This window comes from Fukomys damarensis, unplaced genomic scaffold (assembly GCF_012274545.1).
Source record: "Fukomys damarensis isolate Sample0158 unplaced genomic scaffold, DMR_v1.0_HiC HiC_scaffold_13, whole genome shotgun sequence".
In the NCBI taxonomy this organism is placed as follows: Eukaryota; Metazoa; Chordata; class Mammalia; order Rodentia; family Bathyergidae; genus Fukomys; species Fukomys damarensis.
In genome coordinates, this window is record NW_022900925.1 from 13,226,978 (window position 1) to 13,283,239 (window position 56,262).

A 56,262-nucleotide genomic window follows, 5' to 3' on the forward strand; every position below is an offset into this window, starting at 1 on the left:
GACAACAGAGCATTAAGTCAAGTGCAGAGCATTTTACAGGACTGGCCTGGTGTCACTGCTTAGGTGGCAATCCCATACAACCAGCTGTAGCAGAGGAGACAGGCCCCACTCTTAGGGGCTTCCAGGTTGTGTAGGGAGGGGGGCAGCAGAAGTCAGGGTGTGTAGAAGGGTGCTCTTGCCACTTGGGCCATGTGTAATGGTCCACTTTCATGCTCCTCACTTCCCAGGATCTAAGCCAGCCCTGTGACGGGCCAGGCAGCAGGTAGGAATCCAGGTGTTAGGTGATGTGTCCAAAGTCCTCTGAGGGTCTGGCCATCGGGTTTACCTCATCATAGAGGGGCCAGCAGGGTGGGAAGCTAGGATGGGCCAGGGAGACAAGTGCTGGAGGTGTGTCGGCTTTAGCCTCCCCTGCAGCGTCATGGGCTCCCTGGTCAGGCCTGCTCCTCCACCCCCAGCCAGGCCTGCCCACATCCAGCTCTGTCCAGCCCACAGCATGGAGTCCACAGGCCAATGCAGGGCGGCCAAGGTAAACAGAGGTTTCCTCACCTCGCAGTGCTTACCCAGGAGGGAATTCCGGGGTAAGTCCTGGCAACTCCTGTCTGGCCAGGGCGGCAGCTGCCAAAATGCCCATGGGCCCCCCTGCCCCACCAGAAACAAGAGATGTGAGCTCCTGGGGATGCCAGGAGAAGGAGGAGCAAGACCAGAGGCAGAAGGAGAGGGGGACATGCACCCACCCACTCGAGTGTTTGTAATGGCCCCAGTGGCCATCAGCAGGTGGAGGCTGAACCAACTGAGGCAGGCACACATACACACACACACACACACACACACACACACACACACACACTCCTCTGCATTAAAGAGAAGCAAACTACTGACATGCCCGGCAACATGGAAGAGCTAGAAACCACTGGGCTGATTTTCTGGAAGAGGCTAGACATGAAAACCGAACTCATAGTGTGTGATTCCACTTTTATGAAGTTCTAGAAAAGGCAGGGCTGTTCTTTTTAATTTTTTTTTATAGGCTCCCACTATGTAGCTCAGGCTGGCCTCAAACTTGCAGTCCACCTGCCTTAGGTTCCCCAGTGCTGGGATTACAGATGTGCAGCTACCACACCTGGCCAAAATAGAGCAGTTCTGTAGTGAGAAGGGAGATCAGTGATTGCCTAGGCCTATGAGCTGGGAAAGATGGGCCGGAGGGAACCTTCCAGGATGGCAGGACAGGCAGGGGTGACTACATGCATTTGTCAGAATCCACCAAACACTGCTCAAAATGGGTACTTTTTTCCTTTCCCTTTTTAAAATTTGTTTTTGTTTTTGTTTTTGTTTGGAGACAGAGTCTCGCTATTATAGACAGCAAGGTTAGATAGAGGTTAACAGGCAGTTCAGAGAGGGACAGAGCCCTTGAAGGGCTCGGTGCGGAAGATGAGATGCATCAAAATTGCGGTGGGGATGAATTGGAGTTGAGCCAGGCCTGAAGGCCTCCCTAGAGACAGACTGAAGCTTGAAATTGTAATCAGCACCACCTGGTCCAGTGGGCCTAGATAAGGTGGCAAACACCCTGACCCATATTCCTATCCCTTCCCTGGACAGCCTTTGATCTTTCTATGTTTGAAACTACAGACAAGCTAAAGTTAATGACACCCACTGTATACTCTCACAGCAGGCCTCGCTTCCCCACTGGATCAATGTTAGCTAAGCTACTATACCTGTAACCCTACAAGTTGACTGTAGCTTCACCTATAGTTACCCACACTGTAATCTTGTATATAAATTACCCCTGGACAAAAAGCCTTAGCAGCAATCCACTTTCAGAGCTCCTCTTGTCTCTCAGGGGCTTTCTCACAACTTTCCCTATTCGTAACCTCTTTGTTCGTGTATCCATTCTTCAGTTATTAAGAGACACAAACTCAGCCAACAGGTTGGGAGTCACTTCCCTGTGACACTGCTATACAGTCAAGCTGGCCTTGAACTCCCTATGTAGCACAGGTTGGCCTTGAGCCTGTGTTCCACCTGCTTCAGCCTTTCATGTACTGGGATTGTACACCTAGCACCCGCTGTGTGTGTGTGTGTGTGTGTGTGTGATTGACACTGAGGTTCAGATACAGAGGTGCTCCACCACTGAGCTCTATCCCCAGCCCTTTTTATCTTTTAAAACAGGGTCTTGCTTAGTTGCTCGGGTTGGCCCAATATGGGGCACCAATTACTGAGGACCCCTGAAATGTTACTGGAAACTTCTGCAGTAGGCTTCAGTCTCCTGCCCAGTGTACGACACAGGCCTAAGGAAAAAAAACTGAAAGACAGAACTAAGAAAGACAGAAAAATTCTAGTGCAACCAACAGAATTGCCGGCCATTCCAAGCCATTGATTTTTATTGGTAATCAACTGGGGGTAAAGGCAAGCTATGTGCAAGGGGAAAACTACGTGCAAGGATGCCTAGTTGTGCTGTTCCTATGGAAACTAATGTAAGCAAGGGCAAGACAAAGCATTCTCAAATTAGAAACAGAATAGACAAAATATATGGTTGTAATTAGAACACTGTCCTTCTAATAAGAAGGTTTTGGTTGTGGGAACAGAATTTGGGTGCAAATCACTCTGACCTTGGCACGGAGACTTCAGCTGACTCATTTGTCAAAACAAGCCAATTGTGGAGTTAACTCTTCACAGCATGCTTTGGGCATAATCAATATTATAGTCTCCCATAGGCCTCCAGTTTGCTGTCCTTTGTCTCAGCCTCCAGAGTAGAGAGATTCCAGGCATAAAAATGGACCCAATAAAAATCATATGTGAATTACAGTGCCACTTAGTTTTATTTAAAAGAAAAATTGCTGAGAGTAATGGTGCATGCCTATAATTCCAGCACTCAGGAGGCTGAGGCAGGAGGATCGCTGTGAGTTTCAGGCCAGCCTGGGCTACATAGTGAATTCAAGGCCAGCCTAAATTACATAGAGAGATCCTGTCTTAAAAGAGAAAAAAATAAAATAAAGGAGGCAGACAAGGTGGATGGTGGCATGGTTCCCATGTGGGGAGGAAGGTGTATGTATCCCCAGGAACTGCTGAGGAGGTGAAACCCCCTGAGTGAGCACTCAGTGCTGGAGTAGCAGCTCCAAGAAGCCCCTTATTTCAGGGGCAGGAAGAATCTGAGGCCTGAGAGAGAACAGCTAAAGGAGGGAGGAGAACAGCAGGAATCACCCCCTCGGATTCTAGGCTGTTGGGGAAGGGAAAGAGGTCTGAGAAGCTGAGCAACAAGGTTCAGGCAATGGGAGATGCCCACCCTGGGGGCCACGGCAGTGTTTTCCGGACTTTCTCACAGAGCTCACTTTACATGGGTCAGGCCGGCCCAGGGCCTCATTCTGGCAGTGTCTGAGGGGCTTGGCATTGGGTGAGTCCCTGGGACACCAGGGCAGGCCCAGTGGCATGGAGGCTAAGGTGCGGTCTCTGTATCCCTGGAACCCTGAGCGGTTAAGGAGACTGCTTGGAGCCTGAGTCCACACCCTGGAGGGCTTGGCCTGGCAGTAGCCCCAGGATGGGCTCTGGCCCCCTCCACACGCCACAAAGCCACTAAATTTAGCCAGGCAGGGGAGGCCATCCTGGGGCTGAGTGCTTGGCAGCAGGGCCTTGTATCCCTACAAGGCCCGGCCCAGAACCCAAGCTGGCGACCCAGTCTTTGGGCTTATAAGGCAGGTCTGGCGGATCTTAAGGGCTGGAGTCTTTGAGTGGGCCCTGGGCCAAGCCCTCAGACTTTGGGGCGCTTCCTCTCAGGCCATCAGCTGATGTGAGAACTACTTGTTCTAGGATCTTGGACCAGGTGCTCAACTTGGAGAGCCTCAGTTTCTGCATCTGTATAATGGGGATTCTAGTACCTACCTCACAGTACCTACCTTACAAAGAAAAACCTGCAAAATTCTAGCACATGAAATTTGGACTTCTGCCCTATACACCTGTGCCCCAGAGAGGCCTCAGTGTCCCTGAGGATGTTGGAGTTGGGGGCCAGGGAGAGAAAGATGCACTTCAGAACCACTGAGGCATTGATAGCAGGCTGGCTTATTCTTGGCAGATTATTAGCAAGAAAAGAAACGTGTCTTTGGTCGCTCTTGGCTCTGCTGATGTCTCCAAATGAGAAGTTCCTCTGGGTCAGTGCCTGGGCTGCTACGGAGACACGTGTGTGCGCTCCAGTCTAGTCTGTCCATCGTCCATCTGTCTTTCTCGCAGTGGAGGGAGGAGAAGGAAGAGGGAAGAAGAGGAAGAAAAGATAAAGAGGAGGAAGAGGAGGAGACCAAAGGGGTGTGAGCAGTACCGACCAGAAGGTCAGTGACTGCTTGCCTGCCTTCCTTTCCTCCTTCCTCATTCAGTGCCAGAATGTGGTGTGGGTGTCAGGGAGAAGCGGGGCTGCAGAGCTGTGCAGGGATGGCTCAGGCAGTCTCCACACACACCCCATCCCAGCACCAGCTGCTGAGTGCTGAGCCTCCTATTTCCCATGGGGTCCGCCGGGAGAGGGGTCAAAATCAGGCCAAGGGAACACGCCACTCGTCATCTGTGGATTTTTCCTTAGAAAAATGCAGGATGGGCAGGGCGAGCTGGAGCGTGGCTATAATCGTACACTCAGGAAGTGCCTATCATCATACACTGAGCCTGGACGATGGCAAGTTCAAGAGCAGCCTGGGCAATTTAATGAAACCATTATCTAAATAAAAGAAGAAGAAAAAAATCAAAAGCTGCAGCACTTGGTTCTCTCTCTGCACTCCTTCAAGGTAGAGTTAGACAGTTGAGCTGGAGAGATCCCTGCTGCTTTGGCCAACAAGTCTATGGGATGTGGCTGATCCAGTCTGAGGGGAGGGGTGGGCCTGAGCCTGGGGTTGGAGTCAGCTGGGCACCTGCTCTCTTCAGGTGGCTCCTGTGCTGTCCAGAAAGCAGCTCTGCTCATAGACAACTAGGGGTGGCTGGGATTCCCAGCCCTGGGCCTGGCTCCCTGCCCAGAGCGATTTCCCAGCTAACAGCCTGCCAGGAAGAAGATTCCTTATCAGCCCACAGGGCGGGACAGCTTGGACTGGGGGTGGGGTGGGGGGGCTGGTAGGGAGGCCCTGCATCAAGCTTGAGCCTTCAGTGCCACCCAAGGGAGGCTTGGGTTCCTCATTTCTCCCCCTTGAACGTCATCTGCAAAGTGAGGGCTGAGGGTGTGGAGGTCTCTAGCTCTGGAACTTAGGGCCCTGGGTTCAGGGTCTAGTTTACTGTTGAGGTGGGCAGAGGCTGCAGAGGGAGGCAGGAGCTGGAGAGGAGCTGGATACCAAACTCAACAATGGCCTCAAGTCTTCTGTCCTTGATGTTACCCCAGGATCTGGACCTATGAGGCAAGTGCCATTAAATTATCCCCTTCCATGAGGAAGCCGGCTCAGGGAGGTAAGGCAAAGTTTCCACTCCTCTCACCCCGCAAGACAAGTAGGAGAGCTGGGGATGGCTAATGTCAGGCTTTTCCAGCTGAATCTTAGGGTCTGCACGGCACTGTGTGATCCCATGGCCCCTTGCCTTACCTGGAAATCTGCTTCCTTTCCCACTCTGGTGGCTGGAAGTAGAAGTGGGGTGGGGTTAGGAGGTGTGGCCGGGGCAGAACAGACAGAGGACCCTGGGGATGGGGATGGAAGGGCCACCCTAAAGTTGCAACTGATGGCTGAGGCCAGGCCTGACTCTGAGGCATGGTGGTCAAGGGCAGTCTATAAGGGTGGGCTGGGCAAGCTCAGGAAGCGGCAGGCCACAGGACCTGAAGCTGCTGTCCCCTGACTTCTTCCCTATTCTCTGCAGCCCCCAGGGCCTAAGCTGCTCATCCTGGAAGCAGAAAGGGTGCCTGATTTAGGGGGATCTCTAGCCTGTGACCAGATCCCCCAGCTCTGTCCTGTCAGGTTCATGGGGAATGGGGACTGACTGATAGCTTTATCTCTACCCTTGTGACTAGTGGTTGGTGGTTTCCGGCCAACAGCCCCGTTTCCGGAGGCCCAGCAGGGCCCAGGCGGAGCCAGGAGGGACAGTGGGGCTGAGCCTGAGGCCTGTGTGGGTCCATCGGCCCCGCCTCTGTCTATCTTTGGGATTTATTTGTCTTGGGCACGGCTGGCCCACAGTTTATTGCCTGCCAGGGGCCCAGAGCTGCTCTGACCACCCCAAGACTCTCCTTCCCAACCCCACTAACTCCAGTTGACCTCTGACTCCTGACTCTGGCCCCACTTGTGCTGCCCGGCTTTCCTTAAGGGGCTAAGAAGCCCCCAGAACCTCCACTGCTTTAGATGTGGGTACTGATACCTTGTTCCCCTTGACAGCAAAGGCCGTGAAGGAGGCTCTATTCTGAGCCCCAATCTGGCCCATCATGGCACGGCGACTGCAGGATGAGCTGGCTGCTTTCTTCTTTGAGTATGACACCCCTCGAATGGTGCTCGTTCGCAACAAGAAGGTGGGCATCATCTTCCGGCTAATCCAGCTCGTGGTTCTGGTCTATGTCATCGGGTGAGTCTGGGCCCCCTCCCTATTGCCTTGTGTATCCCTCCAACCAAGCTCTGGGTGCCCAAAGATACCTCACAACTCCTCTTTCTTTCTACCCATTGGGAGGTCTTCCTGACCAGTCACTGTGCTGAAGGAATATAGAACCTTGCTTACTGTCAAGATGGTTGTACCCAGGCAGGGTGGAAACCCTGTCCACGGCATGTGGTGAACAAGAGACAATGCCACTGTTGGGCTCTGAGGAACCAACTCCGGGTCAATGGTTGCTTCAAAAGTGCTGGGTGGTTTTGCCACCAGGGTCCCTTTGACTTCTGACCTCCTACCAAACCAGCCACTACTGAGATGGCGGTCACCACCCATTTTACAGGCCAGAGATGGACAGTTTCTGCTACCCTCTTCCCTAAGGCAAGGATCTCCTGGGAGCAGCTTTAGTTTCTGGACACCTGGTACTTGAATGGTGGTGTAAAGATGGAAATCAGCTCTGCTTCTGGGGAAGACAGCTCCTTTCTGGGCATCTTTGCACTTTGTTTTGGTTTTGGTTTTGGGGTTTATTTGTTAGTTTTGAGACAGGGTCCTGCCATGCAGTTCAGCCTGGCCTTGAACTCTTGGTGATTCTCCTACTTCAGCCTTCTGAATGCTGGGATTACAGGTATGTGCTACCATGCTCCTGTGCCAGGCGTACGGATTCAGAGCATCTGGCTGGACCCAGATTGTGCCAAGGCCATTTTTGTGAAATCAGTCTGGCTGTCCAGAAGCCAAAGCAGGCCTTCAGGGTTTTGCTCATGTGTGAGTGCTTGTGTGGGCACAAGTGTGCATGTTACGTGGGTACGTGCATGTCCTGCCCAGAGATCTGTATCTGTGCAAACATCCCCAAGGTCTGGGCATGTGCCCAGTGGGTGTGGCTGTCTCCCTGGGGCTGCTGCCCATATGGGTGTGCCCTTGTGTGTGCATAAGTTTGTGTCAGTGTCTGCCTTGTGGTTGAAGCACTCCCTGGGGGCCTGGTGTTTGTTCCCTGAGGGGTACATCGTGTCTGTTCACATCGCCTCTGCTGAGGGCCCCTAGAGGTTCCAGGAAGAAGATTCAATCCTCTCAAGGGCCTGGGGACCCCTGGTAGCCTTAGCCTGGTTTTTGCTGTGTGATTCTGAAGATCTTGCCCCTCTGGCCTCCAAGTCCTTGTTTTTGGTATGTCCCAAACTAGGACTGCTGAATGGAGCCCAAACTGGGCTGACCAGGGGCCTAAACAGAACTTTACCATCTATAACAGTCTTTCCTCTGCCCAGCCCAACTCCCTAAGTTTCAGAGCTGGTCAGGTGGAGCCCAGGCAGAGTCCTCTCTATTGCCTTTTGGCCTCTGCTTCCCTTCTGTTCACAAACGAGTGTGATGTCTATGATGGTAACTGAGGGCAACTGAGGCCCAGAGAAGAGCAGTGGCCACATGGGAAGTTAGCAGCAAAGTCAGGCTTAGGACAGAGGCCACCTGACCCTGGTGTTCTACCTGTTCCTTTCCACCATCACCAGGGCTCTGAAGAACTTTCTACAGGCACAGGATGGACCTAAACGTCCACCATTAGCTTTACTTCTGACCCACTGGAGAAGAGAGGTCATCCCCTGAGCCCCAGCCTGCTCCTCACCTGAAGAGGCTGGGAAATCTCTAAACCCCAAGACCACTCTGTCTTCAGGCTAGTGGCTGTCAGAGTGGAAGACAGTTCACTCCTCTACCTTCTGCCACAGGTTGTGCCCCAAGCTGCCATCCAGTCCCGAACACATACTTCCCTCCTTCCCTAGTTCCCTCCCAAGCCAGTCTGCAGATTCTCCAAATGTATGTGGCCCTTCTCAGAATCAGTTTGGCTCTTAGCAAGATCTGGCAGATGGTAAGAAGCTAGTCAGGATTCAAAGTAGCTGCATGGCTCCAAGGTTAGCTTTGACATCCTGGGAAGGAAGCATCTTCAGGAAGGGGCACTGTTCTGCCCTAGTTGCATAGTGGGTCCCAAAGATAGGATCTTTTGCCCCCAACTCTTACTCCGCTCCAAGCTCCCTCAAGCGCAGCCCGCGCTGGCGGTGGCTCCTGCTGTCTCTGTCGCCCTCCTCTGGCCACTTTCAAGAGCTGCACTGATCCCTCACCTCCACTGCAGTCTTCACCTAGCCTGGATTTGGTCTCAGCAGTTCAGGCCTGAGTTTTCCAACTGTTCCTTCATGAGACAGGGTTTAGAGGGGACAGTTTGCTCTTTACTGTAGAGGGATGTGTTTTGCTTTAAGGACTCTCCTCTTTCTTAGACGTCTGTCTGCTCTCTGGTCCCGTATGCACTGCAGGGACAGTAGGGGGACGCACACTGGAGAAGTGCCTCCGCCAACAAAGCCCATGTAGGGGATGGGCAGACACAGAGATATAGCTGAGCAGAGGAACGGACATGAAGCAAGACTCAGATGAAAGAGGCCCTGAGATTTAGGGATGGCGGGGCCGGGGCAGTAGAGTTTCTGAGCCAGGGGCTGAGGGGCCAAAAACTGGAACAGGTTCCAAAGAGGAAAACTGAGGCTGTGGTCATGCTCCCCCAGTAAGTCCAAGGCAAGCGTAGGGAGCAAGTGGTCCTGCGGCTGCAGAAGGCTGATCCTCTTTTAGCTCAAAATGAGGTAGTCTCTACTATTTCCCAGAGGTGATGAGCTCTCTGTCACTGGGCGTACACAGGCGGTGTGCTGTGTCTGTGACCTAGCAGGCCCACACTAGGAGCATGATGGAAAGTGCTGCTGCCTGGCCAGCTCTGGGTAGGGGAAGAGAAGGATGATCAGGCCGCAGCACACAGGAGGGTCCCTGAGGGGATGTGTGACTGCCAGGAGAGACCGCCTAGGGAGGCTTCCCAGACAGAGTGACACTGGGGGAACCAGCCATGGGTTAAGGCCTGGGGGCCACAGGCTGGGCAGGTCCACTCTCAGCTTTTTCTCTGGCCACTCAGGACTTCTTCTCCTCTCAGTCCTTGTTTGTCCCCTGTACCCCCATGAAGAGGCACCTGTTCTGAGATCTTCAAGTCACCTGCTCTGAGATCACCAGGAAGATCCCAGAGCGGACCAGTCAGTGATAAGCACTCATACATGTTATTGCTGGGAGAAACCATCCAGGTTCTGCAGCAACTTCTCCATGCTGTGCCAGGGATAGAGGTGGGACAGGGCGGGCAGAGGGAGGGCAGGAGCTGAGGAGGAAAAATCACTGTGGGCCTTAAGCCTATCTAGATCCTCCACGACTAGGGCACACACAGCATTATGTTTGATTGGAACTGTCTCCCAAAAGACATATGTATTAAGAAGTAACTGGATCGTGAGGTCACTCGTTAGTGAATTAACCCATTGATGAATTCACAGCTGAATGACCTTTAGGAGGTAGGGTCCACTTTGAGGAAATAGATCTCTAGGAACATGCTTCTGAGAGTGTATCCTGTTCCCATTTCTTTTCTCTTGTCTCCTCTGCATCTTAATCTCTTCTTCTTCCTGGTGGGCAGAAGGTGAGCAGCTGTCTTCCGCCATGCCCTTCTGCTGTGATGTTTCTGCCTTCGAGCCAGGTGACCACGGACTAAAGCCTTCAAAACCATGAGCCGACATTAATCTTTCCTACTCAGAGTTGTATCTGCTGAGAGCTTTGTCCCAGCAATGGACAAGTGGTGAACACACAGGAAGGGCAAAGTCTATAGAGAGACGAGCCATCCAGGTTAGTCCAGCTTTGGTTCTCAGTGCAGCTATCCAGCATCCATCCCCTTTTTATGACTCTGCTTCCCTCTCAGCAGACAGGCTGTTTTCATGCTGGCAAAGAGGTCACCAGCAGTCTGGTACCACCAATTTAGCTTCTCTCCCCACCCTTTTGGCACAAAACACCTCCTTCCTCCAGAATTCCAGCAAAATCCCATGCCCAACACTTACTGGCTGAGTTTGGGTCAAGCGCCCACCCCAGAGCCAGCCAAAAAAACAGAATGCCCTGAGACAGGGTCTCACTATGTAGTCGAGACTGACCTGGAACTCACTATGTAGCCCAGGCTGGTCTGGAACTCACAGCGATCCTCCTGCCTCTGCCTCCCGAGTGCTGGGATTACAGGCGTGACCCTTTTATTTTATTTCCTTTACCATTATTATTTCTTGTGATGCTGAGACTGGAGTACAAGATTGTATGCATGCTGCTGAGCTACCCATCCTTCACTATTTTTTTTAAAAAGTGCTGTTTTGAGTATTCAAGAAATTGTGCAACCACCTCTACTATCTAATTCCTGAACATCTTCACCACACCATAAAGAAACTCTGCAACCCTTCTTTTCCCCTTCTCACAACCTATTTTGCCTATTTGGGGCATTTCATATAAGTAGAATAATGAGAAACACATCTTTCTGTGGCCGGCTTCTTTCACTTTCCATAATGCTGTCAAGGTTTGTCCAGATTGCTTTTGCCTTGTGTCGGTATTTCCTTCCGTTTTAAGGCCGCACCAGACTGTGTTTATCTGTTCCTCTGGGGGTGGACACTTGGGCTGTCCCACTTCTTGGCTCTTATGACCAATGCTGCCCTAAATATGCGTGGACCGATGCTTGTACAGGCATGTGTTTTTGTTTCTCTTGAGTGTATACCTAGGAGCGGGAATATGGGATCGAGTGGAATTCCATGGTTAACTTTTTGAGGAAACATGGGGCTGTTTCCCCAAGGGTCAGGTGTGTGTGAGATACCTATGCAGTGTCCTGGGGAGAGCAGGGGAGATGTGAGTCATCAAGCAGTTGGAGAGGTACACATTTACATAGCCTCCCTGAGACAGGATTTGTGTTTGTTTCGTTCACTTGTATATTTTTGGCATGTAGAAGAGTTCTTGGCACATAATAGGGACTTGATACATAAATGTTTGTTAAATGACTAAATGAATATGTGGGATTGAATCTCAGGAGGAGAGAGCAAATCTGGAGATAGAAGTCTGGGGGATTCAGCATGTCTGTGACAGCTTACACAAGGCTCTGCCTGGGCACAGAATGGAAGCCAGCACGAGAGGGGAATCAGCGAGGGAGCCAGCAACAGGGGAAATAAGGTTTATACTTTTCACGTGCCTACTATATCAGACAATGTGCTAATTTCCATAAAGAGAACTCATAAAAGCCAGGTGCAGTGGGGCACACCTGTAATCCCAGCTGTTCGGGAGGCTGAGGCAGGAGGATCACAAGGTTGAGGTCAGCCTGAACAATTTATCAAGATACTATTTCAAAATAAGAAGGGATGTGGGTGTAGCTCAGGGCTTAGGAATGATAGAGCTCTTACCTAGCATGTCTTTGGCCCTAGATTTGATGTTCAGCAAGAGAGAGAGAGAGAGAGAGAGAGAGAGAGAGAGAAAGTCATAAAAACTTTGCCCAAACAATTACCTAGATATTTGGGGGGCCCAACAGGGAGCCAAGTACATGAACTTGACAGGTATTTGTGGAATAATTAGCACCTTTGAAACAGGTGCCATGACTTCTGTCTTACTGAGAAAATCAAGGCTGTGAGAAGGTTAGTATGCAGGCTGAAGCCACACAGCTGCAGAGACGTTCGGACATGTGTCCTCTTCCACAAGCGGCTGTCAGAGAAGTGGAAAGACTGGGAAAGATTATTACTGGAAGGGAGGGGCTTTGGAAGATGCCACTGTCTTTGACACAAAGACTGTCTGGGTGGCCTCCCCACTGTGGTGACCACAAGGCCGGGCCAACGCATGGCTCTGGAGGAGCAGGCCTGGCGCCACCGCCATTCTAGTATTACCAGAACTGAGGTAATTTGACTTTTCCCTTTTACCCCAGCAGCCCGGGGGCAGACACAGCCTGGAAATGCTGTTCTGGTCCCAGAGCAAGATCTTGGGGCTGGGAACTCCTGGCTCCTGGGAGATACATTGGCACCAGTGCCTCATTAGAGGCAGGAAGAGTCCTGGGTGGGGCCTGCTCCCTGCTTGACCTCTGACTTTTGGGAGGGGCACCCATTCAAGCCTTGGTTTCCCCACCTATGATATGAGAAGTTGGTGCTGGGAATAAAGAGAAACAGCTAGGATGTGGGGATGGGGTTGCCTTGCAGAGGGCAGTGGCTTCTCTTGCAGGGGCTCAGAACATGGAGGTGCAAGAGGCCTACCTGGGGAAAGGAACCTAAGGAGAGTGGGCGTAGGAAATGTCCAGGGCGCTGAGAATCTGATCCTTTGTCTTGTTTACCTGTTTCAGTCTGAGACCTGCAGGGGGCAGCAGTGACCACACTTAGGCTGGTGTACGTGGTGGGGCTGGTTCCAAGACCAGGCGAAGGGAAATTTGGAGAAGAGCAGGTGGACTATGGGAGGAAAAAAGTGGGTATCGTGGGCTGCCCTCCTGGGGAAGGGGACAGCCTCAGAGAGATGGCAGTGGCTGGGATTAAGAGAATTCTAACACCAGAGCTGGGCTCTGGCCAGACAGGAAGGGGGAGTAAGTAAACAGCTTTGAGTTCTGCTTGGCCAGGTGAGCCTGGGGTAAAGGAAGCAACAGGAGAGGGTGTGGAGCACCTATGTAAAGGTGGGCTCAGATTTTCCCTGGAGGTATGCAGCTACACACTCCCATGGGCAACACACACACACACACACACACACACACACACACACGCACATAAGCACCCGAGGGGCTCTTACCCTGAATCCCTGTGAAGAGTCTTTTCTGAAGGGAAGAGGCCCACTCCTAGAGAGAAGTGGTATCCAGGACTCCTTCAGTTATAAACAACAGAAACTTAACCCAAACTGGTTACATAAAGGGAGGGAATGTATTGGCCATGTAACTGAAAAACTCAAGAGGTAGATTTTTTCATGTATGCTTCAGACCTGGCTGCATCCAGGTGTCCAGACTCTCACGGTAGGAGTCCACCCCTCTCATCGCCTAGCTTGGCCTCCATCAAGGCTGGGCTTCATTCTCTGGCTCCCTGTCTCTTTGACGAGGACTAATTATAGTTTTGGCCTTGCAGCTACCCTTTCTAGCCACTCAGGAGATAGAATGTTTCTCTTCCAGCAATTCCCAGAAAAATCCTGCCTTTTGTTGCAATACTGCCCTGGTTATGTCCCATCCTTGGACCCATCACTGCTGCCAGGGGATAAAACATTGACTGGTAACCCTTGGTCGTGTGCCCAAGCCCGGGGAGGAGGGCAACTGGCCTGCTGAATCCCCTAGACTAAAAGTTGGGGACCCAAAGGGACAAGAGTTCTCATTTTGGGAATGGAAGGCAGGAACTCTCCTCCAAAGTTGGGGCCCTCCAGCCTGAGCAGGACAAGATGTTACAAGCCTTTTGGAGAGTCACTTCCCCTCTTTTCTCACCCTGTTCTTCCCCAGCACGGCTGAGATAGTAGTTCTGGCCAATGTCTCTATAGCCCTGGCTTGCAGGCCAGTCTCCACCCTCAGGCTTTTCACACCTTGACTGATTTAAACAAGCATCGAATTCATTATTCTCAGTTTATAGATGAGGCAAGTGAGGACAGAGGGATGGAATGGCTCATCCCAAATCACACAGCAGCTCAGGGGCTGCTCTCTCCCGGGAGGAGCTCAGGGGAGAAGGAGCACTCTGGGAAGGACAATTGGGATCCTAGAGTCTGTCAGCCTCGAAGCTGGCCTGCAGCCCAGCAAATCCTTCTCATGGAAGAAGGTCTGGGCAGGTCTTCACTCTGGGAATTCGTATTCTCATTGTGAAGAGATAGTAGAAGTTCAGGAAGAGGTCAACCAGGGAGTCAGCGAGGCTGTCCAGCTTCCAGTGCAAGATTCAGGAGCTTTGGGAGCAGAGAGTGGCTCAGAGATGCACCTAGGGAGGGCAAGGGGAAAGCCGTGATACCTCCAGTGGGTGCCAGAAAGGGCAGAGGTCCACAGAGCCACCTGTCATATGAATGGCTGGCCCAGAATCATGACGCCTGTGTCCCCCACTCCTGCAGGTGGGTGTTCCTCTATGAGAAGGGCTACCAGACCTCGAGTGGCCTCATCAGCAGCGTGTCAGTGAAGCTCAAGGGTCTGGCCGTGACCCAGCTCCAGGGCTTTGGCCCCCAGGTCTGGGACGTGGCCGACTACGTCTTCCCAGCACAGGTCAGCTGCCTCGGGTGCACTTTCACCCACCTCCCTGGGGTCCTGTCCTCACACTCTCCGCACCTCAGTTTCCCTGTGAGCTTAGGACTAACATTGTCACCATGGCATGATGGGGTGTGGAGGCCACCGGGTGTCAGTAGGGCTCCAGGGGCCCGTGGGAGGTCTCAGGGCTGTTTTTCCAACCTTTCCTCGCTCTTTCCTGCCCCCACTTCCAGGGGGAAAGCTCCTTTGTGGTCATGACCAATTTCATCATGACCCCCCAGCAGGCTCAAGATCACTGTGCAGAGGTGAGTATCCGCCCTAACCCGGACCCTCAAGGGAGAATAACCTGGGAGAGGTGTCACCTTGGGCCCCGGAAATGATGCCAAGCAGGGTTTCCTGCAGGTTCCCATGCTGGAATTCTAAGCATAGATTTGCATGCAGGGATTGCCCACCAGTGACAGTGCCAGCCTTCCTCCTGTGTGCTGAGCTGAATGCCCAGTCTTAGGGTCTCCCCTCTCCCCCACCCTCCTCACTTTGCCTAGCAACAAGGGTGATGGACAACTGGGTGTGAACCCACAGGGCTGGAGACTAAGGGAAGGAGGCTGTGGGGTACTGAGATTCTACCCCACGCTTTCCCTAGGACCCCGGGGTGGGAAGGGCTCTTTTTAGGATGGCGCCCAAGGGACCTGGGGCCAGCATGTCTCCCTTCCCTCAGCACCCAGAGGGGGGTACATGCAAGGACAACAGCAGCTGCATCCCAGGGAAGGCAAAAAGGAAGGCCCAAGGTAAGGCCAACTTCCACTCCTCTTGGCTCCAGGCCCTGTTCCCCTCAGGGCCTCCTGTGCATGTACCTGCCTGCTTCTCAGCTGCCCCACCAGCCTCCACTGGGCAGTCTGTCCAGCTCTCTCCCTCCTGCCACCCTGGCTTGGGTGCCCTGTCCCAGACCCTCCCGTATTCCTATCTGCAGTCTCCTTCTCCTCAGTGCCCCTTTGCTAGGGGTACCGGGGGAGGGACCTAGAGGCCTCCTGTGCACCCCAGCCTGAAGTGGGCGCCCAGGGGTTCCTCCCTCGCTCCAGGCATTCGCACGGGCAAGTGTGTGGCCTTCAATGACACTGTGCAGACCTGTGAGATCTTTGGCTGGTGCCCTGTGGAGGTGGATGACAACATCCCAAGGTAACTAATACCCCGTCCTTCCAGGGAGCTGGGGGCAGGGTCCCCAGCCTAGACACAGGGCTGGCTGGGTCTGGAAAGAATCCATTCTGCTTGCTCTGACTCCTCTCTCACCCCATCTGTGTGGCCCAGGCCAGAGTCGCCCGGCTCTTGGTCAAGGGGCTTCTGAGTCCACTATTGCGGTGCCACATCCTGAAACGTAAGGCTGCAGGAGGCCCTGTGGCCTTCCTCTCCCCACCCCCCTGCCAAGTCCTGGGGGCACACAAGGGGACCTCTGGGGAGGGCAGTGAGTGAGTGTGGTCTTCCTCAGCCCTGCCCTTCTCCGAGAGGCCGAGAACTTCACTCTCTTCATCAAGAACAGCATCAGCTTTCCACGCTTCAAGGTCAACAGGTTCGTGGGAAATGTGGGCAGAAACACAGGCGCTCTAGAGGCCGCTGTAGCTGCTCCCAGCACGCTCTGTCTCCCTCCATTCCAGCGGCTGCTTTCACGCTGGAGACAGAAGCCTGGGCTGGGCCCCTGGGGTGGGCTGCTGGAGGGGCATTCTAGAGGCCACAGCTGGCACACGGCTGGTACTGACACCTTCTGCCCTGTAGGCGCAACCTGGTAGAGGAGGTGAGTGACTCCTACCTGAAGACCTGCCTGTATGACAAGGTCTTACACCCTCTGTGCCCCGTCTTCAACCTTGGCTACGTGGTACAGCAGTCAGGCCAGGACTTCCGCAAGCTGGCTGAAAAGGTAAAGCACGGCGCTAGGCGAAGGGGACTTCATGATGTCCTTTCAGGCCCAGTTAGCCTCCCCGGTGCAGAGCCACCGTGTGTACGGGCCTGTTCCCTTATACTCTGGGCCCCTTGAAATGGCACGCGGAGGGCAGGCAGACCAAGGAAGAGTGGCACTCAGAGGATTGAAGGAAAAGCAGGTTTGCTATGGCTAGTGGGAAGTCATCTTTGAGAGTCTGAGCCCCGTTTCTCAGTTGGTTCTCATGTTTATCTGTTCTTTGGCCAGGGCAGGGAAACAAGCAGGATTTTACAGAAGCAGAACTTGACAAAGGGTAGGGAGGTGGAGGTAATGGTGCTTTTTACTGTTTATCTCTAAGACATAGGGAAGTTGGCAGCTGTGTTTCAGCAGTTCATCTTCTGGGCACTGTGACCTTCGTGGGTTTGGCAGGAGAGGCAAGCCTTAGACGGTCAGCCTTGAGACCGCCAGTCTCTGCCAAGATTTGAATCTGTCAGTCTCTGCTCTGTTTTTTGTTTTTTCCATTTCATCCTGAGGATCAGGCCTGTGTCCCCAGCAGGGGCTGGCCTGGACCTAGCACAGAGGAGGTGCCTGGAATGAATGAATGTGAGCAGACATTGTCAACTGGATGCTTGGCGGTGTCCTGCTACTTTTTATTTTATGGAACCCAGGGCCTCTTGCATGCTAGGCAAGCATTCCACCACTAAACTACACAGCCAGACTTTTCTGTTTTGAGACAGGATCCTGCTAAGTTGCCAAGGCTGGGCTCAAATCTGCAATCTTCCTTCCTCAGCCGCTGAAGTAGCTGGGGTCACAGGTGCATGCCACCAGACCTGGCCCAGACCTACTCTTTAATCCAACAAATATTTGTATGCCCCCTGTCCGTTACTTGTATTAAGAAGAGTCAGTGACAAATACCCAAACAGCTCCATCCTCCTGGGCTTTACAGTCTCAAAGATGGATTGATAGATAATCACCCCAAATAAGCAACTAATCACATAGTAACAAAAGTTCCAAAAGTGTACACATGAGGGAATAACAAAGGACATATTTTAGTTTGAAGTGGTAGTCAGGCAAGCTCTTCCAGGGGAAATGGTCAAAGGATGAGAAGGAGCCAATCTTAGGGAAAACAAGGAGTAGCATTTGCAAAGGCCCTGAGGTAAGGAGAACTTGGTGTATTTCGGAAATGGTCAGAAATCTGGAATGTGGTGGGTAGGAGGTGAGACCACAGAGGATGACAGGACTTCTACCCCAAAGCAACATCTCAATGTCTTTTCTCAGAGTAAAAAATGTTCCCTCTTTGACAGAGAGCAGGCATTAGTTCTAAGATAGGCATTTCTTGGTCCCCAAATCCCAGATCTTAAACATCTGTGTCCCTGGCAGGGTGGGGTGGTCGGCATCACCATCGACTGGAATTGTGACCTGGACTGGCATGTGCGACACTGCAAACCCATCTATGAGTTCCATGGGCTGTACGAAGAGACAAACGTGTCTCGAGGCTTCAACTTCAGGTGGATACCAGAGCCCCACTGAACCCTTCCTTGGAGTCCTGCTGGGCTGAGTGTGTCCCCTAAGGGGAACAGCGGACCCTAAGGATCTCCCATCTGCCTGGATGGCCCAGAAGGGAGCAAGACCTCGGGGGCCTGAGTTCTCTGCCCTCTGTCTCAGTCCCCTCAAGGCCCAACTGGCCAGGAGGGCAGAGGAAATGGCTGACAGCGGGTGTCAGGGAAGGGTTGAGTGTGATATTCTCAGACTGAGGCTTGCAAGTCCCCTCTGGGGAGTGTTGGGGTGACTTGGACTTCTAAAGTGTACTGCGTGCCTGAGGCTCTGATACCCGAGACAGCCCGCTATCAACCTCTTCTGTACCTCACCCCTTACCCAAGGTTTGCCAGGCACTTTGTGGAAAATGGGACCAACCACCGTCACCTCTTCAAGGTGTTTGGGATTCGCTTTGACATCATGGTAGATGGCAAGGTGAGTTCCTGGTGGTGGTGGTGGGGGGTGGCAGCTAAGACATAGTCTTTCATCTGGGGGTCTACAGTGATGATGACAGAAGTCAGGTAGGGTGTGGTCCATTCAGCAAGTCTACTTCTAGTGACAGATGGGCCATGGGTGATGTCCAGGGTGAAGCTTTGCAGCCAGTGACTATGATTCCTTTACAAATTCCCTGGGCCCAGGAGGGAAAACCAAGGTGAAAACCTAGGTCTGCTAACCAGGAGCTGGTTCCCCATGGAGAGTCACAGCCCTGGGCAACAGGCAGTGGGTGAAGTTCACAACCTAAGAGAAAGGGGTGGGAATCTCCCTCGTCCCAGGCCTGGCCTTTTCCAGCCAGGCCCCTTCTGATTGTTAACCCTTCTCTCCACTGGACCCTGCTACTAGGCTGGGAAATTTGACATCATCCCCACAATGACCACCATTGGCTCTGGGATTGGCATCTTCGGGGTGGTAAGTGCTGGGGACACCAGGTCACTCTGCTGGGGTGGGCCCTCCTCATCCACATCTTAGTGGTACCAAGCCCCTCATCCCAAAACTTGACGGCAATTGTCCATCGTTCCCGAGCTGCCAGCTGCACACCCTACCACCCTATATACCAGTGTATCTGAGGAAACTGAGGCTGAGAGCTGGAACAAGCTAGAGCTGGGACGGGACTACCTTGGTCCCCTGAGGATCTTACAGTGCCTCACCACCCACTTCAAAAGCTGAGGTCTGGAGTCACAGGATTCAGGCAGGGCCACACAGTCAGTAGGGCCTGTGGTAGGAGGTGAAAGGTTCTATATATACCCTTCCAAATTTGCACGCTCCATCCCTGCCCCTCCTTGCCCCAGGCCACTGTTCTCTGTGACCTGTTGCTGCTCTACATCCTGCCAAAGAGGCACTACTACAAGCAGAAGAAGTTCAAGTACGCAGAGGACATGGGGCCGGGGCCGGTAAGAGAACTCCTTCAGGCCCAGCCCTTCAAAGCGCTGAGACTCACATGCCTATGCTGGGTGTTGGGGGTAGGGGATCATGGTTTCCCGGGTCTGACTTGTATCCCCCCATGCACACACAGGAGGAGCGTGATCCTGCCACTACCAGCTCCACCCTGGGCCTGCAGGAGAACATGAGGACCTCCTGATCGTGGCCGCTGACTTCTGACTGAATGCAGCACAAGGCTTCAGACTGGGGCCCTAGTGGGTCCCAGCCATGGAGTGGGTCTCTTCAGGGAGCCTCTCGCCCCCTCAGCCAGGCAGATTCCAGTTTGCCCACAGCTCAGGGTGGGCGCTAGGAGGGACTGGTACAATTCTGGGTTCTGGCTCCAATTCTGCATTCCACCGGAGAGCCCAACAATAAGCCACTCCTGGTCCCGAAGGCCCAGGCACTCACACACCTGTACCCTATCTTTGTGCTTATTACCTGGGGTCTTCAGTATCCACCCCACTGCCTCAGTTTCTCTAGATCTGTGCTCTCCAACACAACAGCCACTAGTCACGGGGGGCTATTTAAATAGATTAAAATGGAATAAAATTTTTTAAATTCCTCAGCTGAACTAGCCACATTTCAACTGCTCAGTAGACACACATGGCCAGTGGCTGATGTGTTGGACACCACAGGATGTTTTCATCATCACAGAAGGCTTGGATAGGTCTGCTTGCACCTTGTTTCTGCCCAGCCGTAGATATTCAGGCCCCCGGAATATCTGAACCTGAAATTGCCAAGCCAGCCACATGACTGGCATGGAAAGCAAATGCCAGGCCATTTTGGGACTGTGGTCCAAGAACTGCTGTCCTAAAAGTGGCTGACTCAGAGCTCTTGACAGAGTGTCTGACTTAGCCCTGGGCAAGCACCGCCATGGCAGGGGCGGCCATCGAACAAGGGTTCCATACCTTGGCTAGTGTGTAGTGTGTTCATGCGCCACACAGTGATTCACACACACTCCCCAACGTGCACCCCCCCACCGCCCTCCAGCCATGCCGTGTTTGAACAGCTTGGGCCTGCAAACACAGCCATATGAGCACACCTACACCCCAAGCAGAGACACATGGTCCATGCTGTGTCTCCCCAACGGGGAAGTGCTTCTTCCCTAGCATGTCAGGCCAGGACAGCCCTTCTAGTCATGAATCCTTTCTCAGCTACCTCGGGCTGGGATGCGAGCCTGAGCCGAGTCCTAGCTCTGTGCCTGTGGCCCAGCCCCAGCTTCCAGGCCTGCCTGGCTCTGTTGGAACAGAAGGGCTGGGAAAAGTGAAGGTGGAGTCCAATAAACAGGATGGGGATGGGCTTCTGCCTTCCTTGCTTTCTTTCCAGACCTCTCAGAAGTTCAGTGTGCCCATCTGTGAAAGGCAGGGTGGAGCTAAGTAATGCCGAGGTCCTTCTCCAACTGTGATACGTAGTGGTGAGCTGACTTGTATGCTCTGGACCCAGCAGGGTCTGTACATGGGCCGCTGCCCTGGCCCAGCCCTGGATGGTGTACTCTTCCCTCTCCTCCACAAGCCCCTCCTCTGGGCCTGGAAGGTCTCAACCCCAGAAGCGTCCTCATGAAATGAGTGAGGAAGAGGCTGGCTGTCCTAAGAGTGAGATCCGAAGGATCTCAAAGAAGGAAGGAAGGAGATTAGTCAGCTTTTTATCACTGTGACAAAATATCTGAAAGAGACAATTTAAAGGAGGAGGGGCTTCCTTTGGTGCACAGCTTTACAAGTTTCAGTTCATGGTCAGCTCTCTTCAAGTCAGAAACATCTTGGGGGCAGAACATGGCAAAGGGAAGCTTCTCACCTTATGGCAACTGGGAAGCAGGGAAGGGAAGGAGCCAGAGAGGAAGGGCTGGGGAACAGTATAGTTCTGAAGGTCAATCTCCTATGACCACTCCTCTCGACTGGGCCCTACCTCTCCATAGGCCGTTCAGTTGTGGACTCGTCAATAGATTAATCCATTTGTGAAATTAGCACTCTTCTGATCCAACCACCTCTGAACACTGCTAACTGGGGATCAGGCCCTCGGTAGACGAGTCTTTGGGCGCCCCTTCCTATTTGAACCATAACAGAGGAGTTGACTGGAGATACCATGGCCATGATCTCCAGATCTGGATTTACAGCCACACAGGGTTTCCACCATAATCCTTCTAGACCAACAAAATTTCCCACAACAATGGAAATGCTCCCGGTCTCTGCTGCTCAGTGAGGTTGCCGCTAGCCTCAGGTGGCCACAAAGCACCTGAAATATAGCCAGTGCAACGGTGGAGCCATTTTCACTTTATTTCATTTTAATTCATTTAAGTAACCTTGTATGGATAGTGGCTATTGGATTGGGCAGCCCAGGATGATGTCTCCCCCTTCCCTTGGACCCTTGGCCCTCTGCCCTCTTCCCTGGCCAAGCGCGATGGCTCAGATTTTACAAGACATGAGCTCCCTCTTCTGCCTCCCTTCCTCCTCCACACCCACCTGCTGTGTACCTCCTGTCCCCTTCCCTTCTGAATGGCAGAGGAGGGCTTCTCTGTGTCCAACCCTTCTGCCCAGCCGCCTCCTCTCTCCTGCCCCTATTTGATCCTCTCCTCTGCCTCTGGCTGTGCAACCCCCCACCCACCCAGTGCCTACTCTTTCTTCACGGCCACCCTTCCAGAAAGACCAGTTCACACTTCCCTTCCAACTGGCCTCCACCCCCACTGCTTCTAGATGTCTCTGCCAAGGTCACAAGCAGTGTTCCTGTTGCCAAATCTGAACGGGAACTTCTGCCTACAACCTGCTTGGCCTGTCAGCATCCGACCCTGTGGCCCAAGCCCTCCATGTTCTGATTCCTTCCACCAGCTCTGAGGCCCTGCCCTCTCCTGGTTGCCCAGCCAGTCTGGTATGCAGGGAAAAGAGGCCTCACAGCAGCTTGGCCACCGTGCCCCATACGGCCTTGGGTGAGTTGCTTCACTCTGCAAGTCTCAGTGAGTCAGCGATAATGACAGCTTCTGCCAGGATTGCAGTAAGATATCTGTAAAGTGCACAGAGCCTGGCACACAGGGAGTAGTATCCAGGCCCTCAATTTACCCACCCATTCAATGGTGGAGCCAGCCAGTGTCCCGGTCATGCATTCTCCCTATGGTGATAAAACTCTCGCTTCTTGGTTGGGCAAGTGGCTATCTAGAATGGAAGTTGCATTTCCTGTTCTGCTTCTTGCAACTGGGTCTGATCATGTGCCTAAGTTCAAACTAATGGGATATCCTGGGAAAGCATCATGTGATACCTACTGGGAATTTTCCTTAAAAGAGAATTGGCGCAGATCCCTTGCCTTTTCCTTTATCTTTTTTGAGACATCACTCCCTGGAATGCACATGTGATGGCTGGAGCTCTAGTCTCTATTCTGAACCACGAGCACAAGAGCCACACCTAGTGGTTGCTAAAGCAAAGCAGAAGGAAACATATCTTTGTGGGGGCCTCTGTGGAGCCAAGCCCTCATACCAGCTGAGGACCATCTTCTCTGAGGCTTATCTGTGAAATTTGTTACTGAGGTCAGAATTTGATCCTACTCAGCACCAAATTTTTTCCCCTTTTAAGTGTTTTGTCCTTGGCCCTTGTATTTGCTCTGCGTGATCCTTTTCCATGCCTCTATTTACAATTATGGGTCCTTTCTGAGAACATGAAAAACTGTCTCTTTGGGACTGGGGAAGTAGTTCACTGGCAGGGCTCTTACCTAGCACATGTGAGGCCCTGGGTTTGATTCCCAACATTGCAAAAAACCAAAACCGAAACCAAAAAGTGTATCTTTGCCCAGCCCTTTTTTTAGCACCTATGAAACAAGTCAGGCTCGACCTCTGCCCTCAAGAAGTTTCTAGTCTAGATGGGGAACAGGCAGGTACAAAGAAGTCCCTAGGGAGGGTGGCTAAACTCTTTGAAGCAGTGAGGAGGTCCTGGGGAAGGTTTCCAGGCCGAAGGGCACTGAACTGAGTCTAGAAAGGCAGCAGGAGTTGGGCAGGCAGCGGTAATGGGTAAGGCTCGCGGGGCTTGCCTGGATGCATTCCTGGGGTAGCAAGCCACGGAAGATTCCCAAGCAGAGCTGACTGTGCACTCGAGTTTCGGAAAGGCTGGTGGGAAGGGAGGCCGCAGGGGGTGAGAAGCAGCACCCCCTGCTGCAGCAATGGGGCCTGGTGGGGTGGCCTGAGCTAAGGGCGGGGGGAGGGGTGGAGAGGAGTGGACAGATTCCAGGGATTTGCGCAGGGGCTGGTCCTTAGACTGGTTGGAGCAGGAAACATGGGGGATGCAGGTGACGCCCAGGTTTCTGGTTCCAGTTTGAGATAGAGACACGGGAGGCCAGGTTTGGGACAGTGCTGCGGGGATTCCCCACAGACAAAGTTAGCCGAACCGAACCACGAGGTGAGCTCACCAGGGGAGAGGCAAGGGTAGGGTCGCCAGACACAGCTGATGCAAAGGTCTTCGTCTTGGGTTCCTTCCATTTCCTGTGCCCTAGCCAGGTGTTTTCTGCCACCTGCTCTGATCCCATCCCCAAATATGAATAGCACTCTGAGTCTAACACTCTGCTAAATTATCCTCCTGGCTTCCCTGCCGCCCACGGGGCCTGCCATTCAAGCCCCGCAAAGCCCCGCACCCCCAACCATCCCTGGCCCTGGCCTTGGCCTGGTCTCTGTGATGCATCACGCCTCGCCCTTCCCTAGCGAGCACCAAGCCTCTCCCCGGGAGAGGGTGCTCTTGCCCTTGCAGGTCGGGAAGGGTGAACTAAAGATTTTAGGGGAAACATCCATACCCTTCAGCCTAGCTAAGCGTCCACAACGCCGCCTAAAGGCGCACCCCCAACCATCCCTGGCCCTGGCCTTGGCCTGGTCTCTGTGATGCATCACGCCTCGCCCTTCCCTAGCGAGCACCAAGCCTCTCCCCGGGAGAGGGTGCTCTTGCCCTTGCAGGTCGGGAAGGGTGAACTAAAGATTTTAGGGGAAACATCCATACCCTTCAGCCTAGCTAAGCGTCCACAACGCCGCCTAAAGGGGTTCGGGGACTCTGGCAGCCCGTCAGAAGGCGCTGGAGGGCGTGGCGAGATCCAGCCCCGCCTCTGGGCTCCTCCCTAGGCACCACCCGCCGCGGCCCCTCCCTTCCAGAAGTGGGCGGGAGTCCGGGCTCTGATTGGACCGCTCTGGGGGCGGCCGGACCAATGAGCGCAGACCTGAACGATGGTCTGCTCTAAGCCTCCTGGGGAGAGGGGTGGTCTGCGAGGCCGGGTCTAGGAGGGCAGCCGAGGGAGGGATCTCCTGTCAGGGATCCTCTCACTCCGACTGCGGGACCAGGTGGTTTGCGCTGTGTCTTCTGGAGTCGGCCCGCGCCCCGCCATCTGCGTCCCTTCCTCAGCTCTGGTCTGCCGGGCCGCGTCCAAAGCCGGCACATCATCCGCCCTGTCCCAGCCCTCGGTGGAGGCCGTGTCTGCAGAGTGGGCCCAGAGGGTGCACCCACGTGTGGCTCTATGCTGAGCGCCCTAGCGTGAGTCTGGCTTGCAGAGCTGGGGGCGGGGTAGTGAATGGGACGGATGCGGCGTGCGGCTTTAGCTGCGCAGTCTTCCCCCGGCTGGGACGGGGAGGGGGCGGCGCGGGAGGGCGCTGCGGCTTCAGGGGCCTGGCGGGCTGGGGACTGGCAGCTCGGTACGTGCACACGTGCTCGGGAAGCTATGTGTGGTGTTGGAAGGCGGGTGTGCATGTGTCACGTGGACACAGGAGTGTGCCTGTGTATGTGTGCGAGGGGGGTGCATTTCAGGATGGAGTGGTGTGTGGGGACCGGTCACGCGGACACAGGCGTGCGCCTGACTGGGGAGGAGTGTGTGCACGTCTTGGGGGTGTTGCTGGAGTGCTCAGGAAGGTTGTGTCACAGGCTACAGGTTCCAGGACTGCCTTGATGGGTGCCCGCAAGGCTGAGCATCCTGCAGGAGGATTTGGGAGTATCTGAGAAGCAGAGGGCTTGTGTCCTTGATCCCAGGGAGGAGGCCGTGGTCTCCCCCACAGCCTTGTGCATACAAATTGAACATCTATTTGTCAGACTGTCCGAGACCTACACATTTTGGGGACACTCTGCTTGCTCCTTGGTCTCCCACCCTGGTCTCCACGGGAGCCAGAGTCATTTTAGACCTCACCCAAATGAGTCACTCCCCTTTTCAAAATCCTCTGGTTTGGGAGGCCTTCTGGTCTCTGTCCACAAAGCCCTGCTCCACTTGAAAACCAAGCCCAGGATCTCAAACAGGGCTCCTTCATGCTCAGTGTGAACTCCTAGCCTCTTCTCTCCTGAAATCCTACGCAGTGGGCAAAAAGAGCTTCAATGTCACCTCCTCCAGGAAGCTTTCTTTAGTTGGGCTTGGTGGCAACACACCTCTAATCCCAACACTCAGGAGGATAACAAGTTTGAGACCAGCCTGGGCCACTTAGTGAGATCCTATCTGAAAAAAAAAAAAAAAATTAAAAAGGGCTGGAACTGGAACTCAGTGCAAAGGGTCTGGATTCAATTTCAGTATAGGAAACAAACACACACAAAAATCAAAGCTGCCCCAGAGGCCAACACAGGGACTGAAACTTCTCTTGAGATTTAAACCCTCTTACCATCTGGTGCCTCTCTCCACTCCAGTTACATCAGCCTCCTTGCTGTTCCTCAAACAGAGCAAGCCTAATCCTACTCATGATGCTTGCACTGGCTGGCCCCTCTGCCTGAAATGCCCTTCCCTAACTCCACACTGCTTGCTGTCTTCTTTCTGATATCTGCTCAAATCCTGCACCTGAAAGGCCTTCCTGAACCACACCGAGTCATTCTCATCCCCCAATCCATTATTCTTGACCTGTTAAAGCTGAGGCTTTCTTCACAATACATATCACTTACCAGATGTATGCTAGTTATTGCATACCAAGTGTATGCTTGCTGCCCATATTAGAAAATAAGCTGTGTGAACAGGCACTTTGTCTTTTTGGTTAACTCCTTTGTTTCCTGGAATCTCGCACAGTGCTTGGAAAAGAGCAGATGCTCAATGAATAGTTGTTGCCTGAATGAATGACTTGATTTGCATCCCAGGAGTCTGTGTCCCTGACTGTTCTCCAGCCTGTGAGGCCTCAGTCTAAGGCTAGGGTCTCCTCTAGATTTCAAGTTCTGGAAAGCCAGGACTGGGAGAGCTGTGACTATATTTGCATGTTAGAAATTCTCTCCACTGGTGTGGAGGATGAGGTAGGGTGTGAGTGAACAGGGAGACCCAAGTTCTACAAGCAATGCAAGGACACTAGAGGTCAGAATCTGCACTTTTTAGGGGCTTCGACTTGGTGAGCTCACCCAGTGCCCAGTGGGAAGATCAGAGAGGGCTTTTAGAGGAGGTGACACCTGAGCTGTCCTCTGTGAAGGAGAGGGAGGTGTGTTCTTGGCAGAGAACACAGCTTGTACAAAGGCTTGGCAGCAGAACAGAGTCTGCAGTTTGGGAAGCTTCAAGTGGTGCAGTGGAGTGGAGTGAAGGAGCAAGGATGGGTGAGGGGGAGAGCATCCCTCTGGATTTCTGGTTTGGATCTGGTAAGAGCAGGGAGGAGGATGGCCCCACCTCTGCAATGGAGACAGAGGAGGAAAAGCAGGTTTGGGGAAAGATGATGAGTTGAATTGGAACCCTGTTGGAGTTGAGCTGCCCAGGAATATGGAGGAGGAGGGGGGGGGCGGCGGAGGAGGCTGTTAGCTAGAAAGAGTTGGACTGGAGGTGCAGACCTGGGGTGGAGGTAAGGAGGGGCAGAGGTGCAGGATGATCCCTGGCGCTTCCATGGGTGGCCCAAAGGATGCACTGACAGTAGCCGTTTTGAGGCAGGCACAGCGCCCAGCTTGGTGCTTGGGGGCTCCCCAGAGACAGTTGAAGAGGGCGTGCTCATAGCAAGCATCCTTGAGCATGACTTGGCACCAGACTCCTGGGCCTCCCTTGAGGGGACTGAGTCATCCCAGCGTTGGCGGGAGCTTTGGAAGGCACCAGATACTTGTCAGGAGTATAAACAGGGGTACAGAGAGACAGATGTCCCAGGGATGTCAGGACCATCTTCGGCACCTGACCTGGGTGGCCATCTCCCCTCCCTACCTTGAAGCTTTCTCTTCTGGCCAGTCTTCTGCCTGGACAGTAGTGTGTTCCCTGCCTTGGCCTGGCACTGGAGTTCACAGCATTCCTCCAGAACTTAGAACTTAGAATGAGGCCTGATTGATGCTTGAAGTCATCCGAGGCAGGGCTGCTTAAACTAGTGTGGATGACAGCAGGGTCTGCCTGCTGTCTTGCTTTAGATTTCCCCTTTAAGGGACCCAGCTAGATGGGGCACGTCCTGAGGAGGAGGCCAGACCAAGCAGCAGCTGAAGGCAGGAGCTTGCACACTTGGGAACAGCCAAGGGTGCGTGCCTGGCCATTCCCCAGCAGATGTGTGTGTGGTTGTGCTTTGCATATCTGGGCTCTCTCAGTGGCTTTTAGATGTAAATACATCCTATCCACACATCACTCAAGCATAAACTGCTTCTATGTCCACGACCTCATCTAATTCCTTCCATAGCCTGTAGTATAGGCAAGGTGGTGGCTGTCTGCCTGATTCACATCTGAGGAAACTGAGGCTCCAGTGCCTTGTCTTAGACACCACAACCCAGGCTGGGAGGGCAGGACCTGAGCTTTGCTCAGGGAGGCAGGGCCTGAGTCTGTCCATTCCTGCTCTCAGCACCTAGGAGGTTCCCCATGCTTGGGGGTTGGGTTCTAGCCTGTCATCCATCTTTCTGTGACCCCTGGTTACCTGCTGAGTCAGTTCCTATGAAGCTGCAACCTGAAGGGATCCCCTGGGTGAGCCCCTGGGGAGGAGGGGGCTCTGCCTAGGACACACAGGCCAGCCTACAGGCTGTGGGACAGGTGAAGGTGGAAAGTCAGGAGCTCCCCATCCCTGTCCATCCTGGGGCACACACCTCCTTTAGGAGCTCGCCTCCTCTTGGCCACACTGAGAGCTGTTGACCTCTGTGCAGAGGTGCTCGGTGTGGACCCACGGCACATGCAGACAGCCTACCCAGTCCACAGCGCTGCTCCAGCACTTGCTGTCACACTCAGACATGGGCTCAAACATGCAAGACCTCCAGCGCCCGGCCCTGTCGCCTGGACACACGGCAGGAACTTGGGCCTTCCCTGCCAGGCCATCTCCCTCTCTGCGTGCTTAGTCACCTGAATTTGATCCAGGCGGGAGGGAGGGATGGATGGATGGAGGGCCTGACGTCAGCCTTCACAGCCGCCTCCCGCTTCCCTCTGCCGCCTGCACATCCATCTGGGCCCCAGTTTGTCCCAGGCAATCATAACAACTCACTTCTATGGAGCTTCCTTCCTGGCAAGCCCTTTCCGAGTCCCTCCTTTACTCCCCCCCACCCCACCTAGGGAGACCCTCTATTGGTCCCATCTCCCAGATGAGAAAATCTAAGGTGCAGCTGCCTGCCCCCTGATTTACAGCCAGGGAAGGGGGCAGCCTGGCAGCCTGGCTTCAGAGCCTGAGTACAAACCAGGAAACAGGGCCCAGTCTGGATCTGAAAGGCTTCTATACCCCCTTGCTGTGCCCTGTCCCTGCTGAGCTTCCCTTTCCCCATCCCAGTAAAGGGGTAAAGGGAGCTAAAGGAGGGGGTGCCTTGTGGGGAGAACAATTGCAGGGGAATCGTATGCAAATCTTACGGGTCAGGGCATCCTGTGGCTTCTGCCTGTGGTGGTCCTCAGTCCCTAAGTCCCTTTCTGGGACCACAGGCAGGAGCTTCTGACTCTGTGCTCCATCCCTGAGGCTTGTTGGGGTTCCCTTGCTGAGGCTGATTTCCTGTCTGTGTAATGGGAACAGGGCTGCAATGATCACTATGGCAACCACTCATTTATTCAACAAATATTTATCAAGCACTGATTATATGCCAGGCACTGATGGAGACAGCAGGATCTTGTGGAGACAAGGCAGACAGGAGCCCTAATCTCGTGGGGCTTACGTTCTGGTGGAGAGGCCAGGCCTGAGGAGTTCAGGGGGCCAGTACAGTGATCGCTCACAGGGCCTCGAGGCTCTTCTCAGCCTTGGCCCCCTCTTTCCTACAAGCGGCCTGGTTTCTACAGCCTCCCTCCAGCTCCAGCTCCACCCACTGCTCCCCTCCCCTCCTCCAGGGAGGCCTCCTTGATACTCGAGCCTTACTGAGCCTCCCCTCCCTCCAGGGTGCTCCATCCTTGCATCCCTGCCACTCCTCTAGGTGAGGCCTCCATGTCTTTTGCATTTGCCAGTATGTATCTTCTTCCCTCTTCCTTTCTGCACATCAGCATCAGTTCGGCTACTTGCAAGCTATCACATCCTCACCCGAGCCTGCCTACAAGCCCTGCTGTGGGCTTAGAAACTCTGGAAGGGCACAGCATCCACAGTGCAGATGGGGAGACTGGGGATCAGAGTGGGAAAGGAGCTGGCTCTGTGCCCTGCAGTAGGTTGGCAGTCAGGACTGGAACCTAGCCCCAGATCCTCCATATTGGTGGACTCCAGCCAGCCCCACCTCCTCGACATCTGTTACAGCAAGGGGACAGGGTGGGGTGGGGGGATCTAGGATGACACCCATGAGACCTGTAGTCTCCAAGTCACTGTGTGGAGACACAGGAAGTTACTAACAGTCCGGAAGGGAAGAAGGTCAGGAGTCCACTTGCTTCCATTTCTTGAGAAGATGAGGGATCCAGCCCAGGAAGGAGGGGACATTGGGTTGAGTGTGGTCAGCTTGCATCCTGGGGGGAATAGGTCCCAGTGAGAGTCAGCTCAGACTGGATCAGGGTGTGACCCTGGGTCACAGCCAGAGTGAGGGGTAGGGCTCAAGCTGGGGCTACACTTGGCCTGAGCCCTGGTTTGGGCTCAGATGTAAGGTTTTGTCCTTTGCAGGAAGCATCCAGAGGGAGATTTCCGACTCCCTGGGGTTCTTGATGGATGGTCCAGGGTGAGTGGGAGATCAGAACAGGGGAACATCTCGGCCTAAGTAGGTGTGACAAATATTTTGGCCTCTTGAACACACTGGAATGAAAACCCAGGAGAAATAAGGAATGACCTTTAAGTGACAGCCACCGACGGGACAGCCTCCTCCCCTAATGGATCCTTTCCTGGTCTGGAGGCTCTGCTGGGCCAGGGAAAGGGGAACCAGTCTCGCTCAGTGGTCCTGGAGGTGAGAGAGGCTGGAGCCCCAGGGACATCTTCCCAGATGTATGAGAGGAATGGGGGTGGGCGAGGTGGCTAGGCCTGCAGGCCCGGCGGTCTCTGGGTTACCATTGGCCAGCCCAGCCTCCAGAAGGCAGTCCTGGATCCTCTGCCATCAGAGCTGGGACTGGGAGTCACTGGGCCTGTGTCCCATGGGCGAGGCTGAGCTGAGCCTGGACTCTGTCTCCATGCTGCTTGGCCTCCAGTCTTCTGCAATGCCTGTCTGTCCTGATTTCCCAATACCAGATACACTGCTTCCCTGGGAAGTCAGCATGGCAGAAGTGACTGCCTGTTTTGCAGGTGGGGATGCTGAGGGCTGGAGGGCTGGTGTGCAGCAGAGCCAGATGAGGTCCTGGAATTCACTCAGTGGGGACAGACCTGAGTTCGGGTGCGGGCAACCCAGGAAGAGGGAATAGTGAACACAGGAATGGAGGTGGGGCCCATGGGGCTATGGCCAGCCACAGTGGGATAAGGGCCTTGGTCCCACCCCCTTGCCCCTGGCCAGTGTGATATCCAAGAGTGAAGCCTTCTCTGTTTTCTCTTAGGTGCCCAGCAAGACTACATAGACTAGGACCCCTGTGTCTGGGGCGATGGAGGGGGGCCCGGCCATCTGCTGCCAGGATCCACGAGCAGAGCTGGTAGAACGGGTGGCAGCCATCGACGTGGCCCATTTGGAAGAGGCAGACACAGGCCCTGAGCCTGCCAGAAACGGTGTGGACCTTCTGCCACGGGCCAGGGCTGCCTCTGTGATTCCCAGCAGTGTGTCAAGACCCCCGCCGGCACGGCCCAGCCTCTCGACTAGGAAGTTCTCCCTGCAGGAGCGGCCAACAGGAAGCTGTCTGGGGGCCCAGGCTGGGCCTTATGCCACAGGGCCAGCCAGCCACATCTCCCCCCGGGCCTGGCGGAGGCCCACCATCGAGTCCCACCATGTGGCCATCTCAGATGCAGAGGTTGGTGGGGCACAGTTAGGGGTTGCTCATAAGCCCTCTAGTAGGCCTCCAGGAAGGCCTCTGTCTGCCCCCATCTGTGCCACATAGTTACCTATCCTTGCTTTACACACCCTCAGAGCTGGAGAGCTCACTTCCTAACACCATCACCTCTTCCCATCCAGGGAAGTTTCAGGTGAGCCAAAAGTTGCCTTCTGTGATTCCTGCCATCATACCCTCACCCCCAGCCCACCCCAGGCCTAGGAAATAGGTCTCTCCCTTGTTCCCTGAAATGTCCTCTTAGAGATTTGAAAATAAATGATGTACACCCTAGGCCCTAGTCTTCCCAGCTTGAAGCCTCCCTCGTCCCACCTCTAGTCCTGCCTCTGAGTCTGCGATTCAGAAACTGCCCATGAGCCTTCAGCTTCTGTGGTTCTGCGGCCCCTGACCTTGCCACTCAGATCTGATCTTTTGTTTTAAATCGCTTCTTTGAGATTTATTCATTTTCCCCTGATTGTCCCCCATGTATGCACAAAATATATTTGTTAATAAACTTTTGTTTCAGATCTGATCTTGAACTTGGGTACTGAAAGGCCTACAGATGTTGAAGGCTGAACTCTGTTTAAACCAGAGCCCAGTCTTCTCTCCCAAGCCTCCCTTATCTTTTTGGCTCCAGCACTCCGGCCCATCTCGTTCCTCTGTGGCTGGAAATCCCTGCTCTTGGGTTTTTCACACACTGTGGTCTCCTAGACCCCACTGTCCTAGCAGGAATTAGTGTATTTTTCCTTTACCACTTGGGGAGCAAAGCATAGCCAGGGCTTCACCATTCATGTTTCACACAAGGCCTCTCGCAGTTATGGTGGCAGTAGCACCACCAAGCTTTCCCATCTAAACAGGAAGGAGAGGAGAGCTAGGGGCCTGGGGCCAGGCTCAGACCCGGAATAAGCTCCTGACTTGGGAGCAGTGTCACCTCTGGGTTAAGCTGTACCTGATTCCTCCTCTTTCTCCCAGGACTGTGTGCAGCTGAACCAGTACAAGCTGCAGAGTGAGATTGGCAAGGTAGGACTGGGGCAGGTCAGGAGCAGTGGGGGGCTCAGAGTTCTCCTCTTGACATTCTTTGTCTCTGAGGGTGGGAATGGGAAGGCAGAGGCAGGAATATCCTACCATAAATGTGAGGAAAGGCTTGTCCTCTGGAGGAAGCACCCAGGGGAAGGTTAGAAGATGACTCTTGATTCCAGACTCCCAAGGGTTCTTTTTGTTTTGTTTTGAGACAGAGTTTCACTATGTAGTTTGGGCTGGCCTTGAACTCATCATGTATCCCAAGCTAGCCTCCAACTTGCATTGATCCTCCTGCCTCTGCCTCCTGAGTGCTGAGATTACAGGCATTCACCACCACGCCTGGCTTCCCTAGGGTTCTTATTGGATGGCCAAGAGGGACAGAGGAAAGCGTGGGCCCTGTGCTCATCCTGGTAGGAGGAGTTCCCAGGGCACAGGAGACCCTTTCACGCCTGTAGGAAGTGTGTGCCCACGAGCCAGCTGGGGGTGGGGATGGGGATGGATGCAAGAGCAAGGATAGCGCTGTCTCGAGCTGGTCCTCGGGGAGGGTGTCCTGTCCTATGAGGCTGACTGGAGCTTATCTGCAGGGTGCCTATGGTGTGGTGAGACTGGCCTACAACGAGAGCGAAGACAGACACTATGTGAGTCTGGGGGAGGAGGGAGGCATTGCCAGGCTGGGACCTAGATGCCTAGGGAGCAGGAGAGAAGTGCTTGGAGGCCAGGGGACAGGGTGCTTCTTAAAGGAGTGAGCACCTTGTCTCTAGGGATATGCAAAGGGAACGAGCTGCTTGACCCTTGGGATATGCAAGCAGAGGCTGGCTTCCTCTGAGGCAGAGATCCAGAAAGTCTGGATCTTCCCTGGAGCAACTAAGGGAAGGCAGAAGCCACCTTCTAGCCCAGCCTGACACATACTTGGGCCACACCTTCAGTGCCAAAGGCAGATGGCCTGTGTGCCTTTCTGGAACTCAGTCCACATGTAACCAGCCTGTTCTGGCCCCCAGTGGCTGCACACAAGTGACATTTCTCTCCCTGTCTCCTTAGGCAATGAAAGTTCTTTCCAAAAAGAAGTTACTGAAGCAGTATGGTTTTCCACGTATGTACTTATCTGTCCTGTCTCTGGGAGCTCCTGGTCTGGGAAAAGAGGTCCCTGGCTACTTTGGGGCTACAGGGGAGTCAGGATGAGCCAAGGCCTGGAATGGAATGTGCTTGGTGGCTTGGGACAGGATCGTGGTCTTGCAAGAGTTGTGCTTGAGGCTGGCTGCAGGGCCACCGGGAGGCCAGCTGTGGAATGGGGCCTTGAATCTTTTTCTTGACCCCAGGTCGCCCTCCCCCAAGAGGATCACAGGCTGCCCAAGGAGGGCCAGCCAAGCAACTGTTGCCCCTGGAGCGGGTATACCAGGAGATTGCCATCCTGAAAAAGCTGGACCATGTGAATGTGGTCAAACTGATTGAGGTAGGAGGGAGTAGCGAGCAGGTGACACCCAGCATACTCTGCAGCTGCACAGACACAGCTGAGGCCCCAGTTCTGCCTGGGCAGAGGGGAAAAGGGCTGGGTGGGCAGGATTGGGTCAGTGATTGCGGAGGCCCCATCTGTCCAGCACCTGTTCCATGTCAGGTGGCTACTGAACATCCTGGGGTCCTGGGGCTGGCAAGGATAAGGAGGCCTGGGCCCCTCACTCTGTGCCTTCTCAAGCCTCACCTCACATCTGCTCGCTCTGACCAGGTCCTGGATGACCCCGCTGAGGACAATCTGTATTTGGGTGAGTGACCCAGCTCATTCCCACAACAGCTCACATAGGGTGGTCCCAAGGACTCCCTTGGGATGTGCATGAACTTCAGGTGCTGTGTGATTGACTGCACTGACCTCTTGGGAGTAGAGAGGGGAAGCCCTGGGTTCCCTTGTCCAGCCCCGCCAGACTAGGCCCAGAAGAATCAGTAATAGTCAACAAATATTTCTAGGCCCCCACTCCCTGCTCCCCACTGATTGGCAAGACAGTGGGCCAGTCTGGGTTCTGCACTCAGGTGGATGCAGGAAACAGGCTTTGTGGGTTTTTGGACCTAGTTTGGTAGTGTTGTGCCTCAGTTTCCTTATCTATTAAATGGGATAATAGGATTAGGGCTGTAGCTCAGTAGGTAAAGCATTTGCCCAGCTTGTGCCCTGGGTTCCATCTCCTGCACCACAAGATAGATAGACAGATGGATAGATAGACAGACAGACAGACAATATAAAATTCCTGCTGTCTTTTTTTTTTTTCTTTTTTTGGTACCAGGAATCGAACTAGGGTCCTTGTGCTTGTGAAGCAGGCACCAGAACCACTGAGCTAAATCCCCAGACAATATAAAATGGATAACAATGGCATTTACCTCATAGGGTTAATACCAGGAGGAAATGAACTACTGCATGCAGAACACATTAGTTTTTTATCCTTGTTAATATTATTTAACTTCCTCATGCCTGATGTAGGCCGGGGAACAGAGGAGGCGAAAGGGTCAGGAGAACCACCTTAGGAGTTAGAGGCTTATGTCTCTACTTTGTGCCCTGCCTGCCTGTGATGACCTTTAGGAAAACTGCCTGCATGCCTGCCCCCTCCTGTGTGCCCTCAGAGCAGGGAGCTACCATTGGGTGCTTTGCCAGCCTTGTATACACCTTACCTTCTTTTTTCTTTTTTCTCCATTTCTTTCAGTGTTTGACCTCCTGAGAAAGGGGTGAGTTTCTTGTCCTGTTCAGGCAGGTCAATTCTAATCCAGGTCCCCTTTTCCTTCCCTGTGTTCCCCAGCTCAAGGGTCAGCTACTGTAGGAGGAATCAGAGATCTATGCCCTACCTCAGGAGCTCTAGTCTTGCGGGTGGAGATCAAGAGCCCCATCCTTTGAAGGCTTTTGGGGGTTACTGAGGCTGGAGCAGTCACTTAGGCCTGGTGTGTATGTAGGGTGATTTGAATGATACAGGCCTTGAAGAATGGGATGATTTGGGGGCTGAGAATTTAGCTCAGTGGTGCTGTTGTGTGCCTTGCAAGCGTAAGGTCCTGAGTTTGATCCCCGGTACCAAAAAAAAAAAAAAGAAAGAAAGAAAAAATGGTAAGATTTGGATGGAAGAGAGGGGAAGGGAAGGAATGTTCTTCATGCAAAAGTGTAAGGCAGGACTCCATTTCTTTGGGGTAGGGTGGGGAGGGGAGTTGAGACAGGATTTCACTATGTAGTTCAGGCTGACCTTGAACTCCCTATATAACCCAGTCTGGGCTTGAACTCACAGCGCTACTCGCGGCTCAGCCTCCCTCTTGAGTTGCTGAGATTACAGGTGTGTGCCACCACACATAGGACTCCATTCTTACCTGTATTCAAATCATAAAGGGTTCTTTCAGCTTTACAACAAACTTGTGAAGCAAGTGGGTGGGACTCCTTCCGTGCCTGTTTGTGAGAGGGAAAGCCAAGGATTAGAGGGTGAATGGCTTGCCCAAGGCTGCACAGTAAGTCATTGATGGAGCTTACAATCTAGCCACTGATGGAGCCTAGGGTTCTAACATATCTGCTCTGTTGAGTTTTCAGTGTATTTGCTGGGCAGCTGACACAGAGTCGTGGGCATGGGACTGGTGGACAGGGACCCTCACTGCCAAAGCCTTGAACGCAGGACCTGCTCTGTTGAGTTTTCAGTGTATTTGCTGGGCAGCTGACACACAGAGTCGTGGGCATGGGACTGGTGGACAGGGACCCTCACTGCCAAAGCCTTGAACGCAGGCTGTGGCATGGCTCTCTGCTTAGGGGCTTTCCTAAAGACAAATGTGGAGAGGAAGTGGAATCTCTTTAAGACTCAAGGGCTTTCAAAAAAATTTTTTTTTTGGTACTGAGGATCGAACTCAGTACCTCGCATTTGCGAGGCAGCCAGTGTGGCACCACTGAGCTAAATCCCTGGCCCCTTTCAAATGTTTTTACCTCCATTCAAAACGAGAAACATCTTTAGGGTGCTATCTATATCTTTAACTTTATAATGCTATCTACATCTTTAACCAGAGTTTTAAGGAATATTATTTACATGTAATACATTGTACTGCATTAGGAAAAAGAAAATAAAAACAATTTCCACCCACTAAGTTGATTTTATGACCCTCTATTGGATCTAGGCCCACAGTTTGAAAAGCTCTGCAATACGTGGCATCTGTGTAATTATTTGATTATCGATAATGCAGTACTTAGAAGAAATCCAAGCCAACTGAAGTTAAGATAAAGCTGATTTGGAATTATGATTAAAAATGTGTGTCAGCGTCTACGAGTGAGAAGCAGCGAATGCCTAGGGTTCTTGGGATCTGTGCGAGCCCAGGGCTCCCTGCAGTTCCCAGGACCTGCGTGGACACTCCGTGTTTGCGTCCCACTTCCCCTGCAGCCCCCTTTGCTCCTTCCGATTTTCATCTGATTCAGGCTGAACACCGCCCCCACCTCCTTCCCATAGGCCGGTCATGGAAGTGCCCTGCGACAAGCCCTTTCCTGAGGAGCAAGCTCGCCTCTACCTTCGGGACGTCATCCTGGGCCTCGAGTACTGTGAGTGAGCGGCTGCCTGACCCCTGGGACTGAGGCTAGGGGATCTGGAGCCTGCCCAGCCTGTCAGCCCTGAGCCGTTTCTGTCAATCAACACTGCTTTGCCAATCAGCTTTAGTGGAGGCGGGACATGAATCTCTGGGCGGGGCCTGTGCCGAGCTCACCGGGCATGCGCCAGGTCCTCCACTGTGTGCTTTGGGTGTTCCATCGCTGTCTTTAACTGTTTTCCACAAGGCCTCAAGAGATGTGTAGCAGCTTGGAAAGGAGCTGGGGACCATGCGTGGTGGCAGGGTGGGTTCAGATGTGAGGGGCCCTGAGGTGATGAGAGTTCAGGAGGGAGGATGTTAGCTCAGCCTCTGTCTGGAATTCATTTATTTTCGTTTCATTTATTCATGGTCCCTACTAAGTGCTGGCCAGAGATGTCAAAGCCCCAGGCCTGACCCCAAGAATCTCACACTCCTTGGGGACAGGAACTCAAGCAGGCAGATGATACACCTTAGGGTGGTGCCTGCCAAGGCTGGGAAAGCACAGGGTTCTGGAAGACCAGGGTTCTGAAGGATGAGTAGGAGTTCACTGGCCAGGTTTTGGGGTGATGAGAGTAGAGAGTGTTCCAGGCAGAGGCAGAAACGGGAGGGGCTGTATTGTTTGAGGATGGGAAGTTAATCTGGACGAAGCACGGAGGGGATGTGGAGGAGGTGGTTAGTGGACAACGATGTTAAAATTTGGGCAGGGAATTCCTCCACAGAGGACCTTTAGCACCTCACCCTGTCACTGTTGTGTGGCCCTGAGGGCTCTGAGTGGGCAGGGGTGGAATCGGATTTGTGTCTTAGAAAGCTCTGTCTGGCAGCTGTTGGTGGTTAGATCCAAGAGTGAGAGTTGGTCAGTTGGCCAGGGAGGAAGCTGTTTCTACAGCCAAAGTGACAGATGGCGGGGCTGGGCTTAGGGCAGTGGCAATGGGGAGGGGTGTGGAGGAGGCAGCAGCCAGCACAGGGTGACTGGTCTAGGGAGACCAGGGCCCTCGGACACTTGGGGCTGTGCCCTGGGTTAGGGACCGGGGGTGCTGCCCATCTCTCTAAAATTTTAGGCTGGCTTGTTAGGAATATATTCTCTGGGTGGGGGCGGGGGACCTAGCTGAGCTGTGACCTGACGTGACGGGAACAGGGCTGCCTTTATCTTTCTTGAGCTTCTCTAATACTGTCAGATTAATATTGTCTTTGAACATTTGGGAAAACAGAGTCACAGAGAGGAAGGCTTTTGTGGAGAATCCCTAGCAGGGATGAGGAGGGTTAGGATGGGAAGGGGTATTTCTCTGGAAGAATGGTCAGTGGCAGGCACAATCCTAGGCAAGCGTGGCTCTACCCTCTTCCTATCCTGGGCTCTTTTCCGTAGAACAGGGCCTGTTGTCTACCCTTCCCTATCTCCCCCCAAGCGTACTGATCTCATCTAGTTCCTGACCAGATGAGGATAGGGCCCCTGGCCCAGGAGCACTGGCTCTGCCCTCAGCGGCCTCCCCTCAGCTCCTGTGCAGCCTTGTCCTTCAGGGGACAGACCTACCTGGAGAGTGCCAGGACTGCAGACATCCCAGGAAGGTGGGGACGACAGCTGGCAGCCCCCTAGGCACAAAGAGAAGAGCAGACACAAAACTCAGCACTGGAAGGGGCAGGACACCCTGCTAGTAAGGCCTGGCCAGGGCGACACTGGCCTCGTGTGACAGCCACCATGGGGCAAGGCTGAGGGAGGAAGCTTCATTAGGACCCAGCTGATTACAGTGAAGCCTCCTGGAGGGGAAGGTTGACGGCAGGGGCTGGACACATGGATGACCAGCAGCCCTGGAGCCCTGAAGACAGGTCTTGTGATTGTGGTCCCTAAGAAGGGACAGTTGGGGTTGCCTGGGAGTGCTCTGTGGTCAGAGAGGGCCAAGTCCAAGTCTCAGCAGATGGGCAGGTGCAGCAGTTTGGATGATGAGACATTAGTGGGGTCAGAAATCTGCTTTGTACTTGGGGCCAGCTGAAGAGGTCTGAGTGGAGAAGGAGTTGAGGAATGGCCCCAAGGTTGGGCAACTGGTAATATGATTTTAACAGTCTAGGAAAGAGGAGATTTTGTTTGCTTTTGTTGGTTGTGGGGATTGCAGGTAGAGAAATAAGACGTGTTGTGATACACTGATATTTATCTGTCCATCCATCTTGATGTCTGTTGGACATCCAAATGGTGGAAGAGCCTGGGGCAAGGCTAGGGTTTGAGATAAGAATTTGGGTATGCAGCTAAGCTGGGTATGCAGCTTAGTTGTAGAGTACTTGCCTGCCGTGCATGAGGCCCTACGTTTGATCCCCAGCACTGCAAAGAATTTGAGACTACTTTCCGTGGCCAAACATCCAGCTCCCTGGTCTTGATGGAAATGTCAGATTTCCTTGTGTGCACCTGGCACGTAGTGGGCAGTTAGTAAAGGGCAATGCTTTTGTGGTTATTGGTGTGTGGCACTCACTTCCTTAGACCCGCCTTCCTCTCCGCTGTTCCCTTCCCCTGTCTTCCCTCCCTTTCTGTTTTCCCCTGTCCAGTATCCCGGGGTTTGTGGGTCTAGGAGGAGGAAGTTGCTGAGGAAGGAGCCCATGGGTGGATGGCTGTGGGGTGGGTGACTGCTCAACTGGGACATCTCTGGTCATCTCAGTTTGAGCCACCTATCCTGTCCTGGCAGGGCTGGACCTAGGAGGCAGAAGGCAGAGACACTGTCTCCACCATCAAATCCTTTAGTCTTAGGAGCAAGGATATTTTTGACCAGGCTGGGCAGGAAATGGAACTGGGAAAAGGTTTGGATGGGCTTTGGGCTGCAGATGGCGCTCATGTGGGAAGGGAAGACGTGGCCTAGGGAGAATCCTCTCCCCCAGTTTCCTCTGCCTTCTGCTCTCAGCAGCAGGTGCCTTGTTTGCCATGGAGAGAGCAACTGGACTTGGAATCCCAAGATACCTAAGATTCTATCCTGGCTTGCTGCTAACAGCCTACATACACTGAGCCTCAGTGTCTTCACTGTGTTGAGCACATGATCCTGATGTTCTCTTCTAAGGCCCTCATGAGACAAGAGTGTGTGTGGACTAGGATGTGCCAGCAGGCTTCCCTGGCTCAGCGAGGGCAGGCGAGGGGTCCTGGGCAGCGGTCCTCAGACCGGTGCCCCAGCTGCCTCTCTCTGCAGTGCACTGCCAGAAGATCATCCACAGGGACATCAAGCCATCTAACCTGCTCCTGGGGGATGATGGGCACGTGAAGATCGCCGACTTTGGCGTCAGCAACCAGTTTGAGGGGAACGACGCTCAGCTGTCCAGCACGGCGGGGACCCCGGCATTCATGGCCCCTGAGGCCATTTCTGATTCTGGCCAGAGCTTCAGTGGGAAGGTGACTCCCAGGGCTTGGGCAGGTGGGAACAGAACATCTTGCAGCAGGGACCATTTTCAAGCAGAGGATGCCAGGTTCTTGCATGTAGGGTGTGATGTCCAGGAGCCTGACATGCTCCCTAACCTTGGCCTCCTCTCGTTTTCCAACAAAACCTCGCACACCTCCTCTGCAGATATTCACTGCGTCTGATCTTGTGTCTGGTTCTGGGCTGGGCTTATGGAACAAGCAGAGTCAAAAGAGTCCTTTTCCCCCACCTCTCTGCCTGGTGGAAAGGGCAGGAGCTCATGGTCAGGGAAGGTGAAGGCTTCTTCTGATCTTCGATGTGGCAGGGTCTGAACAGGGTTGAAGAATGGGGAGGATTTGAGCCAGAGGTGGAACCCAGAGGATATGCAAGAGGACAGAGGGGCATGGTGCTTAGAGGGCTGGAAGTCTGGACTTTTTTGTAGTGACAGGGGCAGTAGGAAAAGCTTTCTGAGTAAGGGTTACCATGGCCACTGTGTCCCCTGCGGTATATGCCTGCTCTCACTGTCACAGAGGGCAGGGCCAGAAGGCATTTGGATGTGGGTAGGGGCCTAGCGCTCAGAGGGCAGGGCACTTTTTAAAAAAATATATTTATTTATTTTTCATTTTTAAATATTTTGGTACGGCGGATCAAACTCAGAACCTTGTATTTGGGAGGGAGGCACAGTCCCACCGAGTTAAATCCCCAGCCCTTAAAACTGTTTATTTTGGGTCAGGGATATAGCCCAGTGAAAGAGCATTGTCTAGCTTGTGTGGAAACCTGAGTTTGAGACCCAGAACTGCAAAACAACAGAAAATCAAAAATAACTTTTTATTTTGATGTAATTCTAAGTTTACAGAAAAGCTGTAAAAATAATACAAAGAAATATTGTGTAACTTTTGAGGTCAGGGATTTAGCTCAGTAATGCACAAGGTCCTGAGTTCGATCCCCTGTACCAAAAAAAAAAGGAAGAAAGACCATGTAACTTCTTACCCAGATTCACCAATTATAGACATTTTGTCTCATTTGTGTTTATGTGTGTGTGTGTGTGTGTGTGTGTGTTTATGTCACATTTTTCTGAGCCATTCAAGAGTGAAGTTGGACATCTGTGTCCCTTTATCACTCCATACTTCAGTGGCTATTTCCTAGGAACAAGGACGTTGTTCTCTCACACAACCTTAGTATAACGATCAGAATTGGGAGAGTTACCATTGGTAAGGTGGTTATATAATGTATATGTTTAAATTGTTATAACTGATATTTAAATTTTGTCCATTTTCTCAATATTGTCCTTTGTAACTTTTTCCGATTCTGGAGGCAATCCAGGGCCGCGGGCCACATTCACCAGTCGTGTCTCTTTGGTGTCCTCTGATTTGGAAGAGTTCTTTCGCTTTTCTTTGCCATTTCTGACCTTGACAGTTTTGAAGAGAACAAGGCTGTTATTTGTGGAACGCGTCAGTTTGCATTTGTGTTCGCTGATTGGGTTTCAGCGATGTGTCCATCGGCAGCAGGAGTGTGTAGGCGGAGATCTGAGGGGCGCTCACATTAGAGAGGAAGTGGATACTGGAGGGGGAGGGGGGACAGCAGGGGGTCCAGGAAGAGAGAGCTCACGGGAGAATCCAGGGCAGGGAAAGCCGGATCAGAGCAGGGAGGGGTTGGCATGTGGCACTCGCTCCCACCTTGTCCTATACCAGTGCAGGGGAGTGGGGTGGCTGGAGCCTTGCTGGGGGAAGGAGATGGGTGTCGGAAAGGTGGGGGTCATGGTTTCTCCAGGGGATGAGCAGTAGAAGGTGCCATCCCTTGAAGCCAGAGCTGGTTTGGTGAGTGTGAGTTCAATATATATTGTCATTTCTGGGCTGCATCTTGAGGCAGCAAGTGTGACCCCTGTGGATGAAGGAGGCTTTCCACCTGTTGAATTGGACACATCTGGTTTTGACTCGTCCCAAGGAGACTTGAGACCCCTGGAGGGCAGTGGCTCTGTTGTGGTCACTGGGTCATCCCAGCGCTTAGCAGAGTCCAGTATGGAGCAAGCGCTGTGGAGGTTTGTGGAGTGGATACAGGACTGGGGAAGGAGGATCTCTGCAGAACCTCTCCCACCTCAAGCTGGGTATGCAGTGGGCAGTGGGGCCTCCCGGGGGACTGATGGGAACATGTTCCTTTCTAGGCCCTGGACGTGTGGGCCACAGGAGTCACGCTGTACTGTTTTGTCTATGGGAAGGTGAGTGCTGGGGTGAGGTGGGGAGGTGGCACAGAGCTGGTGCGAGCCCAGATGGCTGGCACCATGGGCTGGGCACAGTGAGCCAGGCGTGGGGGACTGATGCAGGCCCTTCTTTTGTTTGTGCCTTTAAATAAAGTAACTTTTGAAGGAGGCCACCTGGGGCCGGGGATTTAGCTCAGTGGCACTGTGCCTGCCTTGCAAGCGTAAGGTCCTGAGCTTGATCCCTGGTACCAAAAAAAAAAAAGAAAGAAAAACTGAAAGAGGTCACCTGGCTCAGAGGAGGCTGAAGACGAGGTTTTCCTCCATTTTCTCTCACGTCCTTGGAAGGGATTGATGTGAGGGGTCCCAGGACAGCAGGCGGTTCAGGCGGAGGTGTCGGTGGTACCACCTCTCTGACGAGACTGCTCCCTGTCCTTCTCTCCCTTGACACCACTCATTCATTCACCCACATTTCAGTCCGTCACTTACGCATTTAACAAATTGTCCTTCCTTCCTGCTTTGGGTCAGACTGGGCCTTGGGGACATCTGGCACTGACGTGACTAAGATGCTCTCCACAGGGGCTTCTGCACTACTGACCACCAAGGAGCAGGAGGCATCTCGGGGACCACTTTCCCCCATGCCAGGCCCTGGGAGTGGAGGCCTTGCTGCGGGTGGCTCTGATGGGTGGTACCAGTGGGGACAGCAGCCTCATAGTTCCCTCAGCCACTCTGGGGGGCACCATATCCCCTGCTCCTGGATCAGGGCCCTGAGCCTGCATCTTTTGTTCACCTCTCCCCCACAGTGCCCGTTCATCGATGATTACATCCTGGCCCTGCACAGGAAGATCAAGAATGAGGCTGTGGTGTTTCCTGAGGAGTGAGTTATCCCCTCAGGGACCAAGGGGGCTCACATCCACTCCCAGGAAGGGGTGGGTGGCAGAGCTTGGCAGAGCTTCTACCCTTTGAAGACCCCTCTGTACTGCAGATCTGGAGGTGGGGGTGTTGTTCTGTGGGAGGGGTGCTGAGCAGGTGGAGGGAAGGATCTGTGAAGCTGAGGGTCTCCAGGACATGAAGATTGGCTCTTCTTGTACAGATGGGACCACTGAGGCAGAGATGATCCCATTGACACCACTCCTTTGTTGCAGGCCAGCATGGGGTTGGCAGCACCCATCCCATAGAGCCCCTGGGCCCAAGGGGGACTTCTGCTTTCCCCATGTTGGAAGAGGGTCTTTGAGATGCCAGTGTCCCTCCCATTTCATGGATGACAGAGTGGAAGTGCTGGAGGACAGTTGCTAGCGGGGCTGGGATCTGGAGCCACTGTCTTCTCTCTGAGCCTCCCGTTGTGACTGAAGGCTTTGAGCTCAGGAGGGCTGTCTGGGAGGCCTCCGTCCGTGACTGTCTCTGGTTCTTCCAATTATGGTCTTGGCTGCTGTGGCTCTTCCTTTTCAGGGCCCTCCTACCATCTGCTCAAGTGGCTGGGGCAGGACAGAAACTGAATCAGGTTGTCCTCCATGACTCTTGCCATTTTATTTTATTTTTGGTGGTACTGGGATTGAACCCAGAATATTTGCACTGGACCGCTTTTCTAGCTCTGTTTATTTTGAGGCAGGGTCTTGTTAAATCATGAAGTTGCCCAGGCTAGACTTAAACTAGCCACACTTTTGCCTCAGCCTTCCAGAATTCTGGGATTACAGGCAGGTGCCACCACTCTGCAGACTCCTGCTGTTTTGCACCTGCTTCCTGTCTGATGCCCAAGCCCTGTGGAGTCTATCTTTTACCTTTCTTACACCCATGCCTCCTGCCTCAGGCAGGCCTAGGCCTCCCCAGACTTGTGCAGCCTTTTCCTCTCTAGCCTCCCTCCTGCAGCCAATACAATCAGGCCAGGGTGACCCTGATAAAGCACAACAGATCCTACCCTGTTTCCTGCTTAAGGTTTGTCTGAGGCTTTCCAAAGCTTTCAGGACAGAGTCTCTGGCCATGGCATTCAAGGGCCTCCAGATTCTGCTACCCGCTCTTCTCCCACATCACTCTCCTCCACCTGAGCATTAGCCTATGGGATTTGGTTCATTTCCTATTTTTCCTTTAATTTGGGGGCTTCTTGCCTTCTTCCTGCTGCCCCTCCCCAGGATAACCTCCTCTCTAGCCCAGGAGTTTTCAAAGAGATTAAGTATCTGAGACAGCAGAAGGAACTCACTCAACATTCCCAAGAGTGGGTGGGCTCCTCCTCCCCAGCTTTGGACAGATGAGAGACCTAAGAATGTTGGTAGCCAACAAGGCTGGAGTTTAAGCGAGGATGGTCCCAGTTGCTGTGGATCTATAAGTGCTCTTGCTCCCGAGTCTCCTGTCCCTGTCCCACACTCTTCAGAGTGGCAAGGTACCAACCTTCCAACCTCCCTGGACCTCCGAGCTCTTTCCTGGCCACCTGCCAGGTAGGGGAAAGGATATGATAGTGAGTGGGAGTGAAGGCTACAAAGTAGTTCTTCTCATGTGACGGTCATTATCCTGCCACCCAGGGCAGGTCCAGCCTCTGTGGAACTCTGTTTGTAGCCTCTGCCCCAAGGGAGACTATTTTACTCCCACTCGGGAAGGGAGATCCATGTGCTTGTCCTGAAACTCTTGCCTCTGGCCCGGTCCCTTGGGGTCTTCTTGCTCTTCCCACATGGGGACTGAGGGTTGGGTATGTCCGTGATCGGGGTGTGGTGGGGGTGAGGTGGGTTAGAAGGTGGCCCTCAGCATCCGCCTCATCCTCCACTCTCTCCTTCTCATCTTCAGGCCAGAGGTTAGTGAGGAGCTCAAGGACCTAATCCTGAAGATGCTAGACAAGGATCCCGAAACAAGAATTGGGGTGTCAGACATCAAGGTGGGGGAACAAGGTCTTGGGCTGGGTTGGGCTGGGGCGTAGAAAACAGGCCTCAGTTTCCCTTTCTGGAGAGACCTGTGCCAGGACACCTGTGTGTTGTGTTTGGGTTTTGGGTTTGTGGGCTTCTTGGATCCTTTCAAGGTCTTGCTGGTGAGATGCCTGGAGTCTTTTGTTGAATGGACCCTGAGCCTTCCCTGCCTTTTGGTGTTCACAGTTGCACCCTTGGGTGACCAGGAATGGGGAAGAGCCCCTCCCCTCGGAGGAGGAGCACTGCAGTGTGGTGGAGGTGACTGAGGAGGAGGTGAAGAACTCGGTCAAGCTCATCCCCAGCTGGACCACGGTGGTAAGAGGGTGAGGGGTGAAAGGCGCCCTTGTCCTGGGAGGACCGGAGGAGTGCATGTCCACTGCGTGAGCCTTGCTCTGTGCTTGTCACTTTTGGCCTGGTTAGCCAGCACAGGGCAGGGCCACAGAGCCCACCAGCTTGCTGGAAGCCTGTGGAGAAAGAGGTTGTGTTATTCAGCCTCATGGGAGACCATACCTCCGGGAGGAGAACGAATAAAAGAAGCATACTGAGTGAGGCGTGGTGGTGCAGGCCTGTAATCCCAGCACTCTGGGAGACTGAGGCAGGAGGGTTTCAAGTTTGAGCCCAGCCTGGACAAGTTAGCGATTTAAAGAGACCCTTATTAAAGTCCGGCCGGGGCTTTAGCTCAGTTGTTCTGCCATCTGTTTCACAAGCACAAGGTCCTGAGTTCAATCCCCAATGCCAAAAAAAGAAAAGAAAAGAAAGAAAATAGCTTCCCAAACCTCTGCAGGCCTTGTCTTTGCCACCATTAGCAGCATTCACTGGCTGGAAGAACATTTCTTTCCTTCCAAACATTTATGGAACTGCTGTTCCCAGGAGCTGCACCAGAAGCCGAAGCCATGATAGTGCAAATCGTGGAGGCCTTGGAATTGCAGCAGTGGCTCCAGACACCTCATGTGGCACACACCCCAGCAGCCGCCCTCTGAGGGAGCCAAGCAGCTGGGGCCTGTGTTCCTCATACTCATGTGTGCTCCCCAGATCCTGGTCAAGTCCATGCTGAGAAAGCGTTCCTTTGGGAACCCATTTGAGCCCCAGGCACGGAGGGAAGAACGGTCCATGTCTGTTCCAGGAAACTTACTGATGTAAGTGCCAGCAGGGTACTCCCCGGGGATGGAGTGGGCGACTGAGGCACAGCACACTCGCCTGCGCTATGGCAGAGCCACGCAGGCTGAGCCAGAGGCTGGGACACATCGGCCGCGTTTCATAGGAGGGCCCCATTTGCACCTCTGTCCTCAAGGCTAGTTGGGCCAGAAGACACCTTCCTAGGCCAGGCTGCTCCAGGGTGGGCCTTGATGCCCTCCCTCCACTCTGTCAGGGATGAGGGGCTCACCTGGCCCCTCTGTGGGACAGGATGACCCTTCCTTCTCTTGGCAGCCTGATGTTGTCACACTTCACCACTGGGTCCAGCTCAGGCTTCTGGCTTCAAATCTGCAGCCCCTTCAGCCTCTGGCAGCCTGGAAGAGGTTTGCAGGCAGGCTCAGTCTGCTCTTTGTAGAAGGCCAGCTGGCCCATGGAGGGACAGGCACTTTCCCTGTTCCGGTAGTGGGTGTCAGCTGCTTTCCTGAGCGACCCACGCCACATGCAGCTGGTGCTCTGAGAATACCTGTCCTGGGAGTCAGCGTGGGCAGGCTGGTAGACTGGCCCAGGGGAGAGGAACCCGTTTGCTGTGGATTCCCTACTGTGAGCCACATGTGAGTCTGCCACCTTGTAGAAGAGGCCAGAAAAGCAGCTCCTCAAACCTCCGCAGACCTGGTCCTCGGTTTTGCCACCATGGTCAGCGTCAGCTTTGGAGGCCAGTGTGGCCTGCTGGAGTTTGCATGTAGACCTGGACCAGAATGTGATGCTGGCTGACAGTCACTTCCTCTGGCAGGGGTGGCAGGAGCTGTCTCTCCCCCTTGCTTGGTGGGCAAGGCACGCTCCCGGAGGTAAACTTCCGCCTGTGTCCTTCCAAGTCACACCTACCTACTGTGGGGCTCCCACTCGGGGCAGCAGTTTTCTTGTCTTCAATGATGCACTTGGGGCTGAGCTCATTAAGTCTCAGGCCCTGATGCTGGAATTGTGCTTAGCATAGGGGGATTGTATAGAATTTGACATTCAGATGAGGCCACTTCTGCGAGAAAAAGGGGAAGATATTAATAATTATGCCAGGAGAAGCAAAATCAGGACTGCCCAGCAAACTAGACATTTGGTCTCACCAGCTCAGTGCCGGTGGGCCAGCGCCCCCTACTGGTTAAAGAAACATCTAGTTTGTGCACTGCAGATTGATGATACGGAGATTGGGCTGGATATTTTTCCAGGCATAAAATTCTATAAATTTGGGGCCCAAGTTTAATTTTGAAAACAGATTTGGCCTCATTATCAAGTTCCAGCACTTGACCTTGGTAGACCCTGTTTTTCATACTTTAGGATAATTACATTGTAGAAGAGTTAAATAGGATGATCTTTTCTTGGTTTAAAAAGAGAAGTCTTGGGGGCCAGGGATTTAGCTCAGCAGTTCGGTGGCCTGCCTTGCAAGGGCAAGGACCCGAGTTCAATTCCTTCCAAAAAAAGAGAAAAAGAAAAAAAATAAAAGAGTTCTTGGACAGGGAGATTGGATACAGGAACCCACTGAATATGTCTCCTCTCTCTCTCTCTCTCTCTCTCTCTCTCTCTCTCAGTAAGGGGGATTGAACTTGGGGCTTTATGCTTGCGAGGCAGGCGCCAAAACCACTGAGCTAAATCCCTGGCCCAACCCACTGAATATGTAACAGAACCCCAAGACTGATAGGCGCTCTGCCCTATGATCAAGGCAAAGCACATGCAAAACAAGAGCCTCTCTATCCAGGTCTGCTGGGGGCCGGTCAAGGTCAGTGTGGAAGGTCTTTGACCTGGCTGATACTCCAAGGACAGGGAAGTCAGCCAGGTCAGACTACAAGAGGTCCCAGAAGCCAGACAGAGAAGTTTAGATTTCATCTCAGGGCAGTAGGGAGCCACAGAAGGGTTGCGTGCTGAGGCTGACGCAGGGAGACCACTAGGAAGTGGGATGAAGGCCACACTTAGGCCAGTAAGGGGGGGAGGTATTTCAGAGATTTGGGATACAGATGCCTCTGTGTGTGTGTGCAAGTGAGAGAGAGAGACACAGACAGACAGACAGAGACGGAGAGATTAAATACACACTCTGAACTCTGAGGCCCTTCTGTCCTTGGTGTCATCTGAATAGGAAAGAAGGGTGTGAAGAAGGGGTCAAAAGCCCAGAGCTCCCTGGTGTCCAAGAAGACGAGGCTGCATCCTGATTCCCTGCATGTGTCCAGGGCCACCAGGCAGCACGTTCATCCCATGCCTCCAGAGGCCCACTGCCTTCACGTGACAGCTCCTGCAGGCAGGGGGCTGGAGGCGGAAGCCCCTCTCCTGGCCTCCCTCCCCTCCCGTACTGCATGATCTCTGCGCGGGCACATCCAGGGACCGGATGGGAACGCGTATCATCTGGGGTTGGGGGAGGGCTCCTACGGCACCTTCCTCGTAGTCCTAGTTCTGTGCGGTCTGACTCAGCCCGTGGGGAAGCCAGGGGTCCGGGGAACCTGGCTAGTAGGAATGGCCCAGGGAGGGGGCAAGAGACCAAGGTGGCAGCGGGAGGCCTAGCTCAGCTGCCACAAAAGAAGGGGAGTACTGCCCACCTGGGTGCAGAGGTGCCAGAGCTACTGTGTCTTCAGAATGCTGGTACGGAGGCTCTGACCTCTCCATGTGTGCCTGATCCTCGGGGAGAGACATCCGTGTTGGAGAATGCAGAGTCCATTTTTGCTGTCTTTTACTTTTGATTCTAACCTGAGAAATGGGGAAAACCCTACTTGGGAACATCTAACGAACCTCTCTACAGCGTTGCGGGTATTCCCAGCACATCCACCATTATTCAGCAGCCAGGTGGACCGGCTTGACCATCTGGAAAATGGGCTGCCTTGAATCCTAATGGGAGCACAGGCCTGGGCCTAGAGCAGCACACTTTCCCTGCCCGCTTTTCTCCCTCCTTCATGGCTCTGAAGACCACACCAGGGGTGAGACTGGCCAAGGGCTGTGGACTCAGGATATGGCCTTGAGTGTGCTGAAACAACTGGAATTCAATCTCTGATCCTACACTGGCTTTGCTGTCACATCTGCAATGAAGGAGAAACTGTCTGGCTCAGAGGCCTGGCTGGAAGGGGTATGCAGACTGGCACACAGGCTACCCCAACTGCCTTGCCCCTGGACAGTCACCAGCCAGTCTGCTCAGAGCTGGAGCACTGGGACATGCATGTGGGCAGGACTTTCTGGAGCAGGCTTCTTATCTCTCTGGGATCAGTGAGTGGCTGGCTGGCTTGATGCTTACTGACCAAATGCTCACCGAGGTGGACCCTCCAAAGGGAAGTACATGGGGCTCGTGCTGCTCCTGAACACATGGGCCACAAGGGCTGCATAGCACAGGAGGGCTTGTCCGGTGGAGAGGAGCTCAGTGGGAGGAGGCCCGTGTCCTGCTGCATTTCTGTGCTTGTGGGTGTACGTTGCGCCTCCACACACACGCATGTGCGTGCCCATCTGCTGCACACAGCACACTTGCATGTCTTGCACTGGTACATGCATCTGTAACATAGTTTCTATGTCTATTTAAGGCTAGGAGCGGAATGTGGCCCGTTGTCAATGGGCCCACACTTCTCCCCAGCTTCTCTGCATTAAGGCAGTCTGTGACCCAGGGCTTAAACAACAGTTCACTACTATCTTTAAGAACACTTTTATAGAGTTAAAGGGATACAAGTTAAAAGCCAATCACACTGGTCGGCAGGTTTTCCTGAGCATTTCCATGTAGGTGCCAGGGCTTTTGGGGGGCCTCATGGATTGGAGCCAGCCTTGAAAAAAGCTCAGAGGTGGATAGCTCTGCTTCACTGCCTGTAACAGAGACTGGATGGAGTGTCCACTTCACTACTGAGGGTGTTGGTTGGCATCATTGTTTCTGAATGTAGCAGAAATGACAAACTCCATAAGAGTGTTTTAAAAATTAACTTCCCAGGAAGTGAGTTAAATAAAAGCCCTTTCTTGAGTTTAAAAAAAAAAAAAAAAAAGGCTTTATGTGTACATTTTCTCTATCTGGATATGTGCTCTTATTAGCTGGACCAGCTGGTTTGGCTTGCTTTTCTAGAAGGGTTTGAGGCAATCATAAGTCCCTGGGCAGGGCAGTAGCGAGAGAGGTGCTTGGGGAGGTGAAAAAGAGGGAACCTTGGGGGCTCCTGGGTAGATCTGACAGCCCTTCCTTGGGAAGGACTGAGTGCTTGGGAGCAGGTGGGCTGCACACACAGGGCACAGGAAGGCTGAGGTCTGGTGTAGGTGTGGCCTGGGCTCAGTACCTGCCCTGCCCCTCCCCTTGACACTGGTATTCCACCCATAGAAGACCCGGCCAGGGCAATGATGGAAAAGTCACCACTGGGGTCAGACAGCCTTGTACTTGAATTCAAGCTTTGCTAAATAAGGACCATGGCACCTTTGGTGAGTAACTGGAGGAAACTCAATTTCCTTGCTAGTATAACGAATAAATATGAGCACCTTCTTCGTGGGGCTCTGTGACAATATATGAAGTCACTTTGTCAAGCACGAGGCTTGACTGACACATAGTAAGCAGCCAGCAAATGAGGCTTTTAGAAGGAAATCATGGAGGTCCTGGGTTCAACATACTCTGCATGATGGTATTTGCCTAGCTGTGAGTTTCCAGCTGGATGAAGCTGGAGACCAACCAGAGGACCTGGCACTGAAGACCAGGAAGGAGACAAGGCTAGAGGCTGCCCAGGTTTTCTACCTGAGAAACAGAGACCCGGTTGCCCCCTGCTGGCATCCTGGTTGTCCTGTGAAGCACCAGGACCTTTCAGGAGGGATGCTGACCACCTGGCAGAAGTTCCCCAAAGACCAGACCAATAAATGGGTCTTGTTCTCACTTCCTTCCTGCCCCTGCAGCCTTTCAATATCAGCCCCACCTGTATCCCACCTCCTCACTGGTCTCCAGCCATTACCTTCACCAGCACCAGAGTGATCTGTCTGAGCACACCTGGCCAGGCCCCAGTAACTAAGCATCCTTTCAGCCTGGTGTTCAAGGCCTGGGTGCTCTTCTGATTGGGGCTCCACCTGTCACCTCTGCCCACTCCTCTCTCACTGCAGTTTAGGCCCTCCCATGTCTCCAGGGCACTGGCATCCCACCCTACCCCCTGCCTCTGCTCAGCAAAGGCAGCCCTACCCTTCAAGGCCTGTTGGGCAGTGAGAGCCTTGAAAAGGACCACAGCTGCCTGGTGTTATTTTCCCATGAAGACCACCCCTCTAGGAGTCACAGAGAAACGGAGGCCCAGAGTCACAGCACATCTAAGATGAGCTGGACTAGAGCTCACATCTGTGACCCCCACCCCATCTATACCAGCTGCCAGGGAAACTGGGAGCCTCACCTGGAAGGACATCTGGGAAAATCAGAGATGGAGTCCACTCCTTCCAATGTCACCATGCAAAGGAGCTAAGCCTGGGGACAAAAGGTCCATCCGAAGGCATGGGAGGCAGTGCCCCAGGTGGATCTGGTGTCTCAGGATACCTTTGGGCTCCAGATCCCACAGGTCCTTTACTTGGGCTCTGTTCCCCCAACCCATCAGCCTATACTGTGGTCTCAGCTGAGAGTGGAAGGAAGGGTGCTCAGAGCCACTGAGGGTTCCAACTTTTCCAGGGGTCCCATACAGGACCCATAGAAATGCCCCTCAGGTTCCAGGGTCACCTTACCACACTTGGGCAGACTTGCACTGCCTTCCCTCAGGCAAACGAGCAGACCTGTCCACCAGGATGGCCCTCTGAGAAGCCGTGTGCTGGGGAGCCAGGAGGATCCAGAGAGGAGCCTGTCCTCTGCTTTACTGCACAGCAAATCCCTGCCTGTGAGGACTCCCTGCTCCACTCCGGCCTCCTACTGGACTGGCCCTGGGGCATCCATACCCTTCAGTTGCAGGCTTTAATGAGCATCCCTTTACCCGCCACACACGCACATACCCAATGCTGCCTGGGGCTCAGCTGTGTCCATCTCCCCAGAAGCTAGGATGACCTCAGAGAACGATGAGGCCAGGGTCCTCTCACTCTGCAGACGACAGCACCCAAGCTGTGCTTACCAATTTGTCATGATCCCGTCCCAGCTCCGTGGTCAGCCTCCTTGCCCTCCCCACCATGGAGCTTCCTTTGGACCCCGACTCACTCCTCTAGGAAGCCTTCCTCGGTTCACAGCCCCAGAGGCACCCTTGGCCTAATGTCCTGGCCCATCTCCCACAGCTTTGCCCACTAGCTTTGATGACTTACAACTGCCCACTTACTGGGCCATCACACTGAAGACCATTTAGGGACCAAGCATCTCAGGTGAAGCACAAATAAGGTCTTCTCTCTGGGTCCCTGTTCTGGTCCCCTGGTCCCCAGTAGGTCCCTTCTCTGGCCTGTTTACCCCTGGCCTTGTCTTGTCCTTTGTGTCTTGCTCTTCAGCCTACATAGCTGCACAGGCCTTTGTGGTAGTGGCCCTGGTTGTTTTGAAAGTAGCTGCCCCACCCTTGGCACAGTGTTCTGGCTCACATGACCTTTGCATGGGCTCATGGTGTTCCATCCCCAACAGGACTGGTCACTGGTTGTCCTAGCCATGGTCCATGCAGTTACTGATGTTCTCTGCCCTTTGACCCCAGCCCCGTACCCTTTGGTGTCCCCAGGACACACCCCTTCACCTGCACACTCATACACCCACACTCAGAAACTGCCTGGGTCTACCCCGAAGGGATGGAACTAGGTCAAGACAGTAGGGCACTTGGTTCCACCTTTCCTCCATTGGCTTCACCCAGAGTCCAGAGCGGCCAGTGCCCGAGGAGCCTGAGCCTTTACAGAGAAGATTCCCCTTGCTCTTGGGTCTCTCCTTTCTCCTTCAAGGCCCTTTGTGCCAGTATCTTCCTGCCTCCCTGGGAACCCCAACCCTATGCTGAGAAAGGGCGCCCTCTGTGGTCTGCCTGGCTCCCTCCCCATCCCCATTCCATCAGAAGCAGATTCCCGAAATCTCCAGGTTTTGTTTTGTTTTGTTTTGTTTTGTTTTGTTTTGTTTTGTTTTTGTACTGGGGATTAAACTCAGGATCTTGCACTTGCAAGGCAGGTGGCAGAGCCACTGAACTAAATCCCCAGTACTCCTCCAGAGCTTTTAAAAAATCTCGAGGCCAACCTTCCTCCACTCCTGACTGATCCAAAAAATGGTGTGAGATGTAGTTTAGGTATCAGAATTTTTTTGGTACCGGGGATTGAACTTGGGTCTTTGCGCTTGCAAGGCAGGCCACCGAACCGCTGAGCTAAATCCTCGGCCCAGAATTTTTTTTTTAATCAATAAACTTATTGTCTTTTGAAGATGACTTAGGTTTACAGAAAAATTAAGCAGAAAATACAGATAATTCCTCTATAGCTCCTCAACCTCTTGCCTCCTGCCCCCAGGTTCTCCTATTACTGTTTTGCCTGGTGTGCTACATTTGTTGCAGTTGATGAACCAGGCTCATACATTATAATTAACTAAAATCCACAGCTTACTTTAGGGCTCCCTCTTTGTGCTTATATTTTATGCATTTAGACAAATGTATAAGGACATGTATCCACCACTAAAATATCAAACAGCATAGCTTTGCTGCCTAAAAATCCTATTTTCCACCTATGCACCTCTTCCTGCTCCTCCCAACAACCACTGATCCTTTTCTTAGATTTGTCTTTTCCACTATAGTTGGAATCATACAGTATGCATCCTTTCCACTCCCAGCTAATTTTAATGAACAGTAAGACCCGACATGAATAGCTCTGGTGTAAGATTTGGTAAAGAGGAGTGGTAGATCTGGTGCTCTAGGTTCCTAAATCTAGTGTGAGTAGAGGTCTCATTTCCTTTTGTTATATCCATCTACCCACCCACCCATCCACACACCCATGCACGCATCTTTCGATCCATCATTTAAATGTTTGTCCAGGGCCTTCTGTAACCAGGCACTGTGTTAGAGAACTCAAACAACACAGTTCTTGCTCTCAAGAGTCTTACAGTCCATTGTAGGAGACAGGCACTGGTCAAGTTACCAGGCATAGATGATTTTGAACATACACCGATGCACTATAGGAAAGGCTCGTGGTGAGCAGCTGAGAGAAGCTGGGGAGGTTTCCCAGAGAAGTCTCTGGTTTAGATCTGAAGTTGAGGAAGATCTTATTACGCCATCAGTGATGGAGGTAGGGGTAGAAAGCTCCAGAGAGACTGCCACAAAGGCCTTGTGGCAGGAGGAATCACAAAGCTTGCCAAGAGCTGAAGTGACGATGTTAGGAATGAGAAGAGAATAGTGCAAGATGAGGTGGAGGGTAGATAAGAGCTTGATAATGTGTGCTACATAGATCACTCTGGTTACAGTGAAGAAGAGGGCTGGGAATGGAAGAGCCAGAAAAACAGAGAGACCCATTAGCAGACTACTGTAGTAGCCAGACAAGAGATGATATGATGGTGGCCAAGGTGGAAGGAAGTTGAGGGGTAGCTGAGAGGATGGAAAGAAGCAGATGGACACGAGGCATATGCAGGACGCCAGACTGACACAACTATGCGTGACCTGGCTGTGGGGGCAGGAGAGGAAGGGATCAAGGGTGGCTCTCGGCTCCAGCCTGCCCACTGGGCTATCAGGGAAGCAGGAAACAGGAAATGGACCCCGAAGAATGAGGCTGAGGTGACTTGAAACCTTCAGGGGGAGCTATCCATAGGCAGCAGGACAGGTGGGTCTGGTGCTCAGAGGAAAGAGAACAGGAAATGGAAGCTTGGGGGTCCTCAGGGCGTTGATGGCAGTGGAGTGGGAAGCCATGGGTGCGCTGAGATAGGTTAGGGAGTGAGCATGGGGTGAGCACCGAAGACTGTCACTGCTGGGGGACGACAGAACTTGTAAAAGCACCCGGGCAGGAGTGGGCAGGAGGTCAAAGGAGAATTGAGTGTGGCGTTATTACAGAAGGACGTGCATGGCTTCCAGAACTGTGAGTGGCTACCGGTGTCCATGCTGCAGAGCAGTCAGGGGAGGTGGTGGGGAGAGGAACTGAGGGAAGAGGCCTTGTGAGAATTTAGCTTCAGTATGTGTCCACGGGCCTCTTGGCCTTGTGGCCCCATGGCCTTCTTTTTAACTACTGATCTGTTTGTGTCCCAAGGACAGACAGGAACTATACAGCATCTGGTGAGGGGGCTTTGTGTGCCTGATTTCAAACTGTGTTACAGAACATCTCTGTTTTATGGAGTGGGGAGGGGAAGGGAAAGTAAAAAGAATTAAGATGTGTTACGTACACGTACCATCTCTCCATGATGAATTTATATAATCATTACATACTGTAAACATGTACTGATAAAAATAAAAATTGAAAAATGAAAAAAAAAAGGAATATCTCTATTTTAATCAGCAGGGCATCACCTCAGGCCAGTGGACAATGTTACTAACCCTTACGCAGCATCTGATCTCACCTTAGAAGCATATATTACCTTCTGCTGGCTCTGCCTTTTGTTACCCCGGGGGACAAGGGCTTCTATTATTTTTATTATCATATATATGTATTTATATTATATTACATATAACATATTATAATATATATAATATAGGATATATAATATATAATAGATATTATATATATTTATT

The 56,262-nt window shown here is 53.1% G+C and overlaps 2 protein-coding genes across 5 annotated transcripts; both read left to right on the plus strand.

Annotated features, from left to right (window-relative positions):
• Window positions 1-5,114: 5,114 nt before the first annotated feature.
• On the plus strand, window positions 5,115-20,664 carry P2rx1 (purinergic receptor P2X 1). 2 transcript variants are annotated; one of them, XM_033762845.1, is made up of 13 exons: window positions 5,115-5,348; window positions 6,306-6,489; window positions 14,383-14,530; window positions 14,746-14,817; window positions 15,228-15,297; window positions 15,589-15,685; window positions 15,993-16,073; window positions 16,277-16,418; window positions 17,799-17,926; window positions 18,299-18,389; window positions 18,795-18,860; window positions 19,241-19,342; window positions 19,465-20,664. In XM_033762845.1, exons 2-13 carry the CDS (start codon window positions 6,353-6,355, stop codon window positions 19,528-19,530), a joined length of 1,200 nt encoding a protein of 399 aa, XP_033618736.1. In that variant the 5' UTR covers window positions 5,115-5,348; window positions 6,306-6,352; the 3' UTR covers window positions 19,531-20,664. The 2 variants fall into 2 exon arrangements, with proteins under 2 accessions (XP_033618736.1, XP_010609667.1); XM_010611365.1 differs by lacking the exon at window positions 5,115-5,348 and having other exon boundaries at window positions 6,030-6,489.
• Window positions 20,665-24,553: 3,889 nt separating this feature from the next.
• Window positions 24,554-50,650, plus strand: Camkk1 (calcium/calmodulin dependent protein kinase kinase 1). 3 transcript variants are annotated; one of them, XM_010611367.3, is made up of 16 exons: window positions 24,555-24,853; window positions 31,113-31,517; window positions 32,505-32,552; window positions 33,137-33,190; window positions 33,591-33,642; window positions 33,869-34,002; window positions 34,273-34,309; window positions 35,234-35,255; window positions 36,992-37,080; window positions 40,262-40,461; window positions 42,627-42,680; window positions 43,463-43,536; window positions 45,432-45,519; window positions 45,734-45,862; window positions 46,580-46,683; window positions 48,801-50,649. In XM_010611367.3, exons 2-16 carry the CDS (start codon window positions 31,158-31,160, stop codon window positions 48,871-48,873), a joined length of 1,518 nt encoding a protein of 505 aa, XP_010609669.1. In that variant the 5' UTR covers window positions 24,555-24,853; window positions 31,113-31,157; the 3' UTR covers window positions 48,874-50,649. The 3 variants fall into 3 exon arrangements, with proteins under 3 accessions (XP_033618735.1, XP_010609669.1, XP_033618734.1); XM_033762843.1 differs by lacking the exon at window positions 24,555-24,853 and adding an exon at window positions 26,623-26,902; XM_033762844.1 differs by lacking the exon at window positions 33,137-33,190 and having other exon boundaries at window positions 24,554-24,853; window positions 48,801-50,650.
• Window positions 50,651-56,262: the final 5,612 nt, after the last annotated feature.

Excerpts from the sequence above, each read along its gene's own strand:
- P2rx1 (XM_033762845.1), top strand. The coding sequence starts at position 6,353 with ATGGCACGGCGACTGCAGGATGAGCTGGCTGCTTTCTTCTTTGAGTAT. Across the intron at positions 15,298-15,588 it reads GGCAAAAAGGAAGGCCCAAG|GCATTCGCACGGGCAAGTGT; the intron begins GTAAGGCCAACT and ends CCCTCGCTCCAG. Across the intron at positions 17,927-18,298 it reads TCTCGAGGCTTCAACTTCAG|GTTTGCCAGGCACTTTGTGG; the intron begins GTGGATACCAGA and ends CCCTTACCCAAG.
- Camkk1 (XM_010611367.3), top strand. The coding sequence starts at position 31,158 with ATGGAGGGGGGCCCGGCCATCTGCTGCCAGGATCCACGAGCAGAGCTG. Across the intron at positions 37,081-40,261 it reads CATCCTGGGCCTCGAGTACT|TGCACTGCCAGAAGATCATC; the intron begins GTGAGTGAGCGG and ends CTCTCTCTGCAG. Across the intron at positions 45,863-46,579 it reads TCCCCAGCTGGACCACGGTG|ATCCTGGTCAAGTCCATGCT; the intron begins GTAAGAGGGTGA and ends TGTGCTCCCCAG.